At 35.3% G+C, this 63,546-nt stretch overlaps 4 protein-coding genes and 1 non-coding gene across 5 annotated transcripts in view; 2 read left to right on the top strand and 3 right to left on the bottom strand.

Annotated features, from left to right (window-relative positions):
* Positions 1 to 3,063: 3,063 nt before the first annotated feature.
* On the bottom strand, positions 3,064 to 3,152 carry LOC140743814 (U6atac minor spliceosomal RNA). The gene has a single exon (XR_012102512.1). It is a non-coding gene; the product is annotated as a U6atac minor spliceosomal RNA (small nuclear RNA).
* Positions 3,153 to 5,641: 2,489 nt separating this feature from the next.
* LOC140743114 (mitochondrial thiamine pyrophosphate carrier) lies at positions 5,642 to 20,331 on the top strand. Its single transcript, XM_073074174.1, has 5 exons — positions 5,642 to 6,001; positions 7,757 to 7,848; positions 10,537 to 10,732; positions 18,573 to 18,797; positions 19,966 to 20,331. The coding sequence occupies exons 1-5, from the start codon at positions 5,768 to 5,770 to the stop codon at positions 20,200 to 20,202; spliced, it is 984 nt and encodes a 327-aa protein (XP_072930275.1). The 5' UTR covers positions 5,642 to 5,767; the 3' UTR covers positions 20,203 to 20,331.
* A 762-nt stretch (positions 20,332 to 21,093) lies between these two features.
* On the bottom strand, positions 21,094 to 30,318 carry LOC140743513 (uncharacterized). The gene is made up of 4 exons (XM_073074845.1): positions 30,160 to 30,318; positions 29,771 to 29,832; positions 21,783 to 22,090; positions 21,094 to 21,256 (listed from the first exon to the last, which is right to left on the bottom strand). The coding sequence occupies exons 1-3, from the start codon at positions 30,175 to 30,177 to the stop codon at positions 21,811 to 21,813; spliced, it is 360 nt and encodes a 119-aa protein (XP_072930946.1). The 5' UTR covers positions 30,178 to 30,318; the 3' UTR covers positions 21,094 to 21,256; positions 21,783 to 21,810.
* A 22,919-nt stretch (positions 30,319 to 53,237) lies between these two features.
* LOC140743512 (uncharacterized) lies at positions 53,238 to 55,647 on the top strand. Its single transcript, XM_073074844.1, has 2 exons — positions 53,238 to 53,500; positions 54,306 to 55,647. Exons 1-2 carry the CDS (start codon positions 53,368 to 53,370, stop codon positions 54,716 to 54,718), a joined length of 546 nt encoding a protein of 181 aa, XP_072930945.1. The 5' UTR covers positions 53,238 to 53,367; the 3' UTR covers positions 54,719 to 55,647.
* Positions 55,648 to 55,884: 237 nt separating this feature from the next.
* The window catches only part of LOC140743506 (gamma-soluble NSF attachment protein), an 8,461-nt gene continuing 799 nt past the window's right edge, over positions 55,885 to 63,546 (bottom strand). The window contains exons 2-8 of the mRNA XM_073074827.1: positions 62,780 to 62,847; positions 62,474 to 62,628; positions 61,917 to 62,072; positions 61,521 to 61,591; positions 61,069 to 61,216; positions 60,576 to 60,824; positions 55,885 to 59,349 (exon numbers count right to left, since the gene is read on the bottom strand). Of these exons, the coding sequence (XP_072930928.1) occupies positions 59,260 to 59,349; positions 60,576 to 60,824; positions 61,069 to 61,216; positions 61,521 to 61,591; positions 61,917 to 62,072; positions 62,474 to 62,628; positions 62,780 to 62,847 (937 nt within the window). The 3' untranslated portion in view covers positions 55,885 to 59,259. The remainder of the gene's footprint in view (positions 59,350 to 60,575; positions 60,825 to 61,068; positions 61,217 to 61,520; positions 61,592 to 61,916; positions 62,073 to 62,473; positions 62,629 to 62,779; positions 62,848 to 63,546) is intronic.

The raw sequence follows: 63,546 nt of genomic DNA, 5'->3' as shown, positions 1-63,546 counted from the left end.
GTAATGAATATGAATGGATGAGTGGAAAAGCGTCCTTATCGCTAAAATGGGAAAAATATAATTATAGTCAAACCTGGCAACACTAGTAAAGTGTAATGAATGATGTATATGTGTAATGAATATGAATGTATGAGTGTAAAAGCGGCTTTTTATGGCTAAAATGGGAAAAATATAATTATAGTCAAAGTGGACCACCTGGCAACACTAGTAAAGTGTAATGAATGATGTATATGTGTAATGAATATGAATGTATGAGTGTAAAAGCGGCTTTTTATGGCTAAAATGGGAAAAATATAATTATAGTCAAAGTGGACCACCTGGCAACACTAGTAAAGTGTAATGAATGATGTATATGTGTAATGAATATGAATGGATGAGTGGAAAAGCGTCCTTATCGCTAAAATGGGAAAAATATAATTATAGTCAAAGTGGACCACCTGGCAACACTAGTAAAGTGTAATGAATGATGTATATGTGTAATGAATAAGAATGTATTAAGTTAAAATACCTCTATTAGTATTTCTGCTTCACCACACCATAGCGAGATGTTTACTTTTCAGATTCCGGGATTTGTTATATTAGGGATTTGATAAGCGGTGCTTGATAAGATACCATTGTATATAGGTACTATTGTTCTGAAATTTCCCGATACTGCTGTTATTAATTGACAATGGTCGGTTGCAGGTTATCAATAGTTTAACTATGCAATCTGTTATCTTCCCAATCAATGTGGGTCATCGATTTATACGGGCCAAAACTATTGTCTGGGGTCGTCATAATTATTTATTATTGTTATAAACTGACCGTGGAAGCTGACGGGAATATGAATGTCATTAAAATTATTTATGTCGTTCAAGTGATATAGTTTAGGCATATTTATATAGTTGCATATTGATATAGTTTAGGCATATATAGACAGACAGAATTACTTTCGGATTTATAATATTAGCAAGGATATTTTTATATGCTGCAGAGATGTGGACGTTGCGACAAGTTGAACGAAAGAAGATAGATGCTCTGGAAATGTGGTGCTGGAGGATGATGCCTGGAGTCTCTTGGAAAGAGTTTCATACTAACGACTCTATACTCCAGGAACTCGGCATCACACAGCGTCTATCGAACTTAGTACAGCGTCGTATTCTAAAGTTCTTAGGACACATTTCGCAGAGCTACGCTATTAAGTGTCTCGTCGTGTAAAGAAGTGTGGAAGGCACCAGAGCACGAGGACACCCACGCGATGGACTGGCCAAATCATAATCATAATCATTTATTCATTTGTCAGTAAGGATTACAATATTGGATGTTTGCACTTTGGAAACAACGCTTACTGTACCAATTATTGGCGTACAAATGATAACAAAATTTCTAATCTAATTAAAATTACAACAATTATTACAAGTTTATGTCAAATTATTACAAACACCACAATTACAAACACTTACAAATATTGATAACAATGAAAATTAATTTAAATTTAAACATTTTGCGCTATTTAGTAAATCAGATATATATGTTACGTACATTACTTGTCATTAAGATTCATTAACTGTGTAGAAACATTTCTGTACAAGGTATGTTCGAAACTTTTGTTTAAATACGAAAGTATCTGACAATGTTCGTATTTCTAACGGAATTTTATTGAATACATTCGCGACCATTCCGAAAAAACTTTTTCTGAGTAAGCGAGTGTTTGCATCTATACTAGTAAGTTTATGTGCATGGCGTGCTCGAGTTTTAAATGTAAACATTTGACTGTTTGCCTTAACAAATATTGCACATTCATCAAATCAGCTGTGGGCGGTACATTGACAAACTTAACCTAATGGTACATGAAGCTTTAGCTACTTCAGACTACACTGTTTTATCAGTCAAATAATCACTGAGCCTATAGTACGCTTATTTACATAGCTTTTGTTTAACGACAAGTTTAAACTTTTTTCTGTGAAATTCAAGATGTGGTCGGGTATTTATTGTAGTAACGAATACAGTTATCCAAGATCTAGCCACCTTACATAATCTATATTTAGGTATGGTTAGTTTATTTCTGTTTCTAGTATTAAAGTTATGGTGGCTACTCTTTTTTTCAAACATATCAGTGTGTTTTCTTACATACATTATATTTTCATAGATGTATTGCGTATGTACCGTCAATATATTAATAGTGGGAAAAAGTTCTCTTAGAGACTCACCACGCCACTCATATTGCCCTTATTGCTCTTTTCTACATTACATTTCTATGATCTTATAAAAGCTCGAGAGAAACTTCTACTGAACAGAGTGCACTATTTCATTCCACAAGAAATACGTGGAAAGGAATCGTATGCAATTTTCCATTCGCACGTACACGTGAAAGGCACTTCACGCCAACACTTGTAATCCCCAAGGGCGTTGATTCTACCTACCCTTATAAAATTCACGTTTTAGAATTTTCCACCAGAGCTGTGCGATGGATGAATGAAAGTATGGATGTGTGTCCAATTCAATAATATTGCTTGATTTTCGTTACATTATCTTAGCATTGTTGGAAATGGGTTCAAAAATGCTGTTTTATTTGATGCGAACTAAGCAGTGATAGCCTAGTTGCTAAAACTCGTCCTTCGAGGGGTTCGAAGTTCATATGCCTTTTTTTTTTGTTTTCGAGGAGGAAACCTTCAAAAGGTACTGGTGCCGTGGGAGCGACACAGACCTATGTGGGATTCTTACTGCACTAAAAACCCCCCGGTGGCCGGCCTTGGCGCTGCATAAAGGACTCTGGGATCTCCAAAGGAACACAACCGGAGTCCTCTTAGCGCGTTGTATCTTCGGGCTCCACCCAGTTGAGCATACCGCTCGCCACCGCATTCCGTCTGGTGTACACGACGGTATGCAACCACACAAACCGCCGTCCTTCCCGGGGTCGCTAGCCGGGAGGTTCGAGCTCCCACTCTTGCCGCCCGCAACCTTGGAAGCCCCTTTTAGTGGCCTCTTACGACAGGCAGGGGATACCGTAACATATTCTGATCCCAGAACTACAGGGACACCGAGCCTGGCCTTTACCTACGGCCGCGGCGACTCCACCTCCGAGAAAAAAAATGATCATGATTGTGCCCTTAACCTTATGTGTTCCATCCTTGTCAAGGGGAGTGCTAACCGTCTCTCCTTTCAATAGACAAAACCGAAGTTCATATCCTATGCACACACTTCTGATTTTTTACATTTATGTGTGTATTACAAATTATCACTTGCCTAAACAAACTACACGCCCGAGAGTTTTTCTTTATGAAAAAAATGGTCTCAAAGTTTGAAGTCGACCAATTCGCCTAAATTCTCACTCTGAGAGGAGACCCGTACCCAGCAGTGGGAGAGTAATGTGTATACGACGAAATGCCAGTTAAAGATTCAAGTCCTATGTAGCTAGTAGCTATGTGCAGACCAAAGTAGACACCGTCCGTCTTACAAGTCCTATGTACAGTCACCTTCAGAAGTAGATGAGCAGATGAATATTTCAAAAATACCTACACACCAAAGCGTTTATGAATAGCTGAATACCCCTAGCATCATAATTTGATAAACATCATAAAGTATCTAGTAGATTAATACTAACGCGTCAAAAGTAACTGAAAATAGTATGTGCAAAATAGCTAACGTCACTATATGATATGTCACTGTTCAACTACTTTTGACAGTAGTGTTTATCTACTTTTGAAATTTTATAACGTTCATCTAATTATGGTGCTAGTTGTGTTCAGCTAATTATGAACGCTTGAAGGTATTTCTGGAACCTTAATATGTTCATCTACTTTTGGAACTGGCTGTACTATAACCTAAGCAACCTCTTAGCACAAATAGTTCCGTAACTTAGCTTCACTCATCTCGTAGCTGCCTCGCACAACTCTGATGGATATATGCGTTAGATATTCAAAATTTTCTATAATATACATATATAGATATACCACTAATAAAGACGTAGTAGTATATCTATGTATACATACATGTTTAAATAATAAAAGATTTTATAAATATTGACGATGTATCAAAAATAAATTCACCTTCGTGCAACTTAGTTCCGTACCTAAAGGGTAAAAACGGAAATCTATTACTAATAAGCCGTCTGTCCGTCTGTCACAGGGCTCTATCTCTGGAACCGTAGAAGCATAGAGAAAAAATATAAGTCTATGAGACACTTTAAACTTTCCACAGATAATGTATAATGGTGGCCTTTATAACAAGAGCCATGTTTCGACTTTTTTGGCTTTATCTATTGAGTCGTCGTAATAAAGAGGACGTTCAAATTTTCACAATTCACTTCTACGGCTGCTATGATGACAAATACTAAGAATAATAAAAAACAATAGGTGCTACGGAACCCTCCGTGTGCGAATTCGACTTTTACTTGGTCAACTGTGTTAAGTAGGATTTATTATTTTCAAACTCTTAACAAATTGGAGATGTACATGTAAATTTGTTAAGACTTTAACAATTACATTGAATATGTGTGATATATTCATTATCATCATCAACCCATTACTATCCCACTGCTAGGCACGGGTCTCCTCTCACAATAAGAAGGATTAGTTTATAGTCCACCGCACTGGCCAAGTACGTATTGGTAGACTTCATATACTTCATATTTGAAAACGTTTTATTTTAAGATTTCAGGGGTACGCAGGTTTCCTCACGATGATTTCCTTCATCGTTTAGGCACGTGATCATTAATTTCTAATACGCACATAACTTTGAAAAATCAGTGTTGTGGCGTGCCTGGGAACCTCGGACCCCTCGACCAAGAGGCCGAGTTTCTTAACCACTAGGCTATCACTGATTTATATATTTGTTCATGTATAATATTTATAATAATACCAGTGAGATGCAGCGAAGAACATAATAATACACATTTTATTATCAAGGAAACTTATCAATGGTACAATTTCAGATCCGGTTTAAGCGCTTTCAAATTCAATGATATTGGCAACATACTATCTGCGAAGCCACTTGAAAGGCAATGCCGGTTTCCCAAAGGAATTCCGCGTATTTTACAATCTTATGGCGAAATTTGGTCCGGATCGCATCCGATCTCAAATATTCAAGATTGTTCGTAAGATACGATGCAGTTAGCATTATGGAAAATACATTTGAATTTAATTTTACCAATATTTTATTATAATCTAAGAAAAGGACGTCCCATTACTATTACTATGTTATTATTATTTACTTTTTATGTTATTTTTGTTTTAAACCATACATCAATATCGACGCGATAATTAATTTGTTTACACATCCGTCCCAGTTTTACTTTGTAGAGCTCATAGAAGAGTTTTTTTTTCTGTTTCATGGTAGAGCTCAAGTTACGAATTAGTAAAAGTATAAAATTATCTGTATCTTTTGTGCATAAACAATAATATAAGTAGAACCTCTTTTTATTGGTCTTAGTGAAATCGTTCCTGTAAGACTTTTGCCGCCCCTATTCTTACAATTATATTCGTTGTCCAATCGTAAAGAGAAAACGTGTTAAAAATTCAATCTAATCATAGCTATCTACGACCTATTTTGAGCACCGAATAAGATTTTCCAGTGTTGCACATTTATTATAGTTCATTAATAAATGAATAAAACAGGGATCCATAGTCTTTCCCCGTAATACTCTGCAACCCTCCTTTAACAAATCAATACTGTCAATAACTGCCAAATTGCCGTCACCCGTCAAATTGTAAAAATGGTCCATTTCGGTGAAGATTGATTTATAAGAAAAACCTACGGGTTTTTCGCTCACTATGCGTTTGCTCAGACAATGGTCGGCTACAAAAAAGACGACACGATGACGCCTAACCAAAAGCTGATAGCAGGATGCGTATCCGCCGTAACAACTCGGTTCATAACTCAACCTTTTGACGTAATAAAAATAAGAACACAGTTGTCCAGACAGTTGTCGGCGAATAGACACAAATCCGTCTTTGAGACCACTAAGAAGATTTGGATGGAGGAAGGCATTACAGCCTTCTGGCAAGGCCACAATCTTGGACAGGTGTGTAGACGTACACAATTACACTTATATAAACTGTAATTGGTAACTGTTTGAAAATGTTGTAAACGCCCAGCGACTGAACCAGGTTTTTTGTTTAGAAGGATATTGACCTATCTAAGGTAAGTATTTATGAAGCTAATCAATAAATCGGTAGTGTGTATTACCACTATCTATAACAATAGAATGACAAAAATAAGGTCTTCCTAAAGAAATATAAATTATAATAATATGTGGTATACTACATGTGTCATAGTGTAGTAGATACTTACAAAGAAAATAATATAGTATCAAAATTAAATTTAAGGTTTGTCTGGTGCTCTTGAGTAGATTTTAACACTTAGAAAATCTTAGGCCGCCCACCCTTACTACCACTATTGCACATACATATTAAATTACTAGATTTGTATAGGTAAATATGCATATAATATATATTACTGTAAAAGCCCGAGTTGGGGTAAATTCTAAGATTTGGAGTAAATTCTAGGATTTGCGGTAGATTTGAAGGTGGTAGAACCCTTTGTGGTTCGACTCCGGCGGCACCACCGCCACACCTATTACTACCTAATAACAGCTGTGTTAGGCGATGCTGTGTTCCGGTTTGAAGGGTGTGGTAAGGGAGACAGACTTTTTCGAGGCGTTCCAGCTTAATTCTCAGAGGTAGCGGCGCAACTGTGGCCGACCTCAGCTAGGAATATCTAATCCTATCTGGGGTTGATTACAAATGTCCATGGGCGGCAGTATCCACTTACAATCAGGTGGACTGTATGCTCGTCTGCTACTCCTATATTATAAAAAAAAAGATTCCATTTACATTATTAGATGGTATTGAGCCCTACTTGTGATTACATTGATAGAAAGCTACACTATACTCAAACTCGCCCACTATTTTGGCATTCGAATACCAAGCGAACTTGCTTTAACGGTGAATAAAAACATTTAAAAACCCATACTTCAGAGCATTCTCTAATTCTTAAAGGTGTGTCTAGTTTTCCAATCCACATATGGTTGGGGAATTAAAGTAGCACCACCGCCGACCTATTTCTGCCTAATAAGCAGTGTTAAGCGCTGCTGTGTTGTGGTTTAAAGGGTGTGGTAAGAGAGACATACTTTTCCGAAGAATTCCAGCTTAGTCCACGCAACTGTGGCCAACCTCAGGTAGGAGTGTAATAATATCTGGGGTTGATTACAGATGTCCTTGGGCGGCAGTAACCACTTACCATCAGCTGGTTTGCATCGTCGCCTGTTAATCCTATATCATATTAAAAAACTATAATTCTACACATCTGGGAAGATCCACGCACAGTTGTAATGGTTATTTTAGTCATTATGCATATTAATTTTGATTTTTGATGTGATTCAGCTAATGAAATCCAGTCAATCCCAGCGAATTTTTTCGATTTGTCATCCTTTAGAAACTTAATGCACTCATAATTGGTATAGTCCGCGTAAAACTGCTAGTCCGCTCTGAATATAGAAATGAATCACGTCGCCATAGCATATTGTATGACTACACCTGCTCGCAACAAGAGCGGACTAGCAGTTTGGCACGGACTAAAAGTAACTTTTCCATGTAAGTTCCTCCCAAAATTGATTCAGTTGCTTCTAAAATACGCAATCAAAACCTTTAAAAGTGATAAAAATAAGCGTACTGACAGTTTCACTTACAATTATTCCGTTTTTACAATGTTTGTGGTTGTTATTGTATTGTTTACAAACTTACGTATTTACCTTTTTTTTGCTTACTATTTGTTTCAGATACATTCTATTGCGTCAATAAGCAGCCAGTTCTATGTCTATGAATTAAGCACAAAATATGTCTATACTCTGACTAATGACAACGGATATAAGTAAGTAAGACATCAATATTTGAAAGTGGTAGAACCCTTTGTGGCTCGACTCCGGCGGCACCACCGCCACACCTATTTCTGCCTCATAGCAGCAGTGTTAAACGCTGCTGTGTTCGGGTTTGAAGGTGTGGTAAGGGAGACATACTTTTGCGAGGCGTTCTAGCTTAGTTCTCAGGGGTAGCGGTGCATCTGTGGCCGACCTCAGATAGCAAAACCTAATTTTATCTGGGATTGATTACAGATGTCCAAGGGCGGCAGTATCCACTTACTATCAGTTGGACTGGATGCTCGTCTGCTACTGCTATATTATAAAAAAAAAATATATATAAAATGACAATAAACTCGTCGAAAATAAAGTGATATAATGTGGTAGAGGAGACATGCTTATCCGAGGCAGTCCAGCTTAGCCCTTATGGGTAAGACAGGATAGTCCCGCATGAGAGCAAATACCATCGGGAACGCGGAGGAGTGCTAGAAGCATACCCGTGATCACGACAAAGTGGGTCCAGAAGAGAATCATGGGGTTTACACGATAGATGTCAAGTATGTCCTCTCCGCTGACATCACGGCAAATAAGGCGCGAGGACGTAGCTTAACTAGGATTGATTATAGATATCCATGGGCGGAAATAACAACTTACCATCAGGTAGGATGCACGCTCGCCTGCAACTCCAATCTAATAAAAATACATTGTCTACACTCATAGCACCACACTATTTTTTTTTTGTACCTGGGTGCCATGAATACTCATAAATACGGATAACAAACTCCTTGACCCAGTACAGATATCTTAATCATTCAAATATCTGTCTGGCCGGGGATCACACCTGAAACTACCTGTAACACAATGATCAACTATGTATTATTATAACATACTTAGTTTAAATGATGCCAAAATATAGACGTTTAGATAAATTTATGTTTTACTAACCACATAAACGGTTTACTTATTGAAATAGGAAACCTCTATAGAAATGCGATAAAATTTCATTAGAATGGACTTAAGTAAATGGAATTTGTAAAAACTGTATAATAAGTAAAAATAGGTAATAAAATTAAGTTCAAACTACATTAACACTTAAGTAAAAAAAAAATCAACAAAACACATACTCCTTATGTATTTGTATAGCAATGGAACTCATAGAGATTATTTTGCGCTCCTACTCAAGTTGCAATAAGTTGAAAAGATAGCAATGTGCTAAGTCTGCCTTCCTATAACGAAACCAGAGAAAGTAAATAAGGCCTGAGATCACAAGCTCTGCGTATTAAATCTCACTAAGCGTAATCGAAATTGGAGAATACTAATACTCGTTGCAGAAAGAACTGATACCTATTCTCACGCTATGTAAACTATATATTATACTTCGTGCACATTTTCTAAATGTAACGTGTAACGAATGAAATATGGTATTTTTTTCTTAACTTTCGGATGTATATATTATCTGTATGTATTTATATTATATAGTATATTTATATAGATATATATATAGTAATGTGTTTGTATATATATATTCTTTTCTTTATGCCGCCATCGCTGTCTTTCCTACTGCCCGAAGGTTGATTGGCAGAGAATACTTTATAGCCACGTTTCCCAACCTGTGGTCCGCGGACCCCTGGAGGTCCGCGAGTATATGTAAGGGGGTCCGCGGTGTCATCTGCGGACCATACATAAATTGCTCATTAAATGTAAAACAGTCGCTAAATGAAAAATCAGCAAACCACTTTTATTACAAAAACGTGATGTAAGCACACGGTATTTTAAAAAAATCAAAAAGATGCATCCAATGATGTATAACACTATTAATAATCTAAAAAAAAACAAAAACATAAATCAGTCTTTCAAATTATGTTTTGGCGGGGATTGTTTTTTTTTTTGCTCTTCATTTTATTAAGGGGGTCCGTGGACTGAAAAAGGTTGGGAAACGCTGCTTTATAGCATTAAGTCCGCCTTTGTGCCTTTACATTTTTGTAAGGTTCATAAAGAATAAATAAATATATTCTATGTATCACTATGTATTGTGCTATTTTGTTTAAAATTTAAAGAACCACGCTACCGTATTAGAAATGACGTAATGATATTCGTTTTTATGTAAAATAAATAAATAATACCTACTATTATATTTTTGAAGGTGGTAGAATCCTTTGTGGTTCGACGCTAGCGGCACCACCGCCACACCTTTATCTGCCTCATAACAGCAGTGTTAAGCGCTACTGCGTTCTTTTTAAGGGTGTGGTAAGGGAGACATACTTTTCAGAGGCGTTCCAACTTAGTCCTCAGAGGTAGCGGCGCATCTGTGGCCGACCTAGGAAGATCTAATCCTATCTGGGGTTGGTTACAGATGTCCATGGACGGCAGTAGCCACTTACCATCAGGTGGATTGCATGCTGTTTTTTTTTTACGAGGGGGAACCTTCAAAAGGTTGTGCCGTGGGAGCGGCACGGGGTTATGTGGGATTCTTACCGCACGGTATGACGGTATGCGACCACACATACCGCCGTCCTTCCCAGGGTCGCTGTCCGGGCGGTTCGAGCTCCCACTCTTGCCGCCCGCAACCCCGGAAGCCCCTTTTAGTTGCCTCTTACGACTGGCAGGGGATACCGTAGCCATATTCTGGTCCCGAAACTACAGGGACCTGCTTGCTGGTCTGCTACTATTGTATTATAATAAAATCTAAATTAAATTTTCAGGGCATTCCTAATATTTCTCTGCGGGATATTTGCGGGATGCTGCAGCGCCACTCTCACAGTGCCCTTAGAAGTGATCAGAACACGACAGATGCTCGTGAAGGACCAATACAAAGGGCTGTACAACGGCGCCAAGGCGGTATACCAGTCTGGTGGGATACTCGCCTTCTACGAAGGATGGTCGGCTTCAATGTTGCAAGTGATGTTTATAGCTATATTATAAACTACTTTGTTGCTTAATATATGTCACAGCTTAGGATATCTTTCCACCAGAGATTTGTGAGCTAAGCTAGTAACATGCTAGGGAAAATAGCTGCACCGCTCGCAATCCTTAACGCAGCATCACTATCAACTCATTTCTGTCCTACTGCTCTCACTGGCCACGGGTCTCCTCTCTAATAAGAAGAATTAGGCCATAGTCCACCGCGCTGGCTAAATGCGAATTGAATACCTTTGAATACTTTTTTAAGAATTCAGGTATGCAGGGTTCCACACAATGGTTTCCTTCACCGTTTAAGCTAGTGATAATTAATTTCTAATACGCACATAACTTTGATAAATCAGAGGTGCATGCCTGGGATTTGAACCTCGGACCCCGATCAAGAGGCCGATAGTCTAAGAGAGAAAGATAAATCTCGCATCCATAGTAGCTCAAATCTTTAAGTCACAAAAATAGCTTAGCTACCGAAACTCAGCAATGAAAATCGAGCATCCCTATTGTATTCGTAAGACATCCATACCTTAGCTACCTAACAAATTTATTGTGGTAAGGCAACTTTATCCTTGTGTCTAGCTTAGCGTTGCGATATTTCAGAAGGGTTACATGCGTAGGTGGTCTTGCATACATGCACACAATATGTTATCAACTATGTTTACATTAAAGTACTACTAAATTATTATCTTTAGAAGTGCAGGTGGCACTTGGTATCAATAGTTGTACACTCACCAACTTTTCATGTACTATATATTCTCTCTAAAAACTCATAAATGATTTATTTTTTGAAACCGAAGCAGTCCACCTGTTGGTGAGTGTTCTCTCCCGCTACTAGGTATCTGTACCTCCAGATAGATTATGGGTTCTGTCTTAAACAGATCACAGATTCGCTGCCACTACTGAAGACTAACACGGTCGCCTGATCCGTGTAGCCAACCGCGACATAGATTTATAATATGAAAACCCCTTAAATAATTGTTTATAAACAATCAATCTTCTTTCATCTGTTATATTTACAAATGTTTCATCCTTTTGTAAAAATCCACTTCCTGCGTAATCAAAAATTAGGGTTATACAAATAAGCTCTGTCCTTATTTCTTCTTAAAGAATAAAATGGTATTTTTGCAAATACATTGCAAAACTATAAATATATACATATTTACTTACATGTTACCATTGAAGGTGAACCCTTTGTGGTTCGACTCCGGCGGGACCATCGCGACTGTTGAGTCCTGTTTTGAAGGATACGGGTCGGGCACCCGACGCCGACCTCAGGTAGGAATATGTAATCCTATCTGAGGTTGATTACAGATGTCCATGGGCATGAGTAGCCACTTACCATCAGGTAGACTACATGCTCGTCTGCTACTGCTATATTATAAAAAAGAATGTGGAGCGGACTTAAGATTAAAAAACAAATATAATATATGTACTTCATGTTTCTGACAACCTTTTTCCGCCCACATTATAGTTTATTAGTGCTTCAGGGAGAGCCGCGACATTTGTGTTACCGACAGATAAATTAATACAGATAATTTTAAATTATATCTACTAATATTGACTAAGCTATAAGATATATTACGTGTGACAACCCTATCGACAAAGCTGTTATAATCTCCGGATTGCAAACTCATAATTCCACTGAATCGCATGTGGTCGAGTACGGGTTAATGATAGGAATTATAACTTGCACAAGCACCCTCGTATTGAAACGGTGAGTGACCGCATCACGGTGCAAGTGGAACGCGAAATCCTCTTAATATTAACCAAGAGATGCGGCCTACAAACAATGCTAGGCTTAGTTAAGCATAGTTATAATTACGAGACGGCGTGACGGAGCGGTCACTGTACCGGTCTGACGCGCAAATTGTTCCAGATTCGATCCCCGGCTAGACAGATATCTGAATGATGAATTTGGATATTTGTTTTGGGTCTGGGTTTTTGGATGGAACCACACAAAGAAGAATACAGATAATTCTTTATTGTTTGTGTCTATTACACCCACAACACAGTTTTCCCTAGTATGGGGCTGTGACTGTAGGCAGCGTGTTTAAAACAGCCATTGCAATTGATAAATCGTCATTATCGTAATCAAGACACATTGTAGTACATATTATAATGAAACTTTACCCGTCAGGGAAATGAACCCGAAACTCTACGTACTAGACCGCCGTCGTAACCGCTATGCATCGTGGAAGTTCCAAGTAGGCTGCCTGCCCGCTCGTTACATAAAATGTAGCAGTGTATATGACACATAAATACCGGTCTCCGCGTTAAGCGCAGACAAATAATTTTTATTATACCAATATCTGGAGGCACGGCAGTGCCTCCGCCAAGTCGAGCCTAAATATTGTTCTAAGTTTAAATCAAATCAAATCAAATAGTTTATTTGTTAATAGATATAGGTACAATAAGGTGGTTTACATGTTACTGACAGTTCTATATCTAGTAGATATTTAATCAATATAATATCAAATCAATATAAATATAGTCTAAGTTAAGCAGTGATAGTCTAGTGGATAAGAAACTCGGCCTTTCGAACGAGGGGTCCGAGGTTCAAACCGCAGGCACCTCTGATTTTTCAAAGTTATGTGCGTATTAGAAATTAATTATCACTTCGTTGTTGCCAGATGCACTGTAATTACAGTATATTTGCTGTAATTTTACTTTATTTTACTGCATTCACTGTATAATGTATTACAATTTTACAGTGTATTTGACTAAAAACACTGTGTTTGACTTTATCATTCACTATATCTAAATTCTAAATATATATAACTCAAAGGTGACTGGCTGATTGACATAGTGATCTATCAACGCACAGCCCAAACCACTGGACGGATCGGGCTGAAATTTGGCATGCAGGTAGATGTTATGACGTAAGCATCCTCTAAGAAAGGATTTTGATCAATTCTACCCCCAAGGGGATAAAATAGGGCACGAAAGTTTGTATAAATCTTCTTTGTTAATAATATTACTTCGCAACGCGAGCGAAGCCGCAGGCAAAAACTCGTTCACTATATTTTTTTGCCGATCTACTGTAATTTTTTCATCAGTGCACTGTTATATTACAAATCTGTCCTGGCAACACTGTACCATTTGTTTAAAACAGTGAAGGAAAACATCGTGAGGAAACTTGCATACCTGAGAGATTTATATAAAAAAATCTCAAAGGCATGTGAAGTCTACCAATACGCACTAGGCCAGCGCGGTGGACTATGGCCCTGGGGGGTTACTACCATCTCTTAACACAATATTATTTTAATCATACTTGTACTTTTTTGCAGGAAATTTAACTTTTTAAGCAAAATATGTCAATTTCAGTTGGTTATATACAATGGATAAGCGAAAAATTAATAAGGGTTTAAGTTTGTTTAATTGTGTATGACGGAATATTTTACTGTTTAAAGGAGGAAATAAAACTTTCCTGAACTACGATAGTTTTTCAAAGATGGTGGTAGGCTCCCTGATCCTTCTCATTCTGAGAGACCCGTGCCCAGCAGTGGACATAATAGGATGATTACATGATGACACAAATATTGTTCAAATTTTTATTCACCAAACATATTACAGTTATTGCTAAATACCTTGAATGTATCAGGCATAGCCCACGTTAGACAGAATAATATTTTGTTGTACAATATTTTTACGAGTACGGCCGGTGTCTGTGCCACTGTCAGACTAAGATAGGGAGGCAAGTGGAAAGCGCCCTGGGTCTCTGGTCCTGGGTGGCATCCAAATGTCTAGAAGTTCTCATAAAGAAATTTTTAAAAGCTTGTAAATTACATCGACTTCTTAGACTAGGGGCCTGCTGTAACTTTCCACCTCGGGCCTCATTCAACCTTTTAGCCCAAGACCTCCGACAATCCTAGTCTGTCACTGGTCTATGAAGTCGTGTAATCGTGTTATGGTAAATATAAATACTATTTTGCCTGTCACGGCACGCGTCTGTTACGCTCTGTGTCGGTAGATGTAAACGAACCGTAACTATAAAGTTGTTCCGTTACCGTAAAGTGTTTGTTTACAATCAAATACTAATTCTAATTCGATGGTCTAATCTCCCCTACGGTCATGACAGTGACGAATGACAGATAATTTCACCTGTCATACACGGCCGTCACAAACGTCACATTCGAATTCAAGTCTCCTAACGGAACTCCGATCGGACGCGCGCGCGCTGCTAACAAATCCGTTATTCTTCAAAATTTCGAACCCCATCATCCCAGAACCCGACATCATCAACCATCGAGCTTGTGAACTATCGCCGGTGGGAGTCATCTAGACTGTATGCAGTATTTAAGGTACGTGCCGTGTATGTGCCTGATCTGTTTGGCCTACAGCTAGTGCGAACATCGTCTTTAGATATTCGAACGTCCAGACTCCTGTCTGTCCCAGCTGTGGGATTAAAGCCTGGTGGATGCGTATCCTACAAACGTTATTCGTAAAATAATCAGCCAGATCTAATTTCAAAGGTAGTAACCCTTTGTGGTTTAATCCTTTCTGGTTTGAAGGGTGTGGTAAGGGAGACATACTCTTACTTTTCCGAGTCGTTCCAAGTTATGTGCGGCCGACCTGAGGTAGGAATATCTAATTCCATCTGGGGTGGATTACAGATGTCTATGGGCGACACTAGCCACTTACTATCAGGTCGACTGTTCACTCGTCTGCTACGTCTACATTACACAATAATTATAAAAATATAACCACGCTAAAATCGCACACGGAAAGTCGATAATCCTGATCCCTGACGGTCCTGATGAGGAGAATGGGATAAAATTATTAAAATCGCGTATTGTCATCGGTTCTTAATAATTGTTCAACATATTAAATTAATTGGACCGTTCAAAGTGGGTAAAAATCAAGTTCAAAAATTCCGTTACATACATACATACATACATACATACATACAGGTCGAGCTAATAAAAGCGTGGTAAAAAGGTAGAACTTAGTACTTACCGTAAGTAGTTGAAACTCTCAAGTACTATTTTACAAGTTATTCCGTGAAAAGTGTAAGCATAAGTCGATAATAATAAGCTAGAACGAGGAAACGGCGTGTGTACGTACCTACTAGACTCTACAACTTCCAGTAAGAGAAATGTCATACATTACGGTGTAACTTATGTATACTGCAAAAACTTGCAACGGTAAAACCTTGCAGTTTTTCATTGCATTAAACATCCTAACACTAATCAATATTGTTGATGCGAGTGTGTGTTTGTTTGTTTCTATATTTGTTTGTTTGTTTGCTACGCTGTCACGCGTTAACTACTTATGTACAGTAATGGGTTTAAGATGATGACATCATCTTCAACCCATTACTGTCCCACTGCTGGGCACTTATCTCTGAACGAGAAGGATTAAGCCATAGGTATCCGCGCTGGCTACTAACTACATAACCGATTGTCATTAAATTTTGTACAGATGTTGTCAAGGATTCAAAATAGGACATAGGATATCTTTTATCCCATAGAAAGTACCGTTCGGGAGGGATAGATAAAAACTAAAAGCGTAGTAAATAGTTAGTTTATTTTAAATAAATCACAAACACCTTATACTTATACTTATTATATACTAAATGTATATAATATACACTACAATTTGCTGGCTTGCCTTATGTTTATGCAAAAATCTACCAACCTTCTCTTTCTTGTAACGTCATAAATATTATAATTCGTAAGTTTACTTTCTGTTTATTAATTTTAATGTTATAATTTGTCAATATAAAAAAATTTGCTCTTACCCGCGGCTCCACTCGCACTCACAGGTTTTATCTATCAATCCCTCGCAATCGGTACTTATTAGAGATATGTCCGGGTCCCTATATCCTTTTTTTTATAATATGAGAGTAGCAGACGAGCATGCAGTCCACCTGATGGTTAGTGGCTACTGCCGCCCATGGACATCTGTAATCAACCCCAGATAGGATTAGATATTCCTACCTGAGGTCGGCCACAGATGCGCCGCTACCCCTGAGGACTAAGCTGGAACGCCTCGGAAAAGTCTATCTCCCTTACCACACCCTTCAAACCGGAACACAGCAGCGCCTAACACTGCTGTTATTAGGTAGAAATAGGTGTGGCGGTGGTGCCGCCGGAGTCGAACCACAAAGGGTTCTACCTCCTTCATCCTTTTATGAACCCCTGAAAATGTGTGTCCAAAATTCCATGACGATCGGTTATATAGTTAAAGCGAGAAACAAACAAACTCACATTCTGATTTATAATATTGGTTAGGAGGTGTTATTACACTATAATGCTTTGTGCCATTACTAATATTATTTTTAGGACAGATTATAGTGTCGTGGTGTTTAATGCCCTTCCGATGTTGGACGTAACAAAAGTTAAAGCCAAAATCGGCAGCAATCCATCACACTACTTCAGTACCTGTTTTTGTTTTTACCACGCTTTTATTAGCTTGGGTTGTGTCTATGTATGTATGTATGTAACGGAATCTTTGAACTCGATTTTACCCACTTTGAACGGTCCGATTAATTTAAAATGTTGAACAATTATCAAGAACCGATGACAAGACACTATTTTAATAATTTTATACCATCCATCAGGATCGTCAAGAATCTGGATTAACGATTTTTCTTGTGCAATTTTAGCGTGGTTTTTAGTTTTTAAACTGTATATAATTATTTATATTTGGCGATCTTTCCCTACGTAGTTCAGCCTGTTTTAGTATCCGTCCAGAAAGTAACTCAATTACTAACTCCACTTGTTAATCATCGACCTCTAATAGATTGCCTAGCAAAGATTAAAATTAATGCCTAGTTAAAAATATAAAAAGGATGTTTGGTAAACAAAAATAATAATAAATTTTACTGTACTGTACTCCGTTATTTTGTCAAAATCCCAGGTTGTCGCCTCGCTTCAATAAATATGTAAAAGGCTATATTAATGACGTTTTTATGAAAGTTGAGCTGAGCTATCAATCAATCAATCCAAAAGGTTGATGTCATCCATATGTTACACTACACAGCACAGTCTGTCCTTGGTGGAAATCAGTCTCAGTGTAAACCGTACAAGGGAGGAAGTACCTACATGAAAGTGGTCATACCCCACTTTCGCGCCACTAAGGACGAGAGGCTTACTAATAGAATATAGACAGCCAATACCCACTATAATCAGCATCGCCTACTCTATCACCTACCTCATGTGGAATAACTACCACTTGAATGTGTTAATTAACCTTTTTTGCATTAAATATATTTTTTGTGTGAGACGTCTTCATATCTGTTAAAATTAGTATTATATTTATTTACTTACAAAAATTTGTTATATGTTCTTTCGTGTGTACACACTTTCTGTAGCTCTCAGGCCCTTCACAAAAGGGTTGTCTGTATTTAAATATCCCGAGGGCATTTCATTTCTCATATATTGTCTTTTGAATCTTATGGTCATTTTTACTTGTTACCTTTGCAATTTTATGATATACCTGAATTTAATATCAAGTACATAACTTAAAAGTATTTTTTTGTAGCTTAGGAGTAGCTGTCGAGTATGCTGCCCAGATTATGGTAAGTGGCTACTTCCGCACCATGCACATATGTAATTGATTCCAGATAGGATCAAATTCCTACCTAAGATGGGCCACAGATGCGCAGCTACCCCGGAAAAATACGTCCCCCTTACCACACTCTCCAAATCAGAACACAATATGCTAACATTTTTTTTTAGGCAGAAATAGGTGCGGCGGTGGTGCCGTCGGAGTCGAACCACAAAGGATCCTACTATATTAAAAAACTGAATACTAATATATTTATCTTAAAATTATAACCGTATTACTTATTCTACCGTAACACATTTTTTATTAATTTCAGTTGGGTCCTGCCATTGGCATATCATTCTCCGTATTCAGATGCTTTCAACCGCTTATCCTGAATCAGTTACATCATTGCAACGGTGAATGCGAGCATCCTATGGCAAATGCCCACAAACCAGAACACCTTTTGCTGGCAAGCTCCATCGCTGGTTCCATTGCTGGCTTTGTATCGAAGACAGCTACCTACCCATTGGAGCTAGCCAAGCGTCGACTGCAAATTGGGGTAAGTTATTGTGTTATGTAATTTAGAGGTGTTTATATTATTTTGTACCGAGATTTTGTCAAGTGGTCGAGTTTGCTGGATGCTCTTATAGGACTGATTTTTTAAACAACTTTGCTTATTAAGTCTAAATTGAACTCATTTATGATTTAACGTTATGCTACTTATAAGATTTAAATCAAAACAAACTTGCAGACCTGTTATCATAGTGAAAAATAAGTCAATACTAACTAAGTAAACATGTGTATATATAATTAATCTTACACTTTGATAATAAAATAAAGTACACAATAGAGAATTTTGTATTGCTCATATTATGTGCATATTATTATTTAAATTCAATGAAAGTAGAGCTAAATATGCTTAAATAGTGTAATAAATGCATATTATTACGTACCGTAACATTTAACGCCAAAGAACTCGTATAACGTGGTTACATAAAGCGAAAATGTTATCGATTCTCATATAAAATGAACGCAGTAATCGCGGAGGAAATAACGCAGACACTTGACAAGTTCCTATGGTATTAGTTTAATGTGAACGTAACAAACTTGAACAAATAACAAACGTAACAAACTTGTGGCGATCATAGTGTAGTATGTACAATTGTACATATTAGTTACGATTTGATTTAACTGCACTTAGTGTGCACTTAGTGTGCTTTTCCACCAGTGATATGCGAGCTTTAAGCTATGTATGTGTTTTTATATAATATATGATTAGCAGACGAGCATGCAGTCCATCTGATGGTAAGTGGCTACTACCGTCCATGGACATCGGTAATCAATCCCAGATAGGATTAGATATTCCTACCTAAGGTCGTCCACAGATGCACCCCTACCCCTGAGGACTAAGCTGGAACGCCACGGAAAAGTATGTGTACCCCTAGCACACTTTAAGCTTAAAATTACTGTTAATAAGGCAGAAATAGGTGTGGCGGTGGTGTCGCCGGAGTCGAACCACAAAGGGTTCTTCCACTTTCATGTTAATAGGCAGAAATAGGTGTGGCGGAGGATATGGGTATCAAATTAGGGGTTTCTGAGAACATAATACAATAAATAAATGAAAGTACTAAAAAGCTTGTTTTTTATATCATTAGAGAGTACTAAAAAGCTTGTTTTAATTTATTTTATATCATTATTACTAATAAAGTGAGCGTATTTTTTTTCAGAGTCACAAAGCCGACGATAAATACCAAGCGCCAAGTACATCCAAGAATCTAGTGAGGTGTACCAAGTTAGTGGACTGCATCACCACTACCCTGAGGGCCGAAGGGATCTCGGGTTTGTACAGAGGTTGGGAAGTCACTATATACAAGACACAAGTACATAGCGTGATAGCCTTCACTACATACGAACTTCTATGCTACTTTATTAGAGAAGTTAATCGTGGGACCAAAAACTTGTAATATTTCTGACCTTAATAATTCAAAACGGAGGCATATAGTTAAAATGTGTAATGTGTAAATTAATCTCTATATTTAAATTATATTGAAAATAGTGTATTTATTAAGTCCTTAATAAAAGTCTGTATTATTTGTTGTCGTTTTACTATGTTTTTATTTAAAATTTAATTGAATTAATTTCAAAATATTCTTGTATAGTTTCTATGGTGCTTTATTTCTTTTTTTTTATAATAGAGAAGAAGGATAAAAGCTTGCAGCTACTCCCTGCCGCCCATGGACATCTGTAGTTAAACCGAGATAAGATTAGATTCCTACCTAAAGTAGACCACAGATGCGCCGCTTCCCTCGAGGACTAAGGTGGAGTGTCTCGGATAAGTATGTTTCCCTTAACTCACCCATCAAACCAGGACACAGAAGTGCTACCAAGTAGTTAATAATAGAATGCTGTTATTCGGTAGAAACACGTGTGAACCACAGAGGTTTCTACCACCGTCTTTTATAAAATATTTACAGATTTTACAAATATCCTTGGACCATGGATCTGTAATGAACCCCAGATTGAATTGGAGTCTTCCTTCAGGTCGACCATAGATGTATAATTGCTATCCTTGAGGACAGAAGCCTCATGGAAGTGTCTATTTTATTTATAGCCATTTGTGCCATACATCGTATAAAATTCATGTGTCTATCTATAACAGTTCAAGAGAGCAGAGTCGGAGAGTAGGTAGAGTCATATGACAGACGAACAGACATCAGAGGCTCACTAATAGCGTCCCTTAGTGTACGGAACCCTATAACTGATTCGATGGGAGTGATTATGCCATATGCTAATTTAACTACATAAAGAAGAATATATTTTAATGTTGTACTAAAAGTAATGAATAAAAAACTAAATAAGTAAAAATCATTTTATATTTTTTTCTTTGGTTCTTATATACAACATGATGATTGGTAACAATATAATCGTACAATACTGGTAACTTTAACACAAATCTTCTATCGGACTTCTAGATCTTCTTGGGGATTAAAACTATATTATTTTTGTACTTACACGAATCTGCAACAAAATATATATGTTAAAAGTTAAATCTACGTTGATAATTAGAAATAAGTAAGAAGCGGTAAATACGGACTTTGGGTAGCTAGCAGAGTTACATCTACATAGATAATTAGAAATAAATATTATGTAGCGGTAAATCGATACGGCAGCTATAAGGTTATCATTTCAAAATTTTAAAAGTCAGAAACTAGACAGTCACAAAGGCAAATAAAAAATCCGTCATAAGTTTGAAAAAAAATGGATAGATGGTATCCCTGGCTCATTGCAACTGTCACTCGCATTAATTAGCGCCAAGTGTGACCCAGCTTGGCAAATTGCTTATCGATAAAGTAAATGTGTGATATAACATGTGCTTTATATCAAAATGAGGCATTGAATATTTTTGCTGATGTGAAGTAGCAAAAATAGCAGGTAAATTGAAAAAATGCCGCTGGGCTACAGTGACCACTATCAGACGAACTAGGACCAAGTTGACTACAACGAATTAGGACGCAGACTGTAGAAGATAGTTCAAAGCTCTTACCTTAACCTAGAACTAGAGAATACGCCAATCAGTGCCAGCCATGCGACAGCGACTCACTCTCCCAACCGTGGACTTCCTCGTGATGGTCGTGAATGGGAACGAACACCTGCTTCTCCACTTCCACCTTCTTGATGATGGGGACAGGCACGTGCTTGATGATGGGCACAGGCACGTGCTGGTACACAGGCACTTCCTTGATCACGGGCACCTCCTTCACCACGGGCACGTGCACGGGAATGTGCACCTTGGATACGTGGTGGTGATGGATGGTGTGCACCTTGTACGGGACGTGGATGGTAACGTGTTTGCTGGAAAGAGAAGCAATGTTGTAGTGAATTCAGTTGTAGAAAACAGTATTGTAGTTATCAGATAGTCTAGTGGTTAAAACTCCGCCTCTTCTCACATGCTTCATGAAAAGTCCTGCATAACTGACTGATCTTAATAATGTTCTCAAGGGTATGTGAAGTCTACTAATTCTCACTTGTCCAGGTCGGTGGCCTAGGGCTTAATCTTTCTCTTGTGAAAGGAGACCCGTGCCCGGCAGTAGGACAGTAATGAGCTGAAGACGAAGACGTTGTAGTGAATTCAAGGTTTATATATAAGTTTAGGTATCTATATATGTATGTGATTGTGTGTGTAGAGTGATTGTATCCCAGGTATTTGAATTCCTTAAAGACCTTTGGATATTACGTGTACTTACGAATTAATACTATCGAATGGTGAAGATTATTCTGTATGGTATGACTAAAATTTTGTAAAGTATTCTTATAATCAACCCATTACTGTCCCACTGCTGGGCATGGGTCTCCCCTCAGAATGAGAAGAATTCGGCTATAGTCCGCCGCGCTGGCCAAATGCTTATTGGTAGACTTCACTTACCTTTTGAGATTTTTTTTTATAAATCTCTCAGGTATGCAGGTTTCCTCACGATGTTTTCCTTCACCGTTTAAGCAAGTGACAATTAATTTCTACTACGGACATAAATTTGAAAATCAGAGGTGCTTGCGTGAGATTTGAACCTCGAACCCCTCGATCGAGAGGCCGCGTTTCTTAACCACTAGGCTATCACTGCTAGTATTCTCAGACCATGGTAAATCTACATAGTCGCATTTGATTTGCACGGTCGATGGAAGGCCACAGAAGCATTACACAACAACTGTCCTATTGTTATGTAAAGGGTAATCATGATAACTAGATTTCGCCTGACGGGCGAAATTTGACCATAATCGGTATATCGCTTGACAACAAACAAGAACCAGAGAAATATTGTTACTCCCACATTTTACACTTGCTTTTTTCCCTATCTTCTCTTTATGTTATGATGTATTATATAATACATTTCTCCTTTTATTCTTCTATTTTCCTCTTTAATTATATTTAATGTAAATATGTAGTTTGCGCCGCCTGTACATTTCCTGCACATCCATAAGGTTGACTGGTATAAAATGCTTTTTAGTATTAAGTCCGCCTATTGCTGCACTTTTGTATTGGTTCTATAAAGTATGAATATTTTAAGAAATGACATCGATCGCTCTATTGACTCTTGAATTTCCGCATTCTGCTCTAAAGTAACTTCGGAGAGCATTTTGACCCACACGTGACCTCCATGCACAAGTTCCGACGCCAAACGTTTCCGTCGAAGACCATAAAGTTTGCAAGTTGGACTGCGATCCAAAACTATTCCTTAGGTTCTACTTGCTTGCTGACATAACTGCTTATAGTCCACGTAAAAGTGCTAGTCCGCTCTGAATATAGAGATGTATCGCGTCGCCATAGCAAATTGTATGACTACACCTGCTCGCAACAACTTCAGAGCGGACTAGCGGTTTGACGCAGACTATAATTATGCTTAACACAGGATACTAATGGAGTAGTATCCTGTGTTTAAAAAGAGAATTGCAATAATAAAGTTAGTAAAAATAGAGTTGTCATAATAAACGGATATACTAGCACGAATAATGGCCGAAAAAAAACATTGGCACTTCTTTTAGAATTTTATTAATGCAGTTAGGTAGCTATCGAAGTGATATCGAATATAATATTATAGTAGTATTGTATAATAATCGGGTAAATAAAATGTCAGTTCGTCTGTCTGTTTATGCGCTTGTAAATTGGAAACTACTGTCCCAGTTATCACGTTGTAGCAACAAACTGTCCGGTCAAGTTTAAGTATACATTTGGTAACAATAATAATCTCGGGTATGACGATTACAATTTGAACTCTTATTGGAAAAAAAAACAGTGAAAATAAAACAGGCACTCCGGGAGTTCCGGTAGAAGTGAAAACTTGAACAATTACGTGTGTATTTTTTTAATCGTCAGGAAATAATATCTATGTAAGTACATACACAAGATAGGTATGTGCAATATACCGAGGTGTCGACTATGGTAACAGCGTTGAATTCAATGGCTTTGAGCTCTCAAAAAATAATAATCTCAACTAAAGAAGATTGCTCTTCAAAAATCGTGTGTACTTAGATACTTTAAAGTTTTAAAGTGTCAACCAGGATATTTTGGAAAACGGGAAAGCCAACCAAAGCTGATCAAACATGATCTTTATACGCACCGCCGCGTTACAGTGTACACCGCGTAAATAACGATCATATTACAAAGTATCCTAGCTCTAGTTTATTACGTATCCACATACAAATCATCATGCGAGGTTCGTGTGAAACGAGGACATGTTCGTTGCGTCATTTTACATGAGCGCCATAGCTTATGCTCGGGAAGAAAATCCATTTCCCTACATTGCTGGTGAAAGCTGATATGCAATTTATACGGGGTTCCACGTTGGCTATTGTTATTGTGTAATGAGCAAGAATTACAACCGGTTAGGCTCTTCTGTCTATATTACTATTATTTTAGAGACTAACGAACCGTATATATGCTTCATGACATGTAATTTTACTCTTTGTTCCAAATCGAATCGATTCAATATGTTTATTCGTTAAAAGTTATTTTGAAACTCCTCTCAAAAACATTAATTTCTTGTTAGCGATACAATACATAACCATTGACCTAAAACCGATATTTAAATTCATTTTGATTTTTTGAATTTGAACCCGAAACCTTTTAATCGAAAACCGGCATGGTTACTCACAATACCAGTTCCATAATAAGCATAATTAAGATCATTCGTTACATCTGAAGCAATTATGACTCAGAAAATTATTTGGACCGTTAAAAGAAATTGCGAATTCGTTTTTGTAGGTTGCAGCCAGCCAAGCGGGTTATTCATCTTGATTCTCCACTGGCATTTAACATTTACACCGCTATAGAGCTTATAAAGTAATATCAGATAAGTTAGAACTATGGCTTGTTACGTAAGTAACGAGCGATTACGAACAGCCGGCGAGATGTTATTTATTACAGCATCGCCTATTCATCATATCATTATTAGTATCGACAAAAACCGAAGCATGTAATTAAATCATTCGTATTATTTGAATAGTAGTGCCTAGTGAAACCTGATTACCTGAGAGATTTATAAAAAAAAATCTCAAAGGTATGTGAAGCCTACCAATACGCACTTGGCCAGCGCGGTGGACTATGGCCTAATCTTTCCATTATGAGAGGAGACCCGTGCCCAGCAGTGGGGTAGTAATGGGTTGATAATGAAAAAGATCTTAGCCTTAATTACAATGCTTCATTCACCTTCAAGTTAAATAAACCATTGATATAGCTGAAAAGTATTAAACCACTAGGCTTTCACCGCTTCAAAATTTATTGTATTCGTAAAAACACCTTGTAAACTAATGTAACCTAAACCCTTTTAAACTAAACTAACCTAACTAACTAACTAACTAAACTTTATGTTTGTTGTTATCACGCATACTCGTGTATCATACACTTGTACTTTTCTCTTTAGTTTCTAAACAATAAATCTGCTCACGTCACGAAATATGAATAAGTGTAGCATTTCAGTGATCCAAGCATAAATTATCGTGTGCGAACGGGCCTGTAATTCAATCCGCGATTACTTTGTTATTCACATAATATCATAACATAATAATCATACGTTGATATGTAGGTGAAATTCCGAAGTCAATTTTTTCTCTTACATAACCACATGCTCTCATTTTGTGTTGCATTCTCAGGCCGGTTTTGGATTACAATATAACGAAACTAGATGATATCAACATGCAATAATTATATTTAAACCTGTTAGTGTCAGGAAGCGTAATGATTTAAGTATGTTGCGTTATTTTAAGGTAATGCAATTTAATATAGTTTTCGTTCATTTTATAGCAGGCTTTTTAGTTGCCTAATATATTTTAGTTCATCTTTATTGCTAAAGGAAAATGTAGTTCTAGGTCTCGGTTATTCCCCTAGTCCAAAGCCCTTTTACGATGAGAGGAAACTCGCGCCCAGCTGTGGGACAATAATAAGACAGCTAATATATTTTAAGGGCAAACATTAGTGTACATACCTACAGTGTATAGTCAAACAGTGTTTTTTTAATTGAAGTTACCGAGGTGTTTTACTACTCCATTACATAGCATCAACATCCCTAGCAAAAAATGACAACGATTTCTCTTATTATAATGGAATTGTTACTTGCGAATATATAACCATACAATTCTGTTAGCATTTATTCTAAAGAAAAGGAATTGCGCGGGCGGTTCTACTGGCTGCACTCTGCTAATACTGATAACGTTTTTCTGTAAATTATCTGCCAGTAAGGAATATTTATCGACCATTACTGTATTAATACAATAGTTCCGCATTTGATTCTCTTCAAGTAACAAATTTTACAACGTATTACAAAAAACGACTTCCCAGTACATTCGTGCGTGGAATATCTACCAACCGTTTACGTTTTTTCATCTGTATTCCCAACATTAACAGTTGCGTAAGATCTCGAGTAGAAGCCGGCTAGCATTAATAAATAAAGCTATTGAAAGCACCGCCTTTCACTGCTAGGATTATGCGTAGCGGCTCCACCTAACTAGATGTGGCATTTACGGGACCTATACGTTAATTTCCTAGTTTGGATAATACTAAAGATCATTTACTATAAGCAGCAGCAGTATAGCCTAGTGGTTAAGACTCTGCCTCTCGATCGAGGGATCCGAGGTTCAAATCCCAGGCACGCACCTCTAATTTTTCGAAGTTATGTGCGTATTAGAAATTAATTATCACTTGCTAAACGGTGAAGGAAAACATCGTGAGGAAACCTGCATACCTGAGAGATTTATATAAAAAAATCTCAAAGGTATGTGAAGTCTACCAATACGCACTTGGCCAGCGCGGTGGACTACGGCCTAATCCTTCTCATTCTGCGAGGAGACCCGTGCGCAGCAGTGAAACAGTAATGGGTTGATGATGATTTACTATGATAACGTGCGAGTACATAATTTAAGCAGTATAGCTCATTTGAGTTATGTACCGTAATGTTACGTCGATCGCTTTCGCGATTTGGCAAACAGTTATCTATTTATTTACTCGCCAAATTACACTATTAACAGTAAATACTCGTAGTATTTAACTATTTACCCTAATATTATAAATGCGAATGTAAGTTTGTTTGTTTGCTACGCTTTAACTACATAACCGATTGTCATGCTATTTTGTACACACGTTGTCAGGGATTCAGAAAAGGTTATAAGGTACCTTTTATATCGAAAAAAGTGTCGTTCCCGAAAGCTAGATAAAAACCTTTGAATGTGGGTAAAATCTAGTTCATTATAGTTATAAATTTTCCAGTTTCCATCGAGTCGTCACTGTCGCTGCAAGATCATTTGCAGTTAGCCGATGTAAAACATGCGGTACATAAGATACATGTGAGTACAATATTGAGTAACCGCTGTGGCCACGTTGCGTAGTCGCTGCGAGTTTGTGACGACAAATGCATGAGATGTATAGCGAGTGCGTAAGCTTCTTAAAGCATGTGCCTAGTGATGTTCACAACATATTTGTGCAATTTATTAATATTTGTGTAATTTTTAAAATATTTTTTATCTTATTCAATTATTCATGGTGATTTATTAAATTATCGTTTTAAATTATTTTGGCAACGTTGAAACTTTTTTTAGTGAACAACATTAATTGTTTTTAAGAAACAAATGTAACTACAATTTTAATTTAATTATTAACCGATAATAATCATTATTTTTACTAAATTGCCTATGTTGCTATACTGTTATCATATACAAATAAACAGTAGACAGTTTGTTAAAAAATGAACCGTGGGGCTACACAGAAAAGAGCTGACAGTGTCACATCTAGATGTTTTATAGTAACAGCATTTCCACTGTCTCCGTTAAACGAACGCAACCGGTGTCTCGCTGCATTCTCTTGAATTCTTGCGTTCCGATATACGCTGTCTCATGATTGCTAAGTAATTAGTAAGACGCACACAAGACTAGGCACATTGTTACGAATTGCTAGGAAATTACACACGGAGACTATGTGGGTCGGTTTTATCTTTCGTTTTTGCCGCGTTCTACACTCACGGCCCTAAGTACACACACAAATACGAGTACTAAAACACCCACACTATCTATAACTACATAACTAATTCAGATGTTTGTCTGGTCGAGAATCGAACCCGGAACCCTCTGCGCTTCAGTACGGTATCGTGACTCCGTCACGCGGGTCGTCATTCGCACACTTTTTGAAAAAGTTACCATACCATTTTATATGTAGGATTCCTCTTTAAAAGTTATTACATTACTACTACACTAAGGTATTACCTTATAAATTACACTTGAGACTATGTGGTGCGTTTTCTAACTTTGTTGCGATAACACTTTGTATGTAGGATTCCTCTGTTACCTCATTAGGAAGTTAATACTTTTCACACAAAGATATGACTTCGCGTATAGTTTAAGCAAATTTTATGCAAATTTAATGAGCAATCGTAATAAGTATGTCACTATTTAGTAGTTACATTTTAATTGAATAACTGTGCATGTATATTTTACGAGTGGTTTAAATTTTCACTTACGGTAATTTACATTAACATTATCATTTGCAATCAACACTATACTGAAAATACTAAAAAAGTAAAAAATCGCGAATTTTACAGAAAAAATGCTCTCGCCAGAAGTCGAACCAAAAGACATTGTAGTATATAACTATATAGTATTATGTACAAAGTATTAGCCAGATTGTTAGTAGGATATATTTGTACAAAGGTCAATTTTGAGGTTTTCAAAATAATCAAGATAAGGTGCCACAATTCTTAAAAATACAAAATCTGATTTACAATTAGTCTTACCTGTTTATGAGGAGCTGAATTGTGGTAATAAATTAATGATAAATATTAGATCAATTACAATTTATTTGATGAATCAAATATAAAAGTGGCTGGGCAAAATAATTGAAGACCATCAATAAAATCGTTACATTCGATTCGAATTGTTTGACGTCGGTACGAAATGTTACATTCATATGCAAAAATTGTTAAACGTGTCTAAAATGAGTAGATATTGTGAAATTTAATCTGACTTATATCAAAAATAAACATGTGTAAAAACCCGACTATAGTCCGATATACTTTTCTGTGCGTAAAGTGGTTTTCGGAAAGAATAATATATTGTCAGCTTCATGAGCGATTGTTCAATTTCACCGAGCAAACAGTTTTTAATATTTATGTATTTAATACAATCACAATCTAAAAATGACAGCTTATGTTACATATCAATAAAATGATTTTTTTTTACCATTATTATTAGAGATTTGTAAAAAGGTTTCACTTTTTAGGTTAATTCAATAAAATTGTTCCTAAAAAGCACAGCTCATTTTATTTGTCAATAAATGAGATTCGTAATAAAATGCTAAATATTGAAAATATAATCGTTAAAATTTACTAAGGTTGTTTTTACAACCTAATATAGTCCGCGTAAAACTGCTAGTCCGCGCTGAATATAGAAATGAATCGCGTCGCCATAGCAAATTGTATGACTACAACTGCTCGCAACAACTTCAGAGCGGACTAGCAGTTTGGAGCGGACTATACCCTGGTAAAATATTAAGGTACTTACTGTCCGCCGAATCCACCGGGGGTTGGGGCAGCGATCACGACTGCTACCAAAAGGGAGACGAGCTGAAACAATAAATAGTTTTTGAAAAATCATATTATAGAAATATAGAGTTAATTAATATTCGTCCCAAGTCTACTTAGTTTGATTTGCCAAAATTGGGATGCTTGTAGTTTATACAAAAAAAGTTTTAAAACCAAACTGTGTATAAAGTTTTTTTGTCTTTTTCTAAATCACTATATTAAATTCACATATCTAACGTAATTGCTTCATGCTTAACTGAAGATGACAAAAACAAGACAAGACACACTTTGACCAGATGACTCTTTTCGAGTATTTTTATTATTACGCTATGATTGACGGGTGTATTCGTTCCACATCCAATAACTTACAGCGAGTTTCGCGTACATGTTGCTTTGATTTGCTGGACTGATTCTTTAACACACTAGGCCTGTTGAGACTTGGTGGCTTTCTGCTTTGTCTGGACCTTTCCCAAGCTTATATACGCCGTCCGCAAGTCCAAGGATTACATAATGCTGCCCCTTAGTTCATCCCTACTAGCCCGTGTAACCCAACCACATTAAAACGAGATTCATTTCACTGGATCCGTTGGTAGAAAGGTGTCTTCCGATTCTGGTGGGGCTGGCGCAGGTGGGGTAAATCGACGTTCGAGAATTGTAGTTACCGAGTGTGGATTTTACGACACAGCCTTAAAGTGTAAGAGCCGGAGCGCGCGATAGGGTAGAGTTGTATAGTGCTCTTGATTTCGATGTGTTGCAAAATTTCGGCTAAATAACTTTCGTATAACACAATTTTAGCATTATAGCCTATAGTTTCATTACATATTAACAAAATTATATCATCGCATAAACTTGCCTCGAGGCGTTGCTCGCTTCCTGTACCTATTCATAACATTACTTCAGTTCTTAAAATGATGTGAAGTTTATTACGGCTAGCCAAGAGGTAAGATCATTTATTAAATACTCGAACATTTACACGTACTTGGCGAATTGAAATTTCTTATATATTAATGTTACGAATCCAACATGGCCTTGTGCATCTTCTTTTTAATCGAAACAAATGTTAGTAATAATTGTTTATACAGTATAATTATCTAGCTACCTATCAAATACCCCGGAAGTTCTTTTTGTTTACTACTATAATTATACACTATTGTTATAGTCCATCGAGAAGTTTCCAAAAGGAAATAATAGGGAATTCATTACTGCCGCTCTCACTACGATTGGTATCGGCCACCGCCTCACAACATACAAACATAACATATACAACTTTACGCTTTACTATTTTAGTTATACTAGCTGATTCGGCAAACTTTGTACCGCCTTAAAATCTATTTATCAAATATATTTCATATAAAATATACCCTATGTTACTCGTGGATAATGTAGCTTTCGAGTGGTGAAAGAATTTTTAAAATCGGTCCAGTAGTTTTTGAGCCTATTCATTACAAGCAAACAAACAAACAAAGTTTTCCTCTTTATAATATTAGTATAGACAAATAAACATATACGAACGAAATTGATAAATATTTGTCTAAATTTAAATAAAATAATTACTGCGGCGACTCTACCCAACGATCAAAAGGATAGTCAAATAAAAAATAATAATAAGGAAAAGGATACGTATTACAGAAAATGTGCATTAATATATTAAAAAATATTAAAACCATAATAATGACTTGGTTTGGTGTTACAGATAGTCGTACAAAACTGTACAGAGTGCGCTCTACGAATCAAAAATAATAAAGAGAAACTAACATTAATTGACAACCTTAATGAACTATTCTACTTTAAACCTATTTCTACTTTAAACGCCTTATAATGAAAATTAACTTTAACGCAGTAAAATCTTCAGTAACATAATACGATAAAAGATTTCGCGGTAGTTCTGCCATCGAAATCTTACAAAAGTTACTTAGAAAAAATATTGTTAAGGACAATTTGCAAGTGCCTACCAAGGTCCGTACAATAAATACATTTCGTTTAGTTCTATATGCACGTCTCTAATCATTACATTGTAAACATTATTACATATGAAGGTGGTAGAACCCTTTGTGGTTCGATTCCGGCGGCACCACCGCCACACCTATTTCTACCTAATAACAGCAGTGTTAGGCGCTGCTATGTTCCGGTTTGAAGGGTGTGGTAAGGGAGACAGACTTTTCCGAGGCGTTCCAGCTTAGTCCTCAGGGGTAGCGGCGCATCTGTGGCCGACCTCAGGTGGGAATATCTAATACTATCTGGGATTGATTACAGATGTCCATGGGCGGCAGTAGCCACTTACCATCAGGTGGACTGTATGCTCGTCTCCTACTAGGAGTAGCAGACGTATTATAAAATGTATTATAAAAAAAAAACAGAATTTAGACACAATAAGAATTGATTTATACGTTCCGTACCCAATGGGTTAAAACTACTTAAAACGGAATTACTAAGTCTCTGCTGTGTCCTGTCCGTCTGTCTAGGGGTAAACTAGATTCAGTAAATATTCAAACGACGATGCCTGAAACAGCACCTTCGATTCCCGTTTTATTGCATCAGACCGAAGCTATCCGCTAATAAATAGATATGTCTGTAACATTGACATTGACATTCTGCCCATTGAGCGCTTAAACCGTATTGCGCCGTCGTGTTGCCAACGTCCATTGAAATGTTACAATTGGGTTGCAATTGTCAGAGGACGCAATTTTATTATTTGAATTCCAAGGGAAATACGAGTATTAATCTCAAAAAGTTTTCAAAGGTATGTGAAGTCTACAATTCGCACTTGGCCAGCGCGGTAGACTTCTCATTCTAAAAGGAGACCCAAGGCCAACAGTGGGACACTAAGTGGGATAATGAAGGGGAGGTTTGTGTAAAGTTAGATCCAAATTTATGGGGTAATAACTCTTGTCCCTCAGCCGCTATCACAGACCTGTATTTGTATTGTATCCAAAACAAGTATATGGCCGCTATCTCGAAAAGGGGTGTAATCGTTACACCCCATCAGGCAAAATATTCATCGCATAAAAAAATTATGAACAATTATGATATTTGCGACCTCACAAATTAAGATTAACCTTCTAGCTTTACATATAAATGTAAATACATATATATTTGTATTTTATTACACTTAAAAATTCACTTGTAACTATCAGCTGATTAACGTCTTGACGTTTGCCCCATAATTTCTCATTTTCCAAATTTCGTCATAATCCATGCCATAATAACTCATCGCTCACGTACTAAAACGGGCTTATCCATAGGTTTGTAACATGTATTGATCTCACGGTTTCCCCTGACTTTAACGCATGCGTAATACGCGGTCCTCCAAAACAAACATAACCTAAACCAAAACTTAAAAACGACAATTAATAATCTTGAAAAAAATATATAAAATTCGTCTCAGCTTCTAGTGTCGTGTCAATTAAATATCTCTTACTAATATTGCTTCAAACGCGAGATATCGGCAAGAATGTTGCCATTTCTGAATCACGCTATGAAGATTTTTACCTTTTTCAGTATATATACCCCGTCCGAATCAGTACTCGTGGGGAGTCCGTTCCATGCAGGAAAGCAGTGGGCGGAGCTGTCCTAAGTCCGTCAGTCCATCGCCTTCGTGGCCCCGATTTGTAACATACTGACTGGAAACTGTGACTCCCTTTTGTTATTTTTTACTAAAATTTAATTGTATATTACTTAATTGAAATTGTTAAGAAAACAATAGAATCGTCATTCCTCACTTATAATAATTTCGAAAAATAGGTAATATATATTGTTTACTTTTTATTTAAAAAATATATGTTTTAGTTAACATGTGCATTAGATTGATAACATCCAACCAATAATAATGACCAGAAATAATGAGCGCGCATTAAATTTAGCGGTCACCCATCCATCTCCCGACCGCGCCCGACGTTGCTTGACTATGTAGATCGGTTAAGGTCTACATAAACCGCGGAGCTGCAAGCCCTTCTAGTAATCGGTATAGGCACTATCGGAAATCGTAGGTTTCAATCTGAACGTAACATAAATGTTCTTGAAACTGTACCTACTTATTATTTATTTCAAACATAACACTTTGTTACTTTTCATTTTGTAGGTATTGTTTGCGATAACTTTTTATTTTTCATACGTGATTTTATTAATATCATGTCGTCACTGGGAGGTTATAAATATAAATAAATATAAATATAACGCTTTCTACACTCACAGCCCCACACTAGGATTCCCTGTGTCGTGGGTGCCATGGACACACACATAGACAAATACACAAACACCCAGACCCAGAAATAGAAATCTAAATTCATCATTTAGATATCTGTCTGGCCGGGGTTCGAACCCGGGACCCTTTGCACGTCAGACCGGTATAGTGACCGCTCCGCCACGCGGGTCTAAGTTATAGCGATTATAGTTTAAGCGCCAATTGGCCCAAAATGAGTCTTATAGAGGTATATCGTTGGATTGGAAATTTCACACCGCGTTGACTGGTGTCTCGTGGCGATCCGAGCACCTTTTTTTGGTCTGTCAGCAACTCAAAAGGAGGGTGTTTTTAGGGCTTACAGCTTACACTTCATACATACAAGTATACTTATGAAATGTAAATTAAGATGTATTTTTAATCGTTGTCGATTCAGCAACATAAAAGTACTCTTACTAGTTGATTAGCTAACGTCACTTAAGACTTTTTGCCGGCCGTAAGTCTTAGTTACGAGTATTATAGGAGCTAAATAATTTCGCTTTACATATAAATTGAGGAGCGTGGCGCGTTAGTACCTATATTTTGGTTGCGACTGTTATAAAAAGGACTACACGCATGACACAGTACGAAAGTACCGAAACAAAACACCCTCTCAAATGCAAAATTGAAAATGTAAATTGCCGTGGGTGCCAAGGACACACACAGAGACAAATACACAATCACCCAGACCCAGAAACAGAAGTCCAAATTCATCGTCAAACGCTATATAAATAAAAAAAGCTTTCAAAAAACCAACACCCAATCCAAATTGGATCAGTAGTTTTTGAGAAAATCGAGGACATACAAGCTTACTTACATACATAAATACGTACATAGCGGTCGAATATAGAACCTCCTTTTTTTAATCGGTTATAAACATAAAAGTATTTTAAAATTACAAATGTGTGTTGGTCCAATTTTCATTTCAACAACTTAAACAGTTTCTATTCGGACACGAAAACACTGAGATTCAAATAGAGCCTAAACTTCATGTATGCCTATATAATTCAATTACGTAAACATACACGTTATTTCAACTCTCACTTAATTTACAAATTCACTAAAACAGAAATTTTAAATAATGTTTACCTACCACATATAAAAGCTAAGACTAAGTAAGTATATTTTGTAACTCGACACCCGTAGAGTAATTTAAAGATGACCGAAAGACTAACTCGCTTCGAAAGTATTTTCAATGAAAACGTTTAAATTTCAAAATTGAACTTGAAGTACATGATTTTTATATACTTACCTACCCCGTATTGAAATATTTACTTATGATTCGTAAGACTAATTAATAAAAAAATGAAATAAATTAATAAAAAAATATGTATTTTCCAATTAATTTGATGAATATTTTTCGTAGAAATCCTATCCCAAATTACTAATTTGCGACTTATTAACTTTGAAATATTTGAAAATGATATATTTTTTTGGGCTTTGCGATGGTTTGCATTAAAAATAACGCATGCGATACACTCAACGGAAAGGCCTAGCAGACTAGCTACTTTTAGCATCGACGATTCACATTTTGGGAATTACATCGATGCTGTATCAGGTTTTGGCAACTTTCTGCATTTGGTTACAGTATCAAAAACGCGCTTATATTTAAATCTTTATTGAATTTTGCGCCTTCAATTGCAGCGTTCGAAAATAAAGTTTGATCGCTGCGTCTTACTGTCGAAAAACCGCTAAATTGCTCGTACGGCAATGCCAAAAGTAGTAATCTATTGGAACCCTTGAGTAGCCAGGTTGCTCATAAACTTTTAACTGACTCCAAATAGTAAAGGAATGAAAATGACTATCACAGATGCTTTGCACTAGTTACTAAGTTCAAACTTTAATTGTATGTGAGTAGAACTTAATTTAAATTTTAATTGTAATTAAATACTCCACCACCATTAAAATACTTAAAAACGCTCCGCGACCGATTTGTGTTGTTTCTAAGTGCATTGCGATTTTTCTGATAACTTTATATTCAGTATTTACGGCACCGCTTTACTTTATATTTTAGTATTACTTGCATGTTTTATGTAAAATTTCCGATCATAGACATTTGTAGCCAACGGAAAATAGAACGTGATTTTTTTTATATATATTAGTGAAGTAACAAACGAGCATGCATTGCATCTGATGGTAAGTGACTGCCACCCATGGACATCTACAAGCCTATCTGATCTCTGAGCTATCTGAGCACAACCGAGCATCAACCTATCTGAACACAAGATGCGACAAAAAAACTGCTGTTATTAGGCAGAAAAAAATGTGGCGGTGGCGCCGTCGGGTCGAACCAGAGCTCTACCACCTTCAAAGTTAATCATAGATACGCCACTGAGTACAGTTACAACACACACTTCAAGACAGACCAGACCAGCTCTTCAAGGAAGAAGTAGGTGTGGCAATGTTGTCGCCGCATTCAAATTACGAAGAGTTATTCAGTTTAAAGTTAATTAAAGTAGGTGTCTTTCGCTTGCGCCCCGCACGCGTTACATTTGTTATTGCATGATTCTTGCGTATTACGTCACCGTATTTAGTTGGTCACATGAAGAAATATTATCTTAATTTTATTAATAACCACTTAAGTAACATACTAAATGTTTGGCAACGAAATGTAAAGCATCAATTACGAAATTTATTTTACGTTTAATTCCTGCTTTGTGCTTGTTAAAATCAGCGATTTCTTTTTTGTGTAAATATAATTTTTGGATTCAGGTCACCGTAATAACCATGGTAATGCTTCGTATGAAACATGTAAATAGATAAATAATATGGATTTCATACATTTCATAACAGATATATTTCACGCGAAGGTACCTATCTAAAATCCTTATTTTCCGCAAAAAAAAAATACCTCGAAGTGAATCTAATCAAAATATTTCTATACCCAACACTGAAAAACGAAAACCTATAACATTGTTTTAATCATCAAAATAGGTATCTAAAATAACTCACAAAAGTTATTTTGAAATTGTATACTCTTATTGACTACACATTCCTGTAACAAGTTTCATCGAATGATAACATAAAATTTATTGGTTAAAAGGTAGCAAATCGTATACAATAGAATAGAAAACACAGCTAAGGAGGACCGAATAATTGAAGGTAATGAGCCGACAAACGCGGGACCGATAACGAGATAGTTAAGCCGCTAACGAATACAGATGTATCAAATTAAACGCACTAGGTAACAAGGTGTGAGCGTGTAATTTTCTCCTTTTCCATTTCTAAGTAATTCGTTTCCTTTTCGTGGAAAATGTTCAATAGATGTTTTAATAAATTAAACGCAATAGGTGCAATGTGAGCGTATCATTTTCTCCTTTCTATTTCCAAGTAATTCTTTTTATCTCCGTGGAATATGTTTAAATGAGGTTTTTAGTCGAATAATTTTATGTCGTGTTGCTTTTGTATGAAAAACTTTAACTAAACGGGAGGACCGACAACGAGATAGTTTAGCCGCTAACGAATACAGATGTATTGAATTAAACGCACTAGGTAACAAGGAGTGCGCGCGTAATTTTCTCCTTTTCCATTTCCAAGTTATTCTTTTTCTCGCCGTGGAAAATGTTTAATAGATGTTTTTATTAAATTAAGGTGCGATGTGAGCGTGTCATTTTCGCATTTTATATTTCCAAGTATGTAATTCTTATTTTCTCCGTGGAATATGGTTAAATGAAGTTTTTAGTCGAATCATTTATTGTCGTGTTGCTTTTTAACCGACTTCAAAAAAGGAGGTTTCTCAATTCGACCGACACACCTACCCCATGTACCCGAAATTATATACCTTCAACTAATAGCAACTGACGTCTACATGTTTACCGTGTTCACGTAGTCGCGTGTTTTTAATATTGCTCCGGTCAAGTCATTGTCATCGTGATAACTTTTAAACTATCCGTCTAAATTACTAAATTTCTACATTCAATAATTTGGACGGATAGTTTAAAAGCTTATCTACTTTGAATGTTAAAGGTCATAAATCTATTTATTTTGATAAGATTTAAGTAAATACTATAAAATAAGCACAGTATAAAGGTAAGAACCCAAATAATTAATATTTTATGACTGACTATTTTAACTATAATGTTTACTACATTAAAAGTATATATGCTCTATTTAAGGCAAACAATCCCATCATACATTACTTTTATGTAACTTTACCGGTTAAGGCAACGTTCGCCCAGACAGCTCTCTGAGGGCAGGATTTTTGCGACTTGCTTGCTTATCGTTATTTTATAGCCAAACGCAATATTTTTATAAATTCTGGTCTATATGTTATTCTGATGTACTAACAAACTATATTGCTGGAAAGTTTCATTCAAATCCGTTTAGCAGTTTTTACTACAAGAAGCGACAAACATCCATCCATTCATCCATTCATGCAAATTTTCGCCTTTATCATATTAGTAGGATTAGAATGAAAACATTAATAAAACGTTTTTGTTTCACCTATACGAGTATATAAATTCACCAAAACATAATCCGCTCGGACAAGGTGTTCTCAATTTTTGCCACGCTATATAACGACTCCGTGGCGCAATGGTAGCGCGTCTGACATCAAATCGGAAGGTTGCGTGTTCGAATCACGTCGGAGTCACTGGATTATATAGTGATGATGTTTTTTTTTTTTGTAAATTATTTTGTAAGACACAATTATTTAATGCCAGCCATTTTCGAAATAATTATTTTAAATTAAAATATTCGAATTTAATTTTATATTTTTGTACTAAATTAATTAATAGTATAATTTTTATAGTAATTTTATAGAATTTATATACTTTTGCAATAAGAGTAATTTTGATTTAATTTTATGAATTTGCACGTAATTATATAGAATATAATAAATGTCTGCATTTTTTTCGTATTGAGCTATCAGCTTTTTGAAGGTGGTAGAACCCTTTGTGGTTGTACTCCGTCGGCATCATCGCCACTGCTCACGCTGCTGTGTTGTGGTTCGAAGGATGAGGTAAGGGACACATACTTTTCCGAGGCGTTCCAGCTAAGTCCTCAGGGGTAGCAGTGCATCTTTTTGGGGTTGATTACATAAGTCTATGGGTGGGAGTTAGTCACTTACCATCAGGTGCATGCTTGTCTGTTACTCCAATATTATAAAAAGCTATTTGTTAGCCCGTTACGTCCAGTTTGTTCACTTTTTACCCAACTGCCAAGGGTATATTTTTCGCACGTATCTTGTATGTTTGTCTTTCTTTATTTGATCGGATCTAACAAACGGCTGGATGAATTTCGACAAATAAGATGTCATTATATTCGTCACTAAATGACTAATTCACTTTTCAGAAATCAACGTACAGCCGAAACCACTGACTTTAGAGTTCTAAAATTCTGCATATAGGTTCTATATTTAGCGTAAATAAGTACTAAGAAAGGCAATTAGAAATTTCACTCCTAAGAGGGTAAAATAGCGGATGACAGTTTTTTTGAAATCCTTTAATTTTGAATCAACTACTATAAAAGGAGATGTTTCATTTTCGGCCATCTCATGTACACAATATCCAAAAAACACGAATAATTTGTATAATAGAAGAAAAATACACATATATTTTGATAACCTAAGATATTCCTGTTTAAAAATATTTAAAATAAGCATTCCTCATTGAAATGTTAAATATGGCGGAATACTGTCAATGTCAAGTTTTCAAAAACTGTCGATGTCGGTCAGGGAACCTATGTACATAGGTTACTATACTCTTTGGATGTCGGTAATTGTGTATTTAGGTGTTTTTGTCGTAAAGTTATTGTTACCTTAGTACTTTACAACCATGCCTTTATTTGGGTATCCCGTCATTATTTCTGAATTTAATTAATTATTTATAATAATTATAACAAAACCATATTTTAAATAGTATCTGGTTTTATAGATGTAAGTGACATGTCAAATTAAAAAAGAAGAAGTTGTCAATTTGATATGTGTAAAAGTGGATATATACATATTATATACTAGTGGAATCCAATGTAAACGTTGAATAAATATGTACTGATGAGAAGATTCCATTTCAATCCTGAATATGTTTTTACTCTGTGCTGCTTACGGTTTTGGACTGATTCTACCTTACTTGTTTACCCAGCTTATGTTTTATGGACTTTTGTGATTTTCGTGCGATCGCTGTGGATTGTGTTGACAAGGATTCAATATCATCAGGTAAAATATACATCAGTTAGTTGTATTAATCGTGAAATAATCGTTAATAATTTTAAAGTAGAGAAGCTAATCTTTTTACATTTCTCTTTTTTAGATAACTACAATAGCAAGACAAGGACATTCTTGGGTTGACAAAATAATCAGTTATTATTGCAACTGCATCGCTGGGCAACGAACCGTACTCGTAGGTAACTGCGCTCACATAATGACCATTGTTTGATGTTTGGGCTGAGATCGTCACAGGATATTACAGTACCTGCTACATGATTGGATGAAAATATTGATAAGGGAAGATATTGAAAATGAATAAATAATGTATCTAAGTGAAGAATAAATAAAATATTATGTAAATGTGTACTTAAAGTTGTTTTATTTACACATTTAAATGTTTTAACTAAAATAAATTGGTATAGAAGTACATATTTTGGTATGTTTGTTATAAGTTAAGATTTATGAAAGTAAATATAATTAATGTTTATCAAATAAAGGTATTGTTTCTCAATACATACAATACAATATTTATATATATACGCCTATTCGCGAAAAAATATATTAAAAAGTATATAATGTATATAGTAAGTTAAAATAGAATGACAGATGACATTATTACGGTAATCACTACTGCCATGATGTTTTTCCAGCGTTGTGTTGCAAGTTTAAGTGTAAATTATTGTTTTTTAACAATTAAACGAACATGATTTGAAGAAAATGAACCGCTACGAATTGTTCTTTGCATGTTTTCTTAGTTTTTAGTATAGTGTACAAAAGGTGGCCGGGAGCCCATACATTTTGAAACATCTCCTTTAGTATTTGGATTTCTGGATAGGAACAAGGACACACCTATTTATCCCCTTCTGAAATGTCAACCTCATAGAGGATAAAATAGGGGTTAAAAGTTCATTTGAACAACCGTCAATTTTTAAGCAAACACTATGAAACTCTTTATCTGGTTTGCTGGATAAAAATAATGAGATTCTACCCCACGCTTGAGCAATTGTGCGCTCCTCGATTAATTGATTCCGTAATATGATATTGACCGAAAGTCTACTAAACTATGCATCAAAATTACATACTCGTATCATAAAGGCCAAATTTTAATAATTTATTTAATTTTCTACGTACATTAAATGCTCGATTTTGATTTAAAAAAAGTGTTAAGAAGTTTTTCTCGAGCAGGGGTCAGTAAAGTTTGAATCGATTCCAAAGTATCATTTATTAATGTTGAAGTCTTCAAAAAGTATAAGCACCATTTTATAGAGAATTTTAAGAGCTACAACTTTGGTCTTAAGTACTTTTCGATGAAACTTACTGTTTTCGAGAAAAATCCAAAAAACCTTATATTTTGACGTTTGACCCCGAATAAGTGCCGACGCACACATCGGATCGATAGGAACTTTTGACACTTTACTTGTAATGGTAAACCCAAGTTCTCTACGTTTAGCTTTCCCGGAATTTTTGCCATTTGACCACTATTTTCATGTCTAAATTGACCGGACTATAAACTTTAATAAGTACAATAGAAAGATACTTCACCGCCTTGAAATTGGATGGGATAAACTTCTGTTTAGCCCATACCTCCGATCGATCTGAATTTTGGTACTCATATCGATTTTGACTCGCTCATTAAGAATATCATACCCAAATACCATAATAATAAATTACATTTTCAAGATCAAATTGCTGAAAAATAACTTTTTAATTGTTTTTCTCGTTTATTGCAACAAAACTTATTACAACAATTTCTATTCTCAACACTGTTTACACTTTCTTGTTAAGAGTGATCTATCTATTTTTTTTACTCGTCTAAGGTCTTAAGAAGTACCTCTACATTGACTGTTTCAACTTGTAATTCATGTAAGTGAAATAACTATACCATGTCCTACTACTAATATATTCAAGTAAAATTACGTTACTAAATCAGTTATCATTTCAATATAATTATGACTCAATACTTATTGCACACATTAATTAATTTCATAATTATAAAGTAATTTATTTTAATATTCAGCATTACATTACATTCGATTTAAATAAGTTCCCAATTTACTAACGAGATTGGAAAATATTGTCGAGTTCTACTTTCAAATTATAATTGATGATATAAACATGCCCACCATGGTATTATTAAACCATCATCATCCAAAAGAACTTAAATGCTTTATTCCGTAACCATTACAACACGGTTTATTTGACCGATGTATATAATAATCGGTGTGAAATCCTATATGATTGGGTATAAACAGGTACAGGCTACACGCATTTATATAACCGTATTTCTGCATTACACTCTAATAATAATATATCTCCTTACATGACGTAAAGGTATCAGAGCTTTGCCGTATTAAATTAAATCTGTGTGGTATGACACACCTTTTGGTAAAATCTGTGCATTACCTGAAAATAGTTATTTATGAAATTAGTTATTATTTGCAACCAATAAAATGGGGGTGTAGCTATTTTTTTGACGAGAGGGAAACCAAAAGATATCCGGCGCCGTAATAAAGGGATTAATAAACTCTATAACTGACCGATCCGGGATCTCCCACGAAATTCAACCGGAATCCTCCAAGAGCGGAGCCTTCAGCTCAGCCTTGGTGAGCATTTACAATCACCACACCTTACGGCAATAACGACGGTATGTGTCCACACATACCAGAATACCTCCCGGGGTCGCTGGCCGGATGGTTCAAGCTCTTGCCGCCCGCTATTCACCCTAAATAGAAAGTATTTTTAATTCAATCAATGTGTTCCATTTTGCTCGTCTAAAATACATCGAGACAATTTCGGTCATTCTAAAATATATAGAACGATCGATTCCTTTAACCTACTGAGTCTTCGAAGACCTAGTTAACATTTACAACAGTAGATGATAATATTAGAGCATAATAAAAATTCAAATACATCTAGACATTACAATTTTAATAATTAACATAAATACATTAACTGAAAAATATTTACAATTATAATTAAACTTATAGAAAATTAAATATAATAAAATAAACTATAAGTAAATATAAAACAGCTTATTTACAAAATTTACATATATACAAAAATGAAAAACAAAAATATAAAAACAAAAACACTACCATAAAAAATTGTCACCATCACTGTCTTTGGGCAAGGTTCCCAAGACGCTGGCAGCATTTCCTCTCTGAATTGCTATACCAATTCTTTGAGCAAAATAAGAGAGCATAATTATATAGGTACTTGAAACTTACTCGTATCATGGTATCGTTGAAAATGTGTTTGTAATAGGTCGATAGTGTTTCCAAAAGTGAGCCATAACACAGCTGCTAAACCTGGGAACAGGAGACCTTCAAGGAGCAAGTGAAGGATGCAAAAATCGGGGATGATTAAGTAGTTTATTGGTGTTAGTTGATATGTGTTTTAGTAAATAGACCAAAATTAGATTCGAAGAAAATAAATTTGCGAAGCCTCTCTTTTTTTCGTTTCAATAGTTGAAATAAATAATAGAAATACGTTGAAGAAACTTTGCCGAAAGCACTCACGAGACCCTTTCGTTAAAAGTTCCAAACAAGGTAGATATATTTGCATTTAAGTTGAGAGGAAGAGTCAAGTGTGTACTCACTGAACATACGAAGCAATGTAAAGAAGTTATGGAATATAAAGAATTTTTCTCGTATTTACTAAAGATTTCTGCATTAGAACTTTAAACGATGTATTTGCACTTCTAAGCGAGTTGTTCAAAGTAGGGATTATACATACGACACTTCGGAGTTCTGATACGGATATGGATATCCATATCCGTTTTATATATCCATACATATGTATGGATATATAAAAAATATCATACCGGCATATCTGAATACATATAATTCCATATCCGTAACCATATGAAATTATTCCGGATTATCGCGAATTGTAAAGTGAAGAAAATTCTAAATAAATCAGTAATAAATAAAGTCATATTTAAAATTATTATGTCTCGTTGGAACAGCGTTAGCCTTGAAGCCCTACCCGAAATTATTTAAAACGTCTATACCTATCGGACTCTTTTACTGTTTCGAATAATTATTATTTCGGATATCCGCTTCGGTTACAGAGCTCCATAACAACCCTAGTTCGGAGCTGTTATTTTTAAAACTCGTTCTTGTGTACACGTTGAAGCCCGATAGCATTCGCTTAGTTCAGACTTCAGTGTTTACAGTTGTATGTAGCGTTCAAAGACTAACGTTTAGATGTTAATAAATACATTTCTTTGCTTTAAATACTCGTATCTAAAGGGTAAAATATCCCGGTATTTGCTGTGTAAAACCTTGTTTTTCTGTTTCATGTGTAAAACGTAAAGGAAAGATGCCTTTTCTTTCTTTAGTTTGTAACATAAAATTGCTTTCCAGAAGCATCCTTATAAGCGATCTTAGGCTATTGCTTAGAGCACCGTCGGTACTAAAATACTGTGTACTTTGTATTTACCACGTTTTTATTATATAGGAGTACAAATAAGTTTCCGCCGTTTCAAGGTAGGTGGTGTGGTACGAAGTTCTCGTTAGCTTTCGCAGATGATACCCGGCTTAAAAAATAGTTGGGTTATTCAAGAACAACATAACCTATTGATATCATTAACTTCATATTTGTAAAATATAATTTTTGTTAGTTGAAAATGTCCACACTTGAGCCAAGTAAACGTCATTTGCGGGATATTTTAGTTTACTTCTTTAATTTGAAAAAATCTGCTGCTGAGGCGCGTCGATTGCTCGTACAAGCATATGGTAGACTGCTTTGAGTGAGAGAACGTGTTGTGAGTGGTTCCAAAAGTTTAAAAACGGTGATTTCGATGTAGAAGACAAAGATCGCAGTGGAAGGCCAAAAATTTACGAGGATGCAGAATTGGAGAAATTATTGGAGGAAGATTCATCTCAAACACAAAAGGATCTTTCTCTAACATTAGAAGTCACTCAGCAAGCGGTCTCACATCGTTTAAAATCATTAGGAAATATTCATAAGCAAGGAAATTGGGTTCCGTACGAATTAAAGCCGAGAGATATTGAACGCCAATTATGCTTAAGTGAAATACTGCTAGCTAGACATAAAAAAAGGGTTTTTTACATCGAATCGTAACTGGTGATGAGAAATTGATACATTATGATAATCCAAAAAGAAAACATCATGGGGATCATCATTACCTGGAGTTTTCAAAACATCCTACAATTTTACGTTACGTTTACTCAATTCATTATTCTGTTCCGTTTGCTTCAGTAGACTGAGTAAACGTAACAATAAGTGCTCAAGTTTTTTTTGTCTGCCTCACATGTTCGCAAAAAAGAGAGACAAAACATAAAGCGCCATATTATTAATTTATACATTTAATATTACGTTACTGACACTATAGTTCTGATACAATCCGCTAGGGGCGCTGATTGGAATTTGTATGCGAAAATACGTAAACAAATACCAAAACAGTTATATTGGTCAAAACGTAAGAACTCATGGTAAGGGTACTGGCGACAGCGTTCAATAAACTCATTTGGTGTAAACTAAGTTACTACCGAGACGTATATAAGGCAGGAAACCTGTTCCTCCACTGTGTAACCGACTTACGTTATGAAAGTTCAAACCAACATGAAGTCGGTTAATACGCGGCAACATTTGTGAAACATTCAAGTTGTAACCCAGACCCTAGTAAGTTCATTGCAACTTATTATATAAGTCGTCCGAGTGACATGTCACATTTACACAAAGTAATTTTACGACATTTCCTCAATTTATATTAATTGCTAAAGTACCAAAGTGAGTAATGAGTAAAATAAATTGCATTATATCATAATCTCGATACGGTATCACAAACAAAACTTTCCAACATACATACAACACCTATGTCACTGTTTTTGGATAAAGGCATAAGAAAGGGGTTGAAAATTTGTTTACAAACCTGCCAATTTTGTAGCGAACATTATGAAAATTATTATTTGCCTAATGGTCAGAAACAATAAAATATATTTGTCGTTTAAAACGGTATTTTACGGTTTACGGGGTGAAATACACACTAGGCTACAATAGACAGCGGGGTGGACTATGGCCTAATCCTTCTCATTTTGAGACCCGTTTGCGTTGTGACCCGTGCCGTGCCGGGCAGTAATGGGTTGACGACGAGAGTAAAATAAAGAATGTAAGTTCGTAATTTGTCGATTTTACAGCAAAATCTATAAAATGGGTGCTTGTATTTCTGTTTCTGTTCCATTTATAACCCGGACGATTAAGTTGGAACGCATCTAACAACACCTAGATTATGCTCTAACCTTTTACAATTTTGTATTTTTTACCTTGTTTTAATTTTATTTGTTATAATTATTAGTAAAGTACATTATTATAACACCCATATAGGCAAAACACTGATGGTTCCGTCACCTTCATACCAGAATATAGCTCTACCGACTAAATCAATATTTTTTAGTTAAAAATAAAATCTGCGGACAAAGTCGCGTATTATTGTTAGTGCTATATAATTATTACCGCTAAACACACATGATATTTTTTTGCATTACGAATCACTGACAAAAGACTTAGTTTTCGCTCAGAATTTTAAGGGTTGCTTGCTAACTTAGAAATATTATTCTCTTTAAGTAGTGTATTGTATAGTATTACCTTATGTTAAACCCGTGTAACAGAGGAGACTAGCAGTTTTACGTGGACTATACACTATACATGTGTATCAACGTAAAGGCTCTCATGTGCTCGTTACCAAAATATGAGCTCGAGTGCGTATCAAAACAGTGGTACATCAAATCTTAAGAGTCAAAGTTATGCGTAATAAAAATAACATTCGCTAGTGAAAGTATAATTGTATATGTCTTGTCTTCCTATTTGAACTTGGATTGGGGTCACGATTTACGTTAGATACTTACTACTTAAGTCGATAAAAAATATAGTGTCTGATAGCAGTTATTAACGTTTATTCGTAATTGTATCGTAATTTAAGTAAATATACACGGTTTCGCGTAATATAATTTGTACTAAATATTTTTTTCACAGAAACTTTTCTTAGAGCTGCCTTATTGTATTTTATGAATAAAAAAATATTTGTAGTGTTGCTGCATCAAATTCGCTACAAGGCTGGGATTTGCAAATATGATGCCAATATCGCAATTACCATATTCTCCGGAGAAAGCAGCTATTTCAAATCACTTCGGATTCATTTTGTAACTGTAAAATCTTGATGCAAGGTTTTGGAAGATACACCAATCAATAGTTTGCGGCAATCATTGATTTAGTTAAAGAACACGGATATTTCAACATTGTTACACAATTTGCTTTATAGAAAAATATAGTTGTCGAAATGGGGTAGAGTCAGGGGAGTAGTTCTACCGGGGCCATACCATCGCACCAATGGCGCAGTAAGGTCATCGGAGGCCCGGAAAATTTCAAATGTGTCATATACATGTGAATCCCAGGACCTTTTTTTTTTGCTCGTAAGCATTTGTGTTTGGAGGCCCCCAAGACCGGGGGCAAGGGGCGCACCGCCCCTTCTGCCCCCAGAATTAGTCCGCTAGAGCACCGCACACCCAATTCTAGCATGAAACAGGTCTGCGTATCGAGAAAAGGTTTTGGATGCGATTGCAAGTTGTCTTACGACTTATATATCGTCACTGGAAAGGCTTCTAACACGCAAAAGGGCTTCTTCATGGGCTTTAGGTAGAGCCTATTCTATATAGAATTGTTCACATATGTCCATAGGATTCAGTGATCATTTAATATGAGAAAGGATATCAGAGAGATTGCAAGCTTGTTTGCTACTAAATCTTATAACAAATGTATAATATTTCTTTTTTTCCTTGTGTAATTATTTTCATAATGAGTAACTTAATACAGAGGTAACTGTTATGTGCATACATACTAGTGATATTAAGTTTTATGTATAATATAAATAATATTTACACGCGGTTTCAAAATGGAGACCGTCTTTTTGCTTGTGATGTATTTTTTATTCAAATTTTTGCGAGATCTTCGCAATGGTACATTTATATGATAATATAATTATGTAACATTACATTCGCCTTGGATTAATTAAAGTAATAATTAAATATTATGTTTCCTTTATTATTTTTATTAAGTAGTGCATAGCTACAAGCCAGATAAAAATAAAGGTTTCTTTTAAAAAAAGGTACTTATTAGACAAAATTACACGTTTGTAATTTTTAAATATTATACTTATTAAAAGACAACTTGTACTAAAACAACTATAAAAAGTTTGTCAGACTGACTTAATTAAGATTTAAAATTATGTTCTTTTAAATTTTCAATTACTATGCAATAATATTAAATATTTATTTATTTTCAACATGACTGCATGGAAATACATTTATTTATTGGTCAGTGATCAAAATCTAGAGCAGGAGTTTATTTTCAATTATAATTACTGAATAAATAAAATAGAAAGTAATAAAATAAACTATAAACTAAAAAAATAATTTATTTACAAAATATACAAGAAACCTATAAATAAATAAAACAAACCAACTAAATTTGCCGTGTGAGGCATGGTTCCCAAAACGCTGGGGGCGTTTCCTTCCTGGAAATTGTAATATTGAAATACGGTACACGCAGATGCTCACAGACATACCCGGAGGCGAAGATCTACCTCTATAGTCAGAGTAATTCAGAGATTTTAATAAATAACAAATTACTTTTATCTTTTCAACGAGCTAAAATTATTTTGTCTTTCTTCTGTTGTTCACACAATGCCCAGCGCAAGGTAGTACTTTCAAAACATTCTTAAACCATTTTATTCAAAAGAGTCTCATAAATCTTCTTTTTGCTTATACCTCATAATTATAAATAGGTATTATAATCTCAAAGAATATTTAGTATCTTGTCTACACGTCTTTTTAATTTGGCTATTCCTTCCAACTTCTAATACCTGTAATAGTTCATTATTGTAAGATAAGATTAGCTGATCAACCCATTCACAATTTTACCTAACTATTAATGTAGTTGAACATAATATGTACGAGTAGATATACCTCAAACCACACAGTTTGACGGATTTTAAAATATGACATGTCGTTGGATTCGTCTAGCATGCCAAAGTCACATATTTTTAGCAGTCACGTTCTTACTTTTTATAATAATACATTTAAGGGCGATAACAATAGTATTAACCCCTACTGTATTCAGAATTAAAAGGTGTGGTAAGAAAAAGACACTCATACGACACCTTCCAACTTAGTCCTCAAAGATAGTAACGATTCTAATTTTATCTAGAGTTGACTGTATGATTCTTTAATACTCCTGTATTTGAAGGTAGTAGAACCCCTTTTGGTTTGACTCCGGCGGCACCACCGTCACACCTATTTTTGCCTCATAAAAACAATGTTAAGCTGCTGTTTTCTAGCTGCTGTGTTGGGAGTTGAAGGGTGTGGTAAGGGAGACATACTTTTCCCAGGCGTTCCAGGTTAGTCCTCAGGGGTAGCGCCGGATGTAGGCTAGGAATACCTATCTAATCCTATCTGGGTTTGATTACAGATGTCCATGAGCGGCAGTAACTACTCCTATGTTATGAAAAAATCTTAAAAATGTCTATATATGCGTTTGAATCCAATTACGCTTTACGGAATATGTGTATTATATTGCAGATTCTTGTATTATGCATACCTACTTATATTTATGCTAAAACTACCGTACATGTTACAGTCGTTAAGCCAATCATACATAGTTACCTAATTGCTCATTATGTGTAAACTGAAGATAGAAATCAATTGTTACAATTAAGACGAGCTGGTGTAAATTGTATTGTAATATTATTGTGTCTAACCACACTCTATTAAAGAACACAGCCGTGTAACCACGATCTAGTCATAACCGGTTTTATAAGTTTCATGGGTAACTTTTTATAACTAATGATAAATTAAATTGATTGATAAATGATAAATTGATTGATCTTTATCGGATGAAAGGGTTGAAATAATAGTGTGCAGATTGGCGGAACTTATGTTCCTTTGAGAACATGAGGCTGTGCTGTGGGCACTTCTTCACCACACCCTTCAAATAAAATCACAGCAGCGCTTAACATTGCTGTCATTAGACAGACAAGTATGGAGTCGGTCCCTCCAGAATGGGACCACAAAGTATTCTACCATCTTCAGGTGTCATAGCACTTTGATAGACGTCGTTAAATGTTACCTTATTAATGGGATTATCAATGTGATTTAAAAACTTGGATCATATGTCATAAATAGGGTCATAGAATTATCAGAAAATTGTGGTAGAGAATTTCCGAGAAAAAAATATAATCGAGAACTCAGGAACCCTACATGGTACGTATAGTATTTTATTTTATGGATAACAAAGTAAACCACCTCACCAAGGTTGAGGTAACCTTTTTTTAGGGACTTTTTCGTTCTTTTTTGTCGTTTATCTTTTCAAAAACTACTACATAATCTTACATAAATCATCTGTAAGCACAGTGTAAAAGCGTATAGCCGGTCAATGACCCTGCATGATTTAGAATGACATCTGCATTATTTAGAAGTAGGCAATAATGGCATAGCATCACAAATAAATTACACAGCATAGACAGTCAGACGGTTGATTTATAATGCAAAGCTTTCAGACTAAATAATCTATATTCCAATTTCTATCTTTGTAATATTGTTTTCCGTAACATTAAACATTATTATGAAACTAAGACATTAATTACCTTCTGAAGAAGAGCTGGTAGATAACTATATCGTTAAACTCTCTAGAAAACATATTACATTCAAGTCGTTTAACAAGTGACGATCAGTTTGCATGAGGCATGTTTCTGCAATGCACGATACATTTACACCTGTCTCCAACTTGCCTAATGAATTATGCACGGGATTAAGAAGGCGTCAAATAACATAGTGAGTTAGTGACACAAGAGTATGGGAGTTAAACGTTACTGTGATAATTCGAATCTCATTACCCGACTAGGGAGTGTAATGTATTCCGAGCGTATGTATGTATGTCTCAATTTTTGACGCCCCCTGAAGCCCGATATTTTTAAGATATCGGGGTTTTGTTTAAATAATAATTCTCTAGCTATATAAAGAAAAATACTTTACAAAATCTTAATGGATGTCAATTATTATTGATTATTATTATTTCGAGTAGACTTTAAAATATTAGCTTACGTTTAGTTATAAAAAAATTGATTTAAGTAATAATATAAGAAAAAAGAGCAACAATAGTATACATAACATTTAATACAATCTGTTGATGACGAATGAAAAAAATAACTTAATCGGAACGCGCACGCATTTTAAACAAGTAGACTCTATTGGGTACTGTCAATGTCATAAATTGTTTGAATCATTAAATAAATTATTTATAAGGAAGAAAAAATATGTTTCTTTTGTTAAATTTTATTCTCCATCTCTGTACCTACTCCTGAATTTTAAATCCCAAGCATGCATCGCTGGTTTTCTGAAATTAAAAGCTTAAAGATTTCATGTTGATGATTCCCTAGAATTCTCAAAATTGTGAAACGTCTACCAACCAAGGCTCCTATCTTCTCTGGTATGAGGCGCAAATTTATTTGATTCTTAGAAGAGACCCGAACCAGAAATTGGGTAGTAGTAATTCTTGGATAATGTTTTTTTAACGATAATTATTTGTATATGTAATTATTAATAGAGGTACCTACATTTACCTTTTTTTAGATACGTTTTCTCATTGATTGTAAAAACACACTCACTGTGTAATTTCTTTCCCTACGTTTCATAATATATGGGAAAATACTATTATGGAACCCATAGTCACATACCTATATATAAATATTACAAACATTCATAAGGCAATAAACAATTATAAGTTACTATACGATTGTACTAGTTCTTACAAAGTTGTCATTTCTCCGCGGGGTGTCGTAACACGCCCGTGTACGGGGAATGTTAATGAAATTAAAAGAAAAAACTATTTCGCATTCTCTACGAGGACGATTGTGCATCACGATCGCGGAATCTACACCTCGGTCATAAAATGTGCCGGTGTGACCACACTGGCCTGAATTTGGAGAGATTGAGCAAACAAATGGACATACAATCCACCTTAGTCGAAATTCTCCGCACGATCGTATTTCATCCTCATCGAATATTGCTAAAGATTTAGCGATAAAATCTAATTATTTTTTATAACTTTAAAATTTTGGTACAACGCCATATGTATGGTTGTTGTTAATTGTTGCTACAGTTCAGGCTACCTAGAGGACTTTCTATTTCATATCTTATTATGTCTGCCTACTTAACGAACCTATTTTAAGCTTTGATAAGCTTTCATAAGTAACTTAGTTTTCGACGATGTAAGTACTGAACCTACACTGACATCTAGTGGTATTTTTTAAAGCTTACATAGCCACCACCGCCTCATGTTTTCAGCAACTTATTTTCGTCTCCCACATGGAGATGGCAGTACTATCGATGGTTACATATCGTAGGGCAAGCAAGCAGCAAGAATCTTGCTGCGATATTGTAGGGACCTCAAATTTATAATTAGAGTTTTTTTTTAAACGGACTACCAACATAAGATGCAGTGACTATCATATATAGTACAATTATGTTTATTATCTTAGTGAGTAACTGTTCTTACTATTACAGGCAATCACAACATGCATTAAATTAATGTAGCTATAAGTGCTATAACATTAAAAATAAAATTAAAATTATGAAGGGGTAATAAATACTATGGTAATGTAGTAGGTTAAATATAAATAAAATATGGGTACGTCAAAAGTTGGTAACTTTTGATTATTATAATAAATAAATACTTAGTTACCTATATGTTGATTTTACTATATTATATACCATAAAAGGATAAAGAAGTAGTCGTGGCTGCATTGCTGCATAAATCATGAAACGTGCAATAAAAAATATCGACGTGTCTATTATTCCTATTGATAAAATATAACAAGATTACATACAGTTATATTTTATGCTCATAATTGCTTTACTTTAAGTATTATATAATTAAATTAAAATATTAATATAGGGAAGATGTAATAATCTATGCTGTTAATATTCTGTGAAAAAAGACAATTCATAAACACAACGTATATTACATTATCTGTATCTGAATAATTTCATGACAGCTAATAGATAGCTTGACAGTGACAATTGCTTCTCGACGTACAATACTTTACTTTTCGCTTCTTCAAATAAATTGTTCAATTAAACAAGTCGGCCATTGATGTTGTTCGTGTTTTTGTTTGAAAATTTAAATCTTTCTATACAATATGCCGAAAAATATAACCAGTGAGGTGCGGGAAATTATATTAAAAGTTAAAGAATTCATGGACGAAGAAAAACGCATGCAAGTTCCAATTATTCCACTCAGTAAAGTGTATGTAAGAGTCTCCGCGGCCACTGGTTAGTGTTGCAATCTTGGATTATTTCTTACCGTACACTACAAACGGTCAATATAACTGACTTAAAATATAATACGAAAGAAACTACTTGTTATTACGACGCAAAAGCTACGATTCAGAAGTGGCATACTATTTTAAATTCAGAATATATTACACCGTACCTATACAATATGTACATAATAGCTATGGCTTTCTGAAACGAAACAGCTTCTTTGTAATTCAATGTATGTAAAACCTGAAACTGAGATTTAAGAAAATGTAAACTACAAAAAGAGCACTGCAATACTGCAATATATAAAACCCTAAGTAATTCAATCCCAAATAAATATTTCTTTCTTTGTTTTGTAATGTATTCCAAGATACTCCTATATATCAAATTTACTTTCATATTCAATGTCATATAGCCACTCACTAATCTATGTAGCCACTTAATATAGATTTTGGTCCTATATAGTCTGAAATTTTTGAATCCCAGAAAATTTTGTCAGACGTTTGTTTCTAAGAATGTAGTTATCATTTTGTTTATAGTAAGAAAATAGAAAAACCATATGCATCCCAAATCCCCCTCAGGACCTTCATAGAACCTCATATTTCGCCTATAATATTTAAAGTTACCAAAACATATAATTCAGCTCGACTGTATCTATATTATTTTCGATGGATACTTACGAGCTGGATTGCCATAATTTGTCTATGCGTGTTATAGTTCAAAAAATTGTAAATAAAATTCCCATTATAAGAAATTAGCAGTGGTCAAAGGAACATAATAATTTTAAAAACTAATTCATACTTTGTCATTGTTATAGGTGTATCGGAACGAACTGTCCTTAACATTGTGAAAGAAGCTAGACTTGTGGAACAGGGCTTGCTGGATCCTGAAATGTTAAAGCGGGTACCCAAAAAACGTATACGGACTAAGGGGAAAATAGAAGTTGATGAATACGATCTTCAAGTTATAAGAAGGAAGATTCATGAATTTTATGCTTATAAAAAAGAAGTACCCACAATCAACAAATTGTTGCAAATTTTGAAGGAGGAGATAAACTTCAAGGGTTCTAGGGAGACTCTTCGTAAAATTTTGAGGAAGAATGGATTTCAGTTTCGCAAGACGAAGAATAGTAAGGAGAAGGAACCCGCGCCCGAGTCTACATCTTCAGTACCTGCAATGGTTCCACCCTACATTCACACCATGTTTAGCCACAAGAATATTCAGTCCTAAATTAAGTGCAATTAATTGGAACATATGTTTTAAGTATAAACATAGCCAGTGTTATGTAAACATTGACAGCATTTAGCTGCAACCAATATGTACAGCATTGGCAGCTTTTGTGATCAATCTGACAATTTCAAATGTTATGTTATGATGAGGCTCCATTAGCATTATTTGTTATCAAATAAAACTGGTATATTATGATGCCCTGGGGCATGTCGCACATGTTTTACCATGCTACTTTAATAGCATTTGAAACTTTTTAGATGTAATCTTTTAATATTGATTCTGTTAAGTTTAATATCATGACTAATTTACAATAATGAAGTTGTTATAACCGCACATTTTAAATACGTAGGCAACCATTTTTAAATCATGATTTTCAAATATGATGATATATAATGTTTTAATATTTAAATTGAGTCAACTGAAGAATCTTACACAAAAAATATATTGGACATCAACTATTTAACTATTTTTTATTGAAATAAATAGATTTTTAAGGTGTGGATGTAACTGGATGAAGACTTATGAAAATAAAATGGCAATTTTAGCAATAATAATAAACTGATGCCTACGAGCATAACTGGGATATTCTGATTCTTGTGTTTAATTAAATGTATGAAGTGATTAAAGTAATAAATGGATAAAAATTAAATTCATAAGATCTCAGCTTTTATAGTTACGTTTTTAGGACGTATTTTATTATTATAGCAATAATTATAATAGTTGACACACAAATATTAAATGGTAGTGTATGCCTACTATATTATTATAGGTATGCATGTTAAAATAGTTAAGGTTTTATTACATTTGAGCTTGAACTGGCATCAGAACTTGTCTATTATAATTTTAGCATAGTTATATTTTATATTTAGTTGTAGTATTAATATTATGGTTGATATAATACAAAAATAAAATAAAAATTATATAATCAAGTCCTTTTTTTTCATTTACCATTTTACCACTGGATTTATTTCATCCAGAAAATTATGTGATATCCTGATAATAATTTAAAAAAAAACTGGATTATCTTGAGAAATATATAACATGATAAGTATGTCAGATCCATGGGCAATTCATGATAACATCTCGTATTCAATGATACAATAATAATAGTTTTATGTGGCTAAGACTTCAGAGGAATGTTCCCACAAAAAAATAAACAACTGATATCCATACTGATATTGTTTATTATTATTTAGAAGCATAGTATACATACAATAAGACTGATACTAAATTGACATATAGCGCCATTCCCACATTCAAAACTAGTCTAAATCATGATAACAATGAACAATTATTATATCTACCAACATCACGCAAAATATTAATAGCCTAGCTTTATCGAATCCAGAATTACATAGAATACAGATATTAAAATATTTTTCTAGCTGAACTATGAATAGTGGATCAAGATTATCATAAATATGTAAGTACACTCCTGTAGGATGAATCAATGCACGCACATGCATAAACTTATGATACAACTAAAAGTAAAGTGTTTGCTAAACATTCACATCAAACATTCAAGGAAAGATTTCACTAAATATGCTGTCTAGAATAGATATGGATGGCTGGCAGACTTGGTGATATCTATACAGTCATACTAGGATAAGAGATCAGTTAAAACACTATGTATGTGTTACGTCATTTATGGATGACTCCATATAATTTTAAATTAAACTTATAGAAATTTAAATAGTAATAATTAATTGAAAGGAGTATATTATTAACGTCCAGAACAGTATAAAATATATCCCCATCACTGAACACTTGTAATGATTTTCCGCTCTGATAGATTTATCTATATTTATATTGTGCAATTGACACCGTTATTCATAAATTTTGTAAAGATTAAAGAATAATAAGACAGAAGAACGACGGTTTTTAGTTAGTAAAAATGAATTGAATGATATCATAATTGATAAATATTTCCTCAATAAACTAAATATTGTTAATTTTACAATATTAAGTAAGACTTCTAGTACTGAACTTTAAGAAATTTAATATCCACAAATATAATTAATATTAAACCACAGGAGCAAAAGATGTTAGTAGATAATTTAATTTATATTTTAAGCGGCGGTTTACATAAGCCGAAGTGCAATTTTAAATATTATTCAAAGATAATTTGTGGTGGCAGTTATGTTCGAATTGACATACCTAGTTACAATTACGAATATAAAAAAAAAACAAAAGGTCGATCGATGATCATAGGTGCATAACAATTTCTTCTACAACATTTCCACCTGACCTTTTATATCTATATAATCTAAATATAAGCTGAAGTATAACTGTATTAAATTACACACTATTCATTAAAAATTTTACGAGATACGAGGTCGATAAAATATCCTTGCTATTAATTTCATATATTAATATATATCTGTAAGTATTCCTCGCATTATTACATATACTTTAATAATGAAGTTTAATATCCAGCTTTATTACAAATAATGTTGCCACACACACCTGTATTTGTTTTGTACCCAATCTACAGGATTTCTCGAAAATGGATCTTCGATCGTTCCTGACATATTTGCTGTCCAACTTTTTTTTATAAGTTTTCGAATTATCGATTTCAATTTCGATTTTTATAGAAGAATAACTCGACATTTATGAATCGAAATGAAACCACAGAATCGGTTTTCTCTCGGATGAAGAACTAACATCTCTAAAACCTTCTAGACAAGTGTCAGTCGATCGAAAAAAGTGGCACGCCCGGGCAAAGAGGGTACCCTCGAGACCCGAATAATCCCTACCCACCCCCATATTGCAAACGCTGACGCGGCATATGAGAGACCGGTGGGTATGAAGTCCCATCTTGCTTGTTTAGTTTTCGTACAAATGAAGGTACATGTCATTATGTCATTTATTTAGATACAGGTCTATGTTGCCACACGATCATCTAACACCAGAGTTAAATATCTACACTACAAATCTACATTGAACTTTTCAGCTCCTATCTTACAGCCTGCGTTAACATATGACATTTTTTGTAAATGTCTAACAAAATAACAGCACCTGATGTAATTATCTCCAGTGTTTAGACCATAATATATAATATATCACAACATGGGGTATAAATCCTTCAATATTTTTTTGTACATGAAATATATTCAACAAGATATTGTAATTGAGATTTCAATTGTTTGATTATTATTATACAACAATATGACTTCAATGTAACATGCTAATCTTAATACAAAACTTGGTGTTACAACATTCGTTATATATTATTATTGCGAACGTACATACTAGCGCGAACTATACACATAAAAGCTCTGATATTACTCAAAATAAAACAGTCCAACTTTAACAATTCAATACATATCTCTACAGCAGTATAAGTTACCTTAGTTCTAAAATATTTAATATGTTGCACTACTTATTTAATCCACTAAAATCGATTTTAAAATGTGTGTAGCCAAAAACAAATTTTACTTAAAATATAAGTACTGGAAAATATGAAATAATCTAATGTCCTTTCAATGAACTATAAACCATTCTATATTCATTATATAAAAAAGGAAAATCAATGAATTAATAGAATTGGCGGTTACAAATGGTGAGAAGCTTATATTCCTATGTGCATATCAACAATCTAAGACACATAGATATGAAAATTTCAAGAATATGTAAGTAGGTACATAAATTAATAAATGACACATTTATGAAATGAAAGATTGTATCACTAGTAATTAATGTACCTACCACATACCAATAGTATTAATATATTCAATACTTCTATAACAGTACAATGATATGATACCCCAAAAACAAATTTATTGATAATTAACCTAATTATTATTGCATAAACGTTTGTAATAAAATATAAATACTCATTTATCTAAGAAAATAACTTTACTACTGTACTGTTAAGAATAATAGTTCATAGAATATACTATTATTTAAACAAAGATTACCTTTGTCTAACATCATATTCATTTTATAATATTTATTGCCTCAAAATTATTGTAACATTAATAAACACTTATTTTTCTATACAAGATACGAAGTTTTCAAGCAATATGCAAACTTTTCAATTATCTTTGCTTTTAATGTGTGCGGCAATCTGTCCTACAGTCAAGATGATGTTAAAGACTGCACATGGACACCTGATACCCATAAAATTGATCACAGACTTGCTGCTATCCCTGAGAGCCTGGTGAGAACATTTTATAATCATGGGCGTACATAAGGTAGGGTTCAGGGGGCCTGCGCACCCATTTAGCATATTTGTGAAAAGAAATGTGCTCGAATATTGGTTATTCGTTGTCAAATTTAGATAATATCGATTCCGCCCCCTTTCCTCTTTGCATAAGGTGAGACAAAATTTACATTTTGAGATTACATAGTTGACCTCGACTACGACCTTTTTAGAACCCCCTTAATAAAGATGTAGCTAAGCCCATTCTCATATCATACCTAAATACACCCTAAATGTATTCCATTTTGGGGGCAGTCAACAATATTGCTTAGAATACACACCTATAACAAAATACTAGATGACAAGCAAGGTAACCTGCCAAGTTGTAACATGATCTTTAGCACAAGCCATCTTCATCTTCAGTCTTCTTATCTTGATTTTCCATTGGCTCATTCTGTGCTTGTTGGAATCCATTTCCGTTATCATTCTGAAATGCAAGTTAAACATATAATTATATCTATCATGGCATCATCATCAACCCATTACTGTCCCACTGCTGGGCACGGGTCTCCTCACAGAATGAGAAGGATTAGGCCATAGTCCACCGCGCTGGCCAAGTGCGTATTGGTAGACTTCACATACCCTTAAGATTTTTTTTATATATCTCTCAGGAATGCAGGTTTCCTCACGATTTTTTCCTTCATCGTTTAAGCAAGTGATAATTAATTTCTAATACGCACATACATTTGAAAATCAGAGGTGCTTGCCTAGGATTTGAACATCGGACCCCCTCGATCGAGAGACCGCGTTTCTTAACCACTAGGCTATCATACATTTTCAAATTCAGCCAGTTTCTATTAGACAGCATTCCGCCAATCTGTATAGTACTAGCATAATATACTCTGAGTGGTCTAGCACTCTCCACTTGTGGGCATAAACACATGCCAAGCAGTATGAACTAAAACGGTTTTCTTGTTTATTAATATTAAGCATTTGTTTACTTCTATAATCCATTAGCACTATTATATATTGTTATGTAACAAAAAATGTTTCACCCCATTCCAGACTACAAATTTGATTTTATTAAATTCGATATCAATTGCAATGAGTTCGAAATCAATTATTCTAAATATCAAACTATTATTGAGTCTTCTATGAAACCTTCATTATACTACACACATTACAACACTAAAATGCCTCCTTACTAGAAATTAAGAATTATTGAAGGTGGTAGAACCCTCTTTGGTTTGACTCCGGCAGCACTACCGCCACATCCTTTCTGCTTAATGTAATGTGTTTGTACTAATAGTAGAGTTAAGCGCTTCTGGTTTGTAGGTTGTGGTAAGGGTAACATACTTTCCCAAGGCGTTCCAGCGTAATCCTCAGGGGTAGCGGCGCATCTGTGGCCGACCTTGGATAGGACTCCGGCGGCACCACCGCGACACCTATTTCTGCCTAATAACAGCAGTGTTAAGCGCTGTTGTGTTCCGTTTTGAAGGATGTGGTAAGGGATACATACTTTCCCAAGGCGTTCCAGCGTAATCCTCAGGGGTAGCGGCGCATCTGTGGCCGACCTTAGGTAGGAATATCTAATTCTATCTGCGGTTGATTACATATGTCTGTGGGCGGCAGCAACCACTCATCATCAGGTGGACTGCCTGCTCATCTGCTCCAAGATTGTATAAATAAGATAAAAAAAAAGAGAGAACTTACGTCATTATTCGGTGCATTAGCACTGACGTACGACGGAGCAGCATTCTCCCTCACGGTCGCCCTCGGGGCGGGATCGATGCCTTCTGGCAAGGGGATGGTGGCGGCGAGCCTGGCGTACTCAACGTCCATGCTGCGTATGAACGGAGAGGCCAGAGCACGCTTCGCCGAGTCACGATCTTCCTCGTCGTAAGCTTGCAGAAGTTGCTCGATAGTTTGCATTTCAGGCACCTCGCAGTTGTTTCCCCATTCCTTTTCGTACAAACAAACATATTAACATAATAGTGATAGAATTGCATTATAACACATAAACCAGGAAGACAAAAACAGTAACCTAAACACATGGATTGCAAATTATGATGAACTAACCTAATAAACTAACAGTATGGCCCTAGCAAGGTAACTATGCTAGCGATGCCAAATGTACCACGTCTAATTTTCTATAATCCATAATATGTCAGATTAATAGTGTATCTACTGTATTTTACGTACATACCTTGTATGCTTTTTCAGCTGCCACTGCATCACCACGAGCCAACTGCACCAAGACGATGGCCACCGTGAGCCGCCCCATAGCACCCATGTTGCCAGCCTCCTGGTGGAATCCAATCTCGCGGCGCAGACTGTCCACTGCCTCGTCATAACTGTCATTATAAATTATAATTAATGGCAAAAATACAACCAGTAAATTGAATGTGTAGACAATAAAATTTACATCATATTTTGATATAGTAAGTGATAGTGGTATTTCTAAGCTCTGCATTGGCACTAACACAATATGAACAGTTTGGCAAAGTACATACTTAATTTAAACAATATAAATTTAACACATTGACTATACCCAATCCCAAATCTGCCATAGCATAAATACAGTAAACGCTCCAGAAGAAGCAGCCCTTCGCCTTATCAAAGTGTGGTCATAAATATATGTAATAATAAAAATCATACCGCTGAAGTTTTACAAGGATCCTTGACGCCTTGCTAATATACTCGGAACCTTGATGTTGACTGCTTTCAGTCTAAAACAAGCAATGTTTACTTAATAAGAAATGTTATTCATGATTATTAAAATAAAATAGTCTAAACTGATATATCAATTGAAAGTTGGTAGAACCCTTTAGGGTTAGATTCTGGACGCACCACCAACACACCTCTTTCTGCCTGATAACAGCAATGTAAACGCAAACTTAGGGATAGTGATGCATCTGTGGACGACCGCAGCCATTAACTACCAGATGAATAACATTCTCATTTATATTACAAAAACTTATAATTTGGTCATTGGTTTGGTTTGGTTGTTGGTTGGTGTTTCTGAAATATATTTAGATTAACTGTTTAACTTACTGAGGAAACATCAGCTGCTTGCTGAAACAAGGTCACGGCCAGCTCGGGTGCATTCTCTTCGATAATCTTAGCCGCCTTGTCGAGGACATTAGCACCCGAGTCGCCAGAGCCATGCTGCTGGTAAAGACTGCAAGCGTCGCGTGCCAGGTTGAACAACTAAAAATTTAAATTCCACAATGAAACATTTCCTTTACAGACATTAAGACACTTCTTTTGTAGCGTTCAGAGGCATTTCAACTGTTTCCTGCCTAATAGTCAGGAAATAATGTCAAATTATGATGTGTCTGGTGTGAAGGGTGTGGTAGATGATGAATATTTTTATGAGGAATTCCACGCAATACCAATGAAATCGTCAGAGGTAGCAAAATATCTGTGACCAACCTACTGTACAATTTTAATCCTGTTTAGGGTTAATTATATGCACTAGCTGTATGTTATGGAGTTACTTTCGCTACTTCTTCACCATAACAAAACATATAACTCAAAAAGTGCTCTGTAAAGAACTTAATTTGAATTTAAAAAAATATTTGATTTATGGAGGATATATTTTATATTACCTCTTCAGGCGGAGAGGTTTCTTTGCTGACAATAATTGCATTTTCCAAAGCTTTACCAGCATGGAAGAACGAGCGATTCTTCTTATATAACTCCGACGCCTTCAAGTGGCAATCCTTAGAACTCTTTAAGTCTCTGGCGATGCGATAGCATTGAGCTAAAAATTAAAAAAAAAACTTTAAATCCTTCATTACTTCTGATTCATTTTAAAAACTTATAAATTGTTTTGGTTCGACTGATATTTTAATTAACAGCAAAACTGAACAAAACAATTTTACATCTTACACACTCATAATAAATTTACTCACCAGCTTGACTATATTCATCTGCAGCACTGTCATAGTCTGGCTTCCACCGTAAAAATGATGTCCTCAAACTGTAAATTGGCCAAATTTCAACATAGGTTAGTAGAAAGAGTAATGATCTTGATGTAAAAGAACTAAATTAAAGCTATTATAACTCACACATATATATATATATAGAAGAGCCTCAATACCACTTTTATATACTATACAAGTAACAGATGAGCATACAGTCCACCTGATGGTAAGTGGCTACTGCCGCCCATGGACATTTGTAATCAACCCCAGATAGGATTAGATTCCTACCTGAGATCGGCCATAGATGCACTGCAACTCTTGAGGACTAAGCAGGATCACCTTGGAGAAGTATGTCTCCCTTACTACACCTTTCAAACCAAAACACAGCAGCACTTAATACTGCTGTTATTGGACAGATAAAGATATAGCAGTGGTGCCACCTGAGTTGAACCACAAAGGGCTCACAACACCCAGTGGCAGACTAAGGTTGTCTGAGGCCCCCCAGGACCGGGGGCCCAAGGTGGACCATCCCTTCCGCTAAAACTAAATGGTAATGGTAACTAAAAACCCAGGACTATTTTATCTGGGCTTAAACATTGAGATAGCTTTCTTGGTGCTCCTATTAATTTATTGTAATTGTCTCTCAGCAATAATATTTTTGTCAAGCTAGTGGTTTAGTACACTAAGATCGACAGAACCCTGCTGTGCGGGGTTCCTTTTTTTGTGCTAATTAAGCTATGTAACAGGAACCTAAC

This window comes from Epargyreus clarus, unplaced genomic scaffold (assembly GCF_041222505.1).
Source record: "Epargyreus clarus isolate Ecla_fem2 unplaced genomic scaffold, WU_Ecla_fem_2.2 ptg000007l, whole genome shotgun sequence".
Taxonomy (NCBI): domain Eukaryota; kingdom Metazoa; phylum Arthropoda; class Insecta; order Lepidoptera; family Hesperiidae; genus Epargyreus; species Epargyreus clarus.
This window is presented reverse-complemented; position numbering and strand designations above follow the sequence as displayed.

Coding starts and splice junctions, on each gene's coding strand:
- LOC140743114 (XM_073074174.1), top strand. CDS start 5,768: ATGGTCGGCTACAAAAAAGACGACACGATGACGCCTAACCAAAAGCTG. Junction 10,733..18,572: donor GGTCGGCTTCAATGTTGCAA/GTGATGTTTATA, acceptor TATTAATTTCAG/TTGGGTCCTGCCATTGGCAT. Junction 18,798..19,965: donor AGCGTCGACTGCAAATTGGG/GTAAGTTATTGT, acceptor ATTTTTTTTCAG/AGTCACAAAGCCGACGATAA.
- LOC140743513 (XM_073074845.1), bottom strand. Junction 22,091..29,770: donor CCCGGTGGATTCGGCGGACA/GTAAGTACCTTA, acceptor TTCTCTTTCCAG/CAAACACGTTACCATCCACG.
- LOC140743512 (XM_073074844.1), top strand. CDS start 53,368: ATGCCGAAAAATATAACCAGTGAGGTGCGGGAAATTATATTAAAAGTT. Junction 53,501..54,305: donor AAGAGTCTCCGCGGCCACTG/GTTAGTGTTGCA, acceptor TCATTGTTATAG/GTGTATCGGAACGAACTGTC.